Genomic DNA, 72,089 nt, shown 5'->3' on the forward strand with positions numbered 1-72,089 from the left:
AGTTGTGGACCGGAGCGTTTTCCTGCAGGAGGAGGGTACTTTTGCTGATCTTGCCCCGCCTCTTGATTTTGATAGCTTCTCTTAATTTCCTCAAAAGTGAAGCTTAATAGGCTCCTGCAATTGTGGTACCCTTTGTCAGGAAATCTGTCATCACTACTCCGTCCTGGTCCCAGAAGACTGTGAGCATGACCTTGCCAGCGGAGGGCTGCACCCTTACCTTCTTTGGAGGTGGTGAGTCCAAGTGATTCCGCTACATTGACAGGGCTTTGGTTTTTAGATCATAGTGATGGGTCCAGGTTTGATCCTGTGTAATCAGTCGTTTGAAAAACTTTGACTCATCTTCTTGGCACATCTCCAAATTCATTCCCGAGCATTCGACGTGTTCTCGTTTCTGCAATGGTATGAACAACCTGGGAATCCATCTGGCAGACACTTCTTCATATGCAAATGGTCGTGAATGATAGTTTCCACAGACCCTGTACTAATCTTGACATATTGGGATATTTGGCGAATAGTAATGCGCCGATCTTCAAAAATAGCAGCCTCAACTTGATGGACACATGGCTCATCAATGGCAGAAGGAGGGCGACCAGGTCTGGGAGCTGTTTCCACAGACTTCCGGGCATGTTTAAATTCACGATTCCAGCGTTTTCCAAGGTCATATGATGGGGCATTATCACTATAAGTTTCTTTCATTTCATCAAAAGTCTCCTGTGGTGTCCGCCCTTTCAAATACAAAAACAGGATCGATGCTCGACATTCAACAGGCTCCATTTCACGCCTGACTCAGTCCAAACACCTTTAAAACATAAATCAAAATTAGTTCAAAGCTGTAATTTGACACATAACTCGTAGAGATATAAATCATTACACATGCAAAATTTCAGCTAGATCATACAACTGGAAGTGTGTCAGGCGTATTACTTATTGCACGCCCCTCGTATACACATATAAATACATTCATGATGTATGTTTTAAAAGGTCCAGCAGTTGGACCTACCTACACACCACTGATATTTTCTTTTTTGTTTTTTATTCTTTTCTTTTTTTTAAACCAGTATGAAAAAATAAGAGTGGAGTAGAAATATTTCCAACTGCTTGAGCTTTTAAAATGGAAATTATGAATGTAATTATATGTATGTACTAGTGTATTTAGCCGTATGAACAGTAACTATTTTAAAATATAATAAATAAAAATTAAAATATAATTTGCAGCTAATTCTACCCTATGCGACTTTTCCTCCTATAATACAGAACAATCTAGGTAACATATAAATATCCGTGCATGAGGTCGCCAAGCTAATCAAGAACCTAGATTCCAGTAAAGCAACTGGCCCTGGTGGCATCCCAATTATAGTGTTAAAAAAGCTTCAACCAGAACTTGTTCCCATACTTACGAAACTATTTAAGCGCTGCCTTAAGGAGAAGTGGTTTCCGACTCCCTGGAAGATCTCATCAGTTTGCCCTGTATTTAAGAATTCAGGTGATAAGTAATCTCCCTCTCAGTACAGACCAATAAGTCTCCTGTGTAATATGAGTAAGTTGCTGGGATCCATATTAAATAGAGAAATAGTCAACCACCTCAGCAGGACTAACCTTCTTAGTGACAGACAATATGGTTTCCGCTCTGCAACGTCTACCGCAGATGTGCTGACGGTTATATTCCACCGGATTAGTGAATCTCTTGACAAAGGCTTCCTTTCTAGGGCAATTGCTCTTGACATATCAAAGGCCTTCGACAAGATATGACAGAAGGGTCTACTTCACAAGATTTCCAGCTACGGTATAACTGGAATTTTTTTCTCAATCATTAAATCATTTCTCTCCGATAGGCTCATAAGAGTAGTGGTAGATGGACAAAAATCTTAGGCCTGCAATATAAATGCTGAAGTCCTCCAGGGGTAAATCCTGGGCCCAACTCTCTTCCTGATCTACATCAATGACCTCCCTAAACACATACTTAAATCATTCGTTGACATCTATACTGATGACACGACCATCTACGGCAACACATCAAAGGCTATAAATGACAAAGTTCTCTCTGATTCTCTCTCCTCTGATCTCGAGCGCGTGGTTCAGTGGGGGTAGATGTGGCTGGTTACCTTTAATGCATCCAAAACCAAACTCCTATCCTTACATCATCAACGCTCTGATCCCCAGCTGGCATAAATTGAAATGGATGGCTCTCGTCTGAGTAGGACCCCTGTGTAGACAAGCTTCTGGGTTTGACCTTTACTCCTGATCTGAAATGGAACACGTACATCCAGTCTGTTGCCAAGGTCGCTGGTGGGATCCTTCTACCGCTCAAGAAGATATCTCACTACTGATGCAATTCTCTATCTATATAAAAGCCAAGTACGTCCAAGGATGGAATACTGTTGCCATATCTGGACAGAAGCTGCTAAAACAGCCTATCCTGCCTTGATAGAGTACAAAATAGACTTCGTGGCTTAGTGGGGGATGCCCTTTTCACTACCCTGCAACCTCTCTCCCACAGAAGAGACCTTGCGAGCCTATCCTTGTTTTATCGTTATTTCCATGGCAGGTGCTCGTCTGAACTCCAATCTCTGGTTCACCCCTCGCCAATCTTTCACGAAAAACACCCGTCTAGCTGAATCCACTGTGAAAAATTTCCCCCACTCTATATCTGTGCCTAAATCAAAACGCGGATTTTATGAACAAAGCTTCTTTCTTAGAACTGCACGCCTGTGGAACTCTGTTCCGTCTGCCTGCTTCCCACCGGACTACTTGGATGTCTTCAAGTCCAACGTTACCAATATTCCTAATGAACCGCCCCCTTAAGTAAACATTTCCTCAAATCTCCACACTAAGGCAATGTACTTGCAATAAACCTTATCCCTGAGTGGCTTCCGGGCCGTGATAAGTGGTGATCACTGTGTAAAAAAAAAAGTGATATAATATTAAACATTTTCCGTTTGTTGTGATGACATCCCTAGTGAGTATAAAACATTCCTATTATTGAGACTTTTGCTAGCGTTAAGGCTGATTTCGATGATCACCCCCCCCCACTTTGTTCGACACGAAAGTAGGTTTATTCCAATGTCGGATTTCGTTGCTGTTTGCTCGCTCTATGATAGTTAATAAGACTTTCTTGTGTGCAGCGTATTTGCTCAGTTGGTAGAATGCTTGCCTCGCATGCAAAAGGATCAGGTTTTGTATCCTGAATTCGGAGGTGTTCAACTGGTGAGCCCAAATGAATCGAGTCTCGGTCATACTGTTTTGGACTTCCGGTTTGTTGGCTTTTATGGCTCTTTTGAGCTGCGATGTTGTCACAAGAGCCATGAAAGCAAACAAACCGGAAGTCCAAAAGAGTACGACATATATTCAAATTTCGCCCTCATTTGGGCTCATCTGTTAGACAAACTGATTTCACACTGAGAAAGATCGGAAGATCGGTCGGGAATTATGTGCTTTTGAAGGAAACATTCTTGTTTTTTTCAAAATACTTTTTGTATTCCTACACGTTAACACACAGGAAATAAAATCAGAAAAAGATATAAACATTTATATATTTTTCGTATTGATTTTTATTCATACATAATTAAATATATTAAAAAGGAATACAGATGGATACAATATGCAATTCGAAATATCTATCTATCTATCTATCTATCTATCTATCCCTCTATCTATAAGCGTAAAGAATCCTAGAGTCGATGAAACGCGGAATATTCAGTGGAGCTTAATCGCCATATACATTTTATAACTCACTAACTAGCTCTCCATATGTATTGAGCACTTTTGAAATAAATACTTAAAGTTTACGCATACATCTATACTTTCGTGTATTAATTTTACGTGAGTAAATTAAGTAGTTATATATATATATATATATATATATATATATATATATATATATATATGCAACTTTGCCTGTGTATAAAAGTTCTATCTTCATAGACTCCGAAAGAACTGAACATATTTTCTCAAAATATCTACAAAATTTTAGTGTATAAGTCTGGGAGTTATCTTAGTGAAGTCTTGTCTCAGAATACCTCCGATAATCGAAACCTTTATTATAATTGATATATCATTACTAAAGCCAGTTTTTTTTATGTCGTCCCTTACCAACAATGATATAACAACAGGCAGTAAAAATTCTACTATGGGTAAGTTGATTAAGTTTTTTGTTTTGTTGATTTTTTGTTGTTATTTTTCTGCATGTCGTAGGTACGAACTCCGCACGTACATTTCTTAATTTTTACCATTAACTGCAAAGAATTTTATAAGTCTTGAAAATGTACATTGTCTGTAGGTTCAAACTCCGCACATAAATTACTTAATTGTTTTTTATCGCTCACTGAAAAGAAGCTTATATAAAATAATTTTATAAAAGAAACAGTAGGTTCTCTAGAATGCAATGTAGAATAACATATATTTTGGACTAAGTTACTGCATGAAAGCATGTGTAGTTTCCTCCGGGGCGATTTCACAGATTTCGATTACAATAACGTATAGGGGTGTGAAATGTTCGTTGACGTCATTCAATCCCGGGTAACGTTGGGTCACTCTGCTAATACTAATTACATCTGTCGACTATCTACTTTTATGTTCGGTCTATTGCTTGAAGGAATACTAATCTAACCGTACTGAAGTACCGTGATGCATCGAAACAGCCAATCTGTAGATGACGACCATTTATAAGTGAAAATATTTGCAGGCCTTTAATCCGTTTTATAGTTTTTAATTTTGTTTTTTGGGAAGAAGTTTAAACCAATTATTCTTATATGTTTGTTGGCCACACACGGTAACTGAATGCCTTGTAGGAGATCTCAGAGTAGTATGGGACCCCAGATGTAGTGTGTTATAGCCCACCGATGTTTGGATATGCTCTGGCACTCTACCAACCCTACCCCACTGTCTTGTGGGTGCGCTTGATTGGGCGAAAACTAGGGGAATTAAGCCAAAATCAAACACCACTGCCTTGTAGGCCTTATCACAGCAAAAGGTTAAGAGATGGGTACTCTGACTTCAAACCCTACTGCTGCCTTGCAGTCTTCCTTAAATTGCTATGGAACCTCATCCACAAAGAAAAGGCGTAGTAACGGACACGATAAGGCGACTGTTTCCTCACTTTCGGCCAGAACTTGCCGTCTTCTCTGTTGCAAATCGTCTCGGGTTCCCTCCACTGGACATGAGCAAGAGATACTACACCCAAACTGCGCAAGAGATACTAAACCCAAACTGCGCAAGCAAGTTTGGAGCCAAATCGGAAAGTCCTGTGGTGATGGAGTGAGACTACGCCAACACCGAGGGATAAAGTACTGATGCCCCAACTATTCATCGTCAAGACTGACGGACTGCATGATGATGATGATGATAATGATGATGATGATGATATGTTTGTGTTTTTGTGTATTTGTGTGTGTATGTGTTTATCTGTGTGTTTGTGTGCTTTTATATGTGTGCTTGTGTTTTTGCATGTATGTGTGTTTTGTGTTTGTTTGTAGGTTTTTGTGTGTGATTGTGTGTTTGTATTTTTGTGTTTGTAATTTCTGTTTCCATATAGTTATTTTTTTTTTATTGCTGCATTAATTTTTTAAGTTGAATGAAAGTTGATCCAATTGACTAAAAATAATTTTTCACTATCAGTTGGGCTTTTTTCCCAATTTGTAATGAGTTCGGCTTAATTACCATTGACAAAATGTTTACACAGATTTGTTTTCTTTTTAAAGAATTTCACAAGTAAGTTATTGTAAGCTTTTATATTTTTAAACACAGAAATATTTGCTTTGCTTCCTGTTCCATAGTTTGGCTTGTTCCCATTGGATAGGAACTACAAGGAGGAATTTTTTCTTATTAGGCGAATTGATTTAATACAGACATTGGACCTTTTAGAACAATTAACATCCGATAAGAAATACTGACACAAAGAGTCTCATTCTCTATCTGCACTATTAACTAAGACATTAAAGTACAAATAGAATAAGCGACCTAGAACCATGGAATATTGAATAGAAAACCTTGGGACGTTTGCCAGACAGTCCTCAATTGGGACTAACAACTTAATTTGTTTAAGCGTATAAATTCAGAGGTTTTAGCGTCGTTGTTAGCAAAGACGAACTTGCAGTTGCTCGAAGAAGTTCACCAGCGAATCCAGCCATGCCTAACTACACCCTCCATTACTTCAATGGCCGCGGCCGTGCCGAGTGCATGCGTATGATGTTCCATATGGCCGGTGTCAAATACATGGACAAGAGATACGAATTTTCCGACTGGGATCGTTGCAGGAATGGTAAGGAACATTTTTCTAGGAATTACTTTGCATTCTATTAAAAAAAACTCACTTAAAATCTAGGAGGTGACGGCATTTCACTAGTAAACGACACGGACTTACAATCTAGTTCTGTCAGGTTCGAATCCAGTTTGTTCCACAACAAATTTATTTCAGGTACCATGTTAACAACCTTCCGGTACCGCCCTCAGATGTTTTTACTAAAAGTAATTCTGATTAGAAAATATCGGGGAAACCAAAGCTAACGACACAGGACCCACACATAGTAGACACAGTCACAAAGAAGCCAAAAATAACGAATAAGAAAGAAATTCAACGTTTAAAAAATATTCCCATTATCTGCCACGCGTGACTTCTCTTTATAACTGTGATGCAACCCACGTTTTTTACGTGATCATCTTCTCTAACGTGCTCTTTATCATTTATAGAGTCATTTTGCTTTCCTTGTAATCAAGCCATTTCGCACACGGCTCAGTATTTGCGTGCATCCGCGCTCTGTTAAATAAATAAAATGTTCGGATTCATCTATATAATGATAGGATAGCGTATGTGTTATTTATTTTGTGTATCACGCTTAAACCCGAGTGACTGTCGTTTAATGGTTATGAACTTCCATTTCTTGTAATAAATAATGTTACCAAGTATTCTTCACAAGTTTTGGTGCAGGTTCCAATTATAGCTGAAAGAACTTAAGTTATATATATATATATATATATATATATATATATATATATATATATATATATTGTGTGTGTATGTATTATGCAAATATATGTGTGTGTGTGCATATGTATTATGTATATATATGCGTGTGTATATGTATTATGTATATATATACATGTGTGTGTATTATGTATATATATATATATACATAATACGCACACATGTATATATATATATATATATATATATACATAATACATATACACACACACATATATATATACATAAAACATATGAATTTGATACAGTCTCCGCTAATCGAGCCAGAGATGTCTCGTGTCGCGGGGTTCGAATCGTTCGGATGGTGTTAATCGTGACACCCTGCACTGAAGAATCCCGAAAGGATGAAACACTAGTATCTGTAGGTATTTAGTTATTATAGTAAAAAAATTATTATATATATATATATATATATATATATATATATATATATATATATATATTGGATCATGTTTACGATCCGACAGCTTCGTCAGGCCCCGCAGAAGTTGTTGTTAGTCATGGAAAAAAGGTGTTTTTAAGGAAAGAAAGAAAAGGGGAGGGAAGAGGCGGGTGTTGACAATATTTCAGTTTTGAAGGTTATCGTAAACACCCGCCTCTCCCCCTCTCCTTTTCTTTGTTTCCTTAAAAGCACTTTTTTTCCAATGAGTACCAACGACTTCTGCGAGGCCTGACGAAGCTATCGGATCGCAAACACGATCCAACATCGGAAACATATGTAGCCACACAGATAAAATAATAAAAAAAAATAAAACACATATTTGCTCTGCAATAGTATTGAGCACTCTCTTCAAGTTTTTACTAATTACCAGTTTTTCCACACACACACACACATATACACACACACATATATATATATATATATTCCGTTAGATTGCCGTTTTAATAAAAGAGCTACAAAATTATCAGAGCGTCTCCAGTTACGCTAAATATATACAAAATGCCAACATCAATATATTACATATGAATGAATCCCCTGTGGAATTTCCACAGGGTCAGCTAGTGCGATTGTTTAATCTCGACTTGCGTCTGAAGACAAAAAACGAAGCTGGCAGGTTTGCCTTTCGGTTGCTAAAACCTTCGTGTTTGTTGGACAGAATAGGGATTCGTGGTTGACAATTATTTGCTACAATATTAAACATTTTCTAGAGATCGCGAGTTCCTAATTTCTGCGACTCAATTGGTTTTCTGAGAATTTTAATATGCCTACATTTGGCTGCAACTATTTTACTCTTACAACTATTTCTATATCCTACACTTTGAAATGTTTTTATATTGGTATTCCAATAAGAGGAGGGTGGACCTGTAAATTCACCCTTGTCCGTTCGTCCGTTCGCCCGTTCGTCTGTCCGCACTTTTCTCTAACTACGGAATTTTTTTAAATTTTGCACAAACATTAAACATGATATGAGTAAAAATATAACAGAACGTATTTTTCGGAGAACCTCCGGTTAACCCCCTGGGGGGTACTTTCAAGTTTAAATAGCTAAAATGTACACTGTTGTGCTTATCAAAAAAAGAAAATGATGCCTGGGATTTTTATAAAACTTCCTGAAAAGTTGTAAACATTATTATTTAGGATATGCTATAGAATTAATATTAATACTTTATCGTATGCATATTTACAAGCCAACTCCGAAAATCAAATAGAAATTTTAATCTTAATATTGACCTAGATTAACTAAGACAAAATATTTGTTTAATATAAAATTATTGAAATAATTCTAGAAATATATGCACATATCTTTAGGTAAATGTTCTTTCAGTTTTGAAAGACTATGGATACTTAGCGTAAGAGTGCCTGCTATCTCTCTTTATATATCTCTGGCCTCTGGCTCTCTCTCTCTTTCTCTATTTATCTATACACACACACGCATATATATATATATATATATATATATATATATATATATGAAGGTAATAAATGACAAAACACTATATTCCAAAGTTAAAGATGTTGACATCTTTGATTTATTCCTCCCTCTCTCTATTAATCTATCTATCTATCTATCTATCTATCTCTTCATCTATCTATCTATCTATCCATCCATCTATCTATCTATCTCTCTCTCTATCTATCTATATATATATATATAATAAATGACAAAAACAATATTCCAAAATCCATGATATTGACCATCTTATAATCTATTCCTTTAATTCAGTTGACATTTACAATTCTTGACAGTATCTGTTTCGTAGCGCAAAATCAATAACTTAATTATTATATCAATCAGTGAATATACATTTACCCTTAATTCATCAGAAGAAATAGCAACAATCAATCCGTCAAAAGGAAACAAAGTGTGATTTGAAATGATTAAAATCCGAAAATTGGAAGAGAAGCTGCAAATACCTTTTAATATGTTTCCATTACGCCATTTTGAATTTTAACAATAAAGTCTGTAAACCCAACTAATCGTAGTAACATTCCCTATAAATTATAGAATATTCTGCCAAAATTTTCTATTTAAAAAGTAAATGCATTAATTCTAATTAATATGTGCATACTTATGAAAATGACATCAATAATTAAAAACTATTATAAATATTTGTAGATAGGAAACTAAACTAAAAAAAAAACGATTAACCTTTTACGGTTATATTAAATAATTTATTGATTTGAATTGAAACCATACATAATTCAATTCACTTGACTGGTATCATGAATCTTGTATATAACGTTTAGTCATTTATTCATTATTTTGCTCTGTAATTACATTGAGTTTCTTAAATAATGGTTGGTACATATTTTTAGAAAATATATTTCTACAGAAACATATATATATATATATATATATATATATATATATATATGCGTTTTATTTTTTATTACCGTATATTTCTCTTAAGTTACATTATTGTTTCAGCTATCCGGCCGTTTTTTTTTGCCGTCTGTAGCTTCCTCAGACTTTTACAGAAATGTTAGTTATGATGGGATGAAAGAGTGAATGATGTCAGGGGAGGGGTGCGAGAAGAGCGGAGAAAAAAAGAGGAAGGGAACAAGGGTTTTGGAGTTTAAGGAGCTTGTGGGGGAGGGTCTGGGAAGTTCATATCTGGTGTGGCTGAGGGCATCAGGATGCATGGAGGGGGAAGGGAGATATGTGGGGGTTGGAGGAGGGGTTACTTTAAAATTCGAGTCTTTATGTTAAGGTTTTTGGCGTCTCGTTGGGGAGATGATTTCTTTTTTTTTTCTCCGCTTATCTCGTGCCCCTCCCCTGACATCATTCACTCTTTCATCCCATCATAACGAACATAAAAAAGTAAAAGTCTGAGGAAGCTACAGCTGGACAAAAAAAACGGCCGGGTAGCTGAAACAATAACGTAACTTAACAGAAAGATACGGTAATAAAAAATAAAATGCATATTTGCTCTACAACAGTATTGAGTAATTTCTTCAGTTTTATTAATTACCATTTCTACTAAATATATATATATATATATATATATATATATGTGTGTGTGTGTGTGTGTGTGTGTATGTGTGTGCGTGTTCGTGCGTGTATATGTGTGTGTGTGGTCAGGACAACTGGAAACAATACCGAGATAAGCACCTCGAATTCACAGATGCTCACCCATCTCGTGCTAACCAGGCATAACTTGGGTGATCTGACGAGATCATGTTGACAGTAGTTCAACGCGATTATGACGCATCTCTTTAAAATGAAGTTTAATTGTTGATATCAAGTAATTGTTTCATATATATCAAGTAAAAATATTTATATAATTTTATTTCTTAATATAATATCTATTAATAGTACTACGTCATATAAACGAGAAGTATGTCTTTTAGTACATTAATAATTTTAATGCTATTCTGTTTCTATTTCAGATTTCCCCTGTAATTATCTCCCCTGTCTTGAGATGGACGGTGGCATGCGGATGCCCGAGACCATGGCTATTTGCAGGTACTTGGCCCGTGAATATAGTAAGTAATAAAATGAATTTAATTTGATTGTATACGTTTATTTCGATTATTTTAATCTACAGAGAAAGATGTAACAAATTTATGGAAATTAGAAAGCAGACATTTGATCTACTTTCGGTACCTTCGTAACTTCATAAATGCGTCATTAAATAAATAAATGCAGAAAACATTTTACTGATCAACATTCACCGGCACCTGTTAAACATTTACGGAGCCAACGTAGTTAATGCTAAAATAAACATTATAGATTTTTTTTAAATCTTTAATTCCCAGGACAATACTAATACTTAAGGTGTAACCCTTATGACACACGAATGATGTCCCGTGTAGTTTTGGATGACACATTAAATTGGATCGTTAACTGTTGGATAACAAATATAACAGCGTTTAGTCTCTTTTTTACAGAGGCACCACCACATTATCAAGGTCGCTCAAGGATAAGGGTTAACGAGTGTACAGTAGAAATTGAAAAAATATAGTAATCATTAGTAATGAAAATTCGGTAAATTTCTTAACTTATATGGAACGGCTCATCAAGAACTTATTTACGTTAGACTTGAAGACAACCATATTGTACTGAAAGCAGAAAAACAGAAGACAATTCCACAGGCGTGCAGTTCTAAGAAAGAAGCTTTGTTCTTGGAATCTACGTTTAGGTTTAGGCACAGATAAAGAGTAGGGGAATTATTGATAGTGTTTACAGCTAGACGAGTGTTTCTTGTGAAAGTTTGGCGAAGGGGGACCAAAGGCTGAAGCTCAGTCGAACACTTTCCATGAAAATAACGGTACATCAGAGACAAGCTCGCAGCATCTTTTCTGTGAGATAGGGGTTGCAGGGAAGAGAAAAGGACATCCCCTACGAGGCTACGAAGTCTATTTTGAAGTCTATCAAGGCAGGACAAGTTCTTTCTAGCTGCTACTGCCCAGATGTGGCAACAGTATTCCATCCTTGGACGTACCTGGCTCTTATATAGATGGAGAATTGCATCAGTAGTGAGATATCTACTGGATTGATAGAAAGATCCCACCACTGACCCTTTAAATGTATTCAGACATTCGGTAGACGTTGGAGGAGCCCGTAGATCGTAAAATTTAGCTCCCAGTGTTGTATTGCCAGGTTTATTTAACTGTGTCTTTGTATGTCTACTCTATATGAAGTATACTATTTTCTGTAATCGATGCTCGTATATCGTCCAGTTATTAGAATTATAAAGTTAGTTTTCTTTGTATATGGGGTGTCTGGAAGTGTCGATCTGTTACGTGTATATTGAATAGCCTGTCTATGTGTTAATGGGTGTTTTCACATCTTCACGACAATAACAAATGGTGAAATAAATGTACAGTCTTTAACAACACCTGTTTCATTGTCTCCCTCTCCGCTGGCATATTTTATCGAGATTCGCCAGTTTCTTTGGAAAACGTTATTCGATGTTCTTTACATTAAAAATAAACGCAACTTTATTTTCCATATAATAATTAATAAAGCCATCATATTTTATTATTACAGCAAAGTACATATTTTAGCAATAAATTATGTCTCAGAAAAAAAGAAGCAATAAACAAGAAAGTCCCGAAAAATGTTGCCATAGCTGAAAATAGAAATTATACCACCACCCCACTAAAATAAAATGATATCATGAGAGATAAACTTGTACAGCACTCCCCCATAACTAGGATCAGACGCTTTTAAGAATTGTCTTTCAACAAGGAAATACATACAAGGTATTTCCTTAAAGGATAAAACAATGCTAGAATAATAATGTCATGAAAAGGTACATATATTACACTAACCCCCACACAATGTGTAGGTGATGTGCAAAGTACCAAGCAAATACAACAGGAAAGAAATAAAAATCTGACTCCACATTTATTCATGGTTCTTTCAAAACAACACATTTAATATTTTTCCCTAGATCTTTTTCGCACTTTCTCTTTTTGCTTTTTAAAAGTCACTGTCTCCGCCCCCTCACGGTGGCGCAAGCCAGTCCTTTCTCGCTCTCGTGTTTACAGGTCTATATTCTCCGGAGCGCATATTACTTCTCTGTGGACCATGTGCTGTTTTTTTTTTGTTTTGTTTTCCTTTTTCTGTTTCTCGTAACGCAAACTCGCTCATACTTGCTAATTTGCATGCGTACTTTTAAAACTGCTGCGAATATTTTCGCTAGCAGCTAAACCTCGCTCTGGTAACATAACATCCCATGCAGATGTTATGCCACTTTCCAAAATCGGACATTGAGATATAGTAGTTTAAAACAGAGTAATAAGCAAGATTGAAAATTAAAAGTAAGTACACATAATAATCGTAATATAACGTGCGCGTGAGTAAGTATCAGCATCAGGAAACGACCAAGAGATTAGCAGCAGCGCCAGTAGCCGAAAAATGCACATATGCAAATTAGGAAGTGTGTGCTAAAAGAGAAAAGAATAAAAGGAGAGAAAAATGCACCACGTCCTCAGGGTAGAAACAATGTCGGCGCCAAAGAAAATATATGTGTAAAGAGAAGAACGAGAATTGTCCGGCTGTGGCAGGCATGCGGTCGGAAGAAAAGAGAAACGCTTGCCAATGAACATGTTGCAGCGAGAGACTTTTTTTTAAGTAGTGCCGAAACTAACGATAATATAAAAACTTTAAAAGAAAAAATACCGACCCGGATTGTTTAATTATTTCTTTCATTACGTTTGTCTGTGACGGCAGCAGTACATCGATATTATAGTTTCCATTTCAAGCAAACATATACGAAATACCTATTATTAAGAAATGAATGTATTATTTATTTGAATTAGCATTACGAGGCTCTTTAATAAAAAAAACTCTATTTTATTAAATTCATAAACTTTAAGAACTACGAAGACAGAAGTGGTACCATTAAAACGAGTGACCATTTATGCTTGGTTATTTTTTTCTACATAGTCACAACTATTTTCAAGACAGTTTTTCCTGGAATCTCATAACGCATTTCTGCTTCTGACATACGTATATCACAAATGCAGCTTTTTCAGAGTTTCTCACCATAAATATCTACAAAAAATACACGCACTTCCGGCCATAAATGCATAATTTCAATCATTATACCAATGCAATTTGAAAGCCTCTCAAACTACTATTGGTGGAATATAAAAGAGAGTTTATATAAATATATAAATCATGTGAAGGACTTGTATTATATGTTATTTAATATGTTTCTGATTAAAAAAAACAAAACAAATACCTTTCGTTTTTAAATATATAAATAAACTAATACCTAATCTTTTTGCAGACTTCTATCCCAGAAGTTCTATGGACATGATGAGGTGTGACTACATCGCTGATTGCTTCTATGAAATCATGCACGATTACATGAGGTACTACCACTGGAAGAACGGACGCTTCAGGGTGAGGCACATATTTCCAATGTTGTTAATGATCTATCTATCCCTCTTCTCACTTACTCTCTCTCTCTCTCTTTCTCTCTCTCTCTCTCTCTCTCTCTCTATATATATATATATATATATATGTATATATATGTATATATATGTGTGTATATATATATATATATATATATATATATATATATATATATATATATATATATATATATATACATACAAAGTGTTTCCCAAAACCAGGCGACAAAAAATTAGAGCATCACGTTGTGCATTTTCATGAACGTTTCAATTGTTTCGACATTATTCGGACAATTTCAAACTCTATGTTATTTAAAATATTCCAGAATGGAATCTATTCAGACGGTTAAAAAACACGTATTTATACATGTCTGAACAGATTCCGATCTTGTTATTTACGATACCAAGCGGTTGGACCTATCTCCCCTACCCCTCAAGGTTTTTTTTTGTTTAATCATTTTTTGATTGCCATGGAATTTATGAATCGCCCTATTTTCGTATTCCTATTTTTTAGATTTATATTTCATCTAATTATTTATATTTATATTACCTTAGTCCTCAATGTGTTTCTAACCTAATTCATTTTTTTTCACAAAAGTGTGTATTTAATTTATTTATTTTTCAAGTACTGGAGAGAAACTTCAAATCCTCGATTAAATTTATATGTCTCGACTATATTCTACCCAAACTCATAATAACGTATGCTCGATTATAGAAATTGATAGGAATAAAGTTTAATATTTGAGTCAATTCACTTTGACTTAAATTTGTATTTGTATATATTCAGTGCCGATTGTTCATATATTTTAATAATATTAAATTTTCGTTTAAAAATACTTTATAATAATAATAATAATAATAATAATAATAATAATAATAATAATAATAATAATAATAATAATAATAATAGTATATATATATATATATATATATATATATATATATATATCCGTCATAATCAAGTTGAACCACTGCTTCTCGCCAGATAACTGAAGTTAAGCAAATATAAGGTTGGTCAGTACCAGGCGTGTGAACATTGGAGAATGCTAGGCACCAAGTCGCAGACATTTTCAGTTTGTTATCTACAGACACGTGTAATTCACAGGGAATGAATGCACTCCGCACTCTCAGTTAAAACAAGCATATAAGAGAAGGAAAACCTCTTATGTAAAAGTATGTTTTGTCTTGTGGCAGCCATTCATCGACAAAAATTAGCAGGTGTACCAAAAACTGTGGTTTGTTCTCTACAACAACTATACACGAATCAGACGTATAGATTTCCGAGCAACTTAGTTAGTGTGATTGAGTTCATACGTCAAAATCTCCGGAAGGGGCCCCTCATATATTTTAGGTATTCGTTTCGTCTAAGGTGAATATAATGTTATTATACACCGTTGCTTGAACACCGTTCCTGGTACTCCGAGGCTGGCACACTGGTGTTGAATGACCGTTGAGGAAGTATTATGTTGAGCACAAATTAAAAATACGGTTACAGAAATCAGAAAGTATACATTAGAAATCTTGTCACTCTATAAGATAAAAAGAAAAAGACGATCTAAACAATCATTCAGGGAGTTTATCCATCTGGCTTCTATTTGTGTTTTTGGACTTGAAACGTTTTCCTCCTGAACACTGACTAGATTGCTTAACAGAACATAGGCAGAAATTTTTTTTTTCAGAAATAACGCAAACCCTTTATTTCCGTTTACTCACTGAGGCTATATATTAACCCCTAATCTATCATTCATTCTCTCTACTCAAACAAGGATCTTCATTATTTTACATATGTATCCACTTACTCAGGGTTAACTTCTAATTTTTAAAAGTAGAGGGAATTTCTTTTCTGAAATTAAACTCTGGTTGTAAACGTACAGACATCTATTGTCGCCACAACAAAATTTACATATAAAATACACTCGCGACTATGCCTCTTAATTAAAATAAGGATGTATAATAACGTATATTATAAATCCTTATTTTAATTAAGAGGCATAGTCGCGAGTGTATTTTATATGTAAATTTTGCTGTGACGAAAATAGATGTCTGTACGTTTACAACTAGAGTTCGGATGAATTTTATTCTCAGTTTTGTTATAGTATTACGGTCGTGTTTATTTATAAACCTCAGGCATTCCTCAAGTTTATCTTGGCAAACTTAAGAATCTTTCCCTCAAACACGGTGACTTACACGGAGTTTCGAACGTAACTCTTTATGTAATATCTGTTAAAATCGTAATCTCGTCCCGTCACAAATGAGCGAATGGAAGTTTCAAGTATTTCGCACTAAAATTGAATTTCATCTAGTACTTTATTCGTTCCGCAATTAGTCTTGTAGACAATACTAGTTTGACTTTTAAAAGCCTTAAGCTTATTCCTTTTTATAGATTTGCAATATTACAAATGATTTTCAATTACTACTTATCTTTACATATTACAATACACAAGCATATGTATATATATATACAGTTGTGCCCGATATTATTCATACCCCCCTTGAAAATTGAGTTTATTAGGTGTAACTTTTGTAAGAATTTATTGTTTACGTCCATATTGATACATATTCTTAATAAACCTCTTCTGATCATTTTCGTCATTTTAAAATCTCGGGATACTTGTAATAAAAGAAATATACAGCTATTTATAAAATCTGCAATGTTCAAAAATAATCATACCCCCTTATTTTTTCAGTATTAATCGAGTTTCTGACTGTTTGTTTTCTGTTTGATTCTTATTTTGAATGCTTTTATACAACCTTTGATTAATTTCATTTCGTTTTTTGCATTTTTCAGAAATTAAAATGATATCAACTGAAAACCAATAAAAGAATAAAAATTATTAGAATGGGGAAGAAAAAAGAGCTTAGTAATGATCTTAGGACTAAAATTGTGAATTCACATAAGGATGGTTTAGGTTACAAGTCAATTTTCAAGAAATTTGAGGTCCCTACAGCAACAGTACAGAGCATCATCAAAAAATTCCAGAGCCACCACACAACAAACAACTTGATTGGTAGAGGAAGAAATAGGAAACTGTCTGCTAGAGCCACCAGGAATATTGTAAGAAGTGTTAATGCAAATCCAACCACCACTAATAAGGACATTTTAGAAAATCTGGAGTCTTCTGGCATAAAAATATCAAGGCAAACATTGCAAAGGACTCTGCATGAAAATGGTCTGAAAGGAAGAAGACCAAGAAGGACTCCATTGCACACCGGAAAACACCTTGCAGTACGTCTAAAGTTTGCTAGGACCCATGTGAATTCTCCAGAGTCCGTTTTCTCAAGTATTTTGTGGACTGACGAAACAAAAATTGAATTGTTTGGCCATATGGATGCTTCTTACGTTTGAAGGAAGAAAGGAGAAGCTTACAACCCAAAGAACACCATACCCACGGTGAAACATGGTGGTGGTAGCTTAATGTTTTGGGGCTCCTTTTCGGCTAGTGGTCCAGGTAGTTTGGTCAAGATAGATGGAACCATGAAGAAGGAGCAATATTTGGAGATACTCAAGAAAAACATTAGACAGGATGCGGAGAAGCTCCATTTAGGACCAAACTGGGTCCTTCAACAGGATAATGATCCAAAACATACTGCCAAAATAGTCAAGAAATGGTTTGAGGATAATCAAATTAATGTTTTGAAATGGCCTAGCCAGAGTCCAGACCTGAACCCTATCGAAAACCTCTGGCACATATTGAAAACTGAGGTTAAAAAGCGGAAACCTAGAAATTTGAGGGATTTGGAGAACTACTGCATTGAAGAATGGTCAAAAATCAGTGTTGATGCTTGTAAAAACCTTGTTGATAAATATCCCAAACGGTTACAGGCAGTTATTAAGAATAAAGGGCATGCTATTGACTATTAGTAAGAGAGGTATGAATAATTTTGAACTAGTGCCATTATTGTTTTTCTTTGTATAATGTTTAAAACTTGCATAATTTATTTATTTGTTGAGTTTAAATTAAATGCTTATGCTTGATTTATTGTTTGAAATCCCTTTAATATTGTCTACCTTCTGGTTTGAGCAATATTCTTATAGAAATCTCAAAGATCCGAGGGGTATGAATAATATCGGGCACAAGTGTATATATATATATGACTACTTCATTTAATAACATAAACTATTATATGAAAGTATAATTTTATGCGTAAACTTTAAGTATTTACTTCAAGAAGGCTCAATGAATAGGTAGAGCTAGGTAGTAAGTTATAAAAATATATATGGCAATTAAGCTACACAGAATATTCCGCGTTTCATCCAATCTAAGATTCGTCAGGCTTATGCATAAGCCTGACAAATCCTAGCGCTGATGAAACGCAGTATATTCTGTGTAGCTTAATTTCCATATATATATATATATATATATATATATATGTGTATATATATATATATATGTATATATATATATATGTTTTACGGTACAAAACTTATAGATTACTTTGAAGAAAATAGCCGACAAAACTGGACAAAGCCTCTTTCATAAACAGACTCATCAGGAGTTAATCGTTGATCTAGAGAAAAAAATTAATAAATAGAAAACAAAAAAAATAATATATAATAAATAATAAAACAAGATAAATTGCGAGATATTTTATTTATTTATTTTCTATACTCTGGCCAAAAGAAATAATAACATCCTTATGGTGGCATTCTTTTTGGTTGCATGCATCAACTGCTGAGATAAATTACACATAAATATTAACATTAATTTTTTAAGTATCACATCATTCACTTTATATGCGTTCATGTGTGAGTTATTATGAATAACTTATAAAAACATTACTTTAATCTAAATGATTCACTAACACTCGTAATTATTTAATAATTAGATTTACCACTTTATGAAAATTGCTGATATTTACGCCAATGAATGACGCCATTTTTTTTTTAAATATTTTAGTACAACATGAACGACTACGGATTCGGTGGAGAAGGCAACTGCAGCAACTACGATGTGAGTTCAAATATTTCTTGCTTTTTTTTCTTCTGTGTAGGGCTGTGACAACTGCATACTCTTTTCATTGTTTTGACTCTTGAGTATATATCCGTTTATATGTTATGTATCCGTTAATATCTTACGTTTTTATATATACTGATATGGTTCTCGGTTGATTGACTGTGCCTTACTGTGTCAGATATATACTTGAGAGTCAAAAGAATGAAAAGAATGTTCTGTTTTCACAGCCCTACTCATGTGCCTTTTTAAACGTCGTCATAATTTTATTTTGCATTCGAATATTCTTCATCTACTTCGGAGCCAAAAATGTTTCCTGAATTTAGAAACGCATAATTCTGTCTATTGACAGCCATTTTCTCAATTAGTATTGAGCGCCGATGACTTGAGAACTTCGAGAGAAATTAAATCTAAGCTTTTAACCACATCCAGAACGCTACTAGTTTTTTTTTTATTAATTTCTTTTTGCATTATATTGCAAGGTGTATTTTCCTATTACAACAACGGCGTTGTGCTGTTTTCAAATTGTGCAACCGACGCTACGATTACTCAAATACATATTGACACGTGTAGGTTAGTCGGTTGTTTTTGTTTTACGGCATATCAACCCTTTTAAGATTATTTATTGTCGAATCCAGTAATTTTAAAGAACATTTTTTTTAATAGAATGTATTTGTTTTTTCAAGTCGATTTCTATTTAACCCATAGTTGGGACCCTAATAGTTACTGCCACTCCGAGCCAGAGTGGGCCTGGGAGCACTGGCAATTAAAGGGTGGCTCCACACTGCCCAAAGCGTGCAAGCTGGGGCCTCACCATCGGACATAGTTTAAGGTCATATCCAGAACCGACATGTGTAGGAATCCGATACAAATATGTCTATGGATATACATAATATTTGTTTATTCAATAAAATCTTATACAATGTGGCCTACTTAGAAAGAGCCCAGAAAATGCAGTAGAGAGGAGGAACATTGTGTTATAAAAGCGCTGGAAGTGCTCCTCGTTTACATCTATGCATTTCTGGGCATGTTTAACAACGTTTGCAAATACTTCCTGTAGATCTTCGCTGCTGATTCCACTGATAGTGTTGGTAATGGTCTCTTTTTTTGTTGTCTAGATTTTAAGGATTTTTTGTATATACTTTTTGTTTTAAAGTCCCCCAGAAGAAAAAAATCCCATAATAACAAGTATGGGGTACGTGGTGGCCATAAGCCTTTGCTTATCGTTCTCCATTTCATAAACATTCCGTGTCAGTGATCTTTGAGACGTGGGGAATATAGCGGATAGCGGCCATTAGGCCAGCTTTGGTGTAGTGTGAGATCATGTTGGTGGTGTTCTCAACGTATGACCAAACGAAGTAGTTCAGCGAGTTCAAGTCGGGGGTGGAGGATGGCTAGTGAGATGAAGGATACAAAGTTGTAGCTCCTTATGGAGCGAATCTTGGGTCTCTTTGGATTTGTGGGCGTGAATCGAGCCTTGGTGTCACTACTAGGGCCAGCCAGCGGCCACGTAAGTGCACCTGGGAATCACCATACTTTTCAGCATATGCCGGTAAACTTTGGTGTTGACTTTCAATCGGAATTCGAAGATATGAAGTGGAATAATGCGGCTCTGAAACAACAGCAAAGAGCATAACTGTGAGCACGAACTTTGATTTTATCTCTTTTTCTTATTCCGTATGATATGATGAATATTATTTAACCTGTAATTTTCATTTATTCATTCATATGTATATATATATATATATATATATATATATAGGACTGTACCAATATATATATATATATATATATATATATATATATATATATATATATATACACACACATACATATATATGTTTGTGTGTGTGTGCGTGTGTTTATAAAGATGCGGTTGGTTTTAACACTGGTGGACGGATTTTTGTTTAAATAGACATTTGGCGAGATAATTTATGGGCGTCGCTCCCGTGGATCGATCGATAGAACTGCTGACTGTCAACGCGATGGTTCTAGGTTCAATCCACGGCTTGGGAGAGGTACTAGTCTAGCGACACTGATGGGTTGTGATACAACGAAACAGGACTGTATAACGATTGCAATGACTACACACACACACACATATATATATATATATATATATATATATATATATATATATATATATATATATATATAAGTTCTGACGAGGACGCTTCACAGAAGTTTGAAACGCGCGTAAAAACGATTTCAATGACTTAAAAACATTATTATAATGATCCAAACATAATTCTCAATGAAAAACCAAGACACGGAATAATAAAATAATGTTAAAAAATACAAATTGTTCGTGACTACTCCTTAATTTAAATATATATATATATATATATATATATATATATATATATATATTATGTATATATAGGAGGTGTACCAATCTTGTTACAATACTGGGCATGGAACGTTTGGGCTGCTGGGGAATGGAGGCAAAAACAAATGATCACAGTGCAAGTCAAAATGATAAAATAATTGTCGTTTATAAAATTCAATACTTAAATATATTTGCTATTTTTACTAAATTGTCTATTTATATTTTTGCGATAAAAATGTTCAAGAGAAAAGGTATTTCGTAAATATATGCGTGAGTATCATTATTTCTGTTTACAAAGTGAATATCAGGAATATTAATTAAATTATTTATATTTTCCTTGTTTTTCAGAACTATATGTATTGGAGATACATGAACACTTTCAATCGTGTTATGCCTTTTATGGAGAGGACTCTGTGCATGCGCAATGGCGGAAGTCAGTGGTTCATGGGTGATCAGGTAAAATTTTACGTATTACAGCATAGATGATTGGTTTAAACTATTAATATACATAATGATCTAAAATAAAACCTCATATTCACAAAACTTGAGTACACAAACTAAATTATCAAATATTTATTCAGCACTTGGAGTAAATATTTATATAACTAGAAAACAATTTATATTAACAACACGGACTCTGTTAGCAAATTCAACTGATGAAAACAGCTTTACATTTACTTTTATTTTGTTTTAATAAATACAAGCGGGTCCTGGGGAAATTCCACAGGGCACTCATTCCCATGTAATATTTTGATGTTGACATTCTGTAGATGTTCAGTGGAAATAGAGAAACGCTGTTAATATTGTAGATATTTTTTTTTTAAACTGCAAAAGTATTTATCTAATCTAGAAAGTACTCTTAAATGTGATATTTTAATTTTAACAGATTTCGTATATATTATTAGAGTGTTAATGTTCTGTTGATTTTTATATACTATAAAGTTGCACCCCCCCAATTATATCTCTATGGCTTGGGTGCATCAGCTTGAATCGAAACCGAAGCGAAAAATTATGATATATATATATATATATATATATGTATGTATGTATGTATGTATGTATATATGTATATATGTATATATATATTTGTCTTTACATAAGCAGCAGTTTGTTGCTACACAGTTATGAGCATGTTTCGGTCGACCAGTATTTACCAACTAGAGGTCTCGTCAGGCAACAACCCTTATTTCCGAAAATGGAATTAAAAAATGTAACTTGTTCTACTTCTGTATTGAGCACTCTCGTATGAACCTCGTTATATTTCACTGGTTAACCTACCTTTGGGAAATAGCAACTTCAAATTATATATATATATATATACAGATATATATATATATATATATATATATATATATATATATATAACTTGAGTTCCTTCAGCTATAATCAAAACCAAAACCAAAATTTATGAAGAATTTTTCGTAAAATTATTTAATACAAGAAATGGACGTCCCTAACACTTAAACGACAGTCACTCGGATGTTTCTAATTTTCGGCTTATATGAAAGTATTCATCAGCAAAGTTTAGACGATATGGTTTTAATTAAACAAAGGAAATAATGCACGTATTTGAACTTTTAACCACTACGTTTTGCATTTCATTTTCATCTAAACAGTGGACTTGTATTAATTTTAACACATGTGCGCATGATCGATCGCTAGAGCACTGAACTTGACGATAAACCTCTATCTTTGGCAATTAGAGACTGCACAAACACCATCTAGACAAATAAAGCTATCATTTGCACATATACAAGACTTTTGTATAAGCCGATAATTAGAAATTTTAAATAAATAATTCTTTATTTAAAAAAAATAAAACAATGCACGTGTCCGCCATGTTTATAATCTATTATTTATTAATTTCAATGTAAACACCCAAAATATGTTTTTGTCCTCATTAGTCAGGTCTTGTTTCTGATTTTACTATGAATGCATTGATGCATTTATCTAAAACATACATATAAATTCAATACACAAATAATATCTACTAAAGGAAAAACATTTAATATGATTTCGACGTACGAACTTTTACAGAATAAATTATGAGTGAATTAATTTATAATTTAATACTTATCCTTAAGCATCCAATGTTTAATTATCTTACATAGCATATGTGCGTTGTTTATAAAGAAAGTGATACATTGAATGTAAAGTCTTTTATAGTGAAATCGAGTTTCTCTCTTTTTGTTTGTTTCTTTATAATTTAATTAACATATACAAAATGATAGATTGATTCACAAATCAAGTTTCATACTGAAATCGGGCTTATATAAACTTTTAAGTTAGCATGGTTTCTATATATACTATTTATTGAATGAAAATCTTCATTCAGTGGGTAATCCCATTTACACATCACATTAAAGAAAATCAAATTTAATAATAAGCCCAATGTTAAAAAAAACTTCTTTGACAAACCCGTCTGAGTGTTGATTACAGAACAACAATAAAAGAATTACGAGGTATATATATATATATATATATATATATATATATATATATATATATATATATATATATGGTTATTCATTTAAAGGTCTAATTTTCGGCTTATATGAAAGTATTCATCAGCAAAGTTTAGACGATACTGTTCTTATTTAAAGAAGGAAATAATGCACGTGTTTGAACTTTCAACCACTACGTTTTGCATTACATTTTTATCTAAACAGTGGATTTGTATTAATTTTAACACATGTGCGCATGATCGATCGCTAGAACCCTGAACTTTACGATACACCTCTATCTTTGGCAACTAGAGACTGCGCCAAGACCATCTAAACAAATAAGCGTATCATTTGCACATACACAAGACTTTTGTATAAGCCGATAATTAGAAATTTTAAATAAATAATTCTTTATTTAAAAAATAAAAACAAAAAACGTGTCCGATATGTTTTGAATCTATTATTTATTAATTTCAATGTAAACACCCAAAATATGTTTTGTCTATATTAATCAACTCTTGTTTCTGATTTTACTATTAATGGATTGATGCATCTGTCTAAAACATACATATAAATTCAATACACAAATAATATCTACTAAAGGAACATGCAATATGATTTAGATGTACGAATTTTTACAGAATAAATTGTGAGTAAATTAATTTATTATTTAATACTTATCCTTAAGCATCCAATATTTAAACCTCTTACACAAAATATGTAAACTGTTTATAAAGAAAGCGATACAGTGAATGTAAAATTCTGTAGACACTGTTAGTCTATTATAGTGAAGGCGAGTTCCTCTCTGTTTGTGAACAATTTGATTCATCATCATTATGCAATTCGCAAGTTAGGGCCTCAGTTCTTTATCTCTCAGTGTTGGGGTATCTCACTCCATTACCACAGGACTTTCACCTTGGCTCAAAACTTGCTTGCGCAGTTTAGGTGCAGTATATGTTGCGCATCAGATAAACACCGTCTGAACCTCCAACAGAACGAACCTGCGACGACTGTCTGCAGAGGAGGTCGCAGCTTCTGGCTGAAAGTAATCTCAGTGAGGTAAACAGTCGCCTTATCGTGTACGCTACTACGCATTTTCTTTCTGGATGAGGTTCCATAGCCTTTTAAGGGAAACTGCAAGGCAGTAGGATTTGAAGTCAGAATTCCCATCTCTTAGCCTTTTGCTGTGATAAGGCCTACACGGCAGTGATGTTTGATCTTAGGAATTGTTCCCCTATTTTGCGCCACACCAAGGGCATCCACAGGACAATAGGGTAGAGGATGGTAGTGTGCCAGGGCATATCCACACATCGGTGAGCCATAACGCACTACCTCCGGGGTCCCCTACTACTCCGAGATCTCCCACAAGTTTAGCCTGGGGTGGCAAGGCACACAGTTACCGTGTGTGGTCACACAATTTTATTAACATATACAAAATGATAGATTGATTCACAAATCGATTTTCATGCTGAAATCGGGCCTATATAAACTTTTAATTTAGCACGATTTCTATATATACTATTTATTCAATTAAAATCTACATTCAGTGGGTAACCCCATTTACACTTCACGTTAAAGAAAATCTATTTTAATAATTACCTCAATGTTGATAAACTTCTTTGACAAACTCGTCTAAGTGTTGATAACGTAACAACAATAAAAGCATTATCAGATGTATATATAATTTAGCCAGTATTTAAAAAGTGCATGCTAGAAAATTATATATACACTTAATAATGCAACATACGGATAACTAAGGAATGAACGCGCAGAATAAAAAAATATAAATAAACAGAGTGAAAAATTTAAGGTTGTATATTAAAATAAAAATTCATACAATGAAAAGCAAACAAATGCGTAATCAAATCCTACTGAATTCACATTTCAAATAAGCATTTATCATAAAATATAAGCATCTAATCAGTTGTTGGTTGCCATTCACGAAAATTCATTTACAATTGTCTTTATTTTACTTTTTTAATTCCAGATAATGTGATGTTCTATTGCTGCGTTATAACTTAGGGAGTATTTATTTCCTGATTAGAGTGGTACAGCAACTAAGCTGTATGACAGCAAAGGTGAATACGAGCAAAGTTGAATACTAGCAAATTTGAATACTAGCAAAGTTGAATACTAGCAAATTTAAATACGAGCAAAGTTGAATACTAGCAAATTTAAATACTAGCAAAGTTGAATACTAGCAAAGTTTAATACAAGCAATGTTGAATACTAGCAATGTTGAATACAAGCAGAGTTGTATACTAACACAGTTGCATACCAGTAATGTTGAATACTAGCAAAGTTGCATACTAGCACAGTTGAATACTAGCAAATTTGCATACTAGCACAGTTAAACACTAGCAAAGTTGCATACTAACAATGCTGAATACTAGCAAATTTGCATACTAGAAAAGTTGAATAATAGACAAATTTGCATACTAGCAATGTTGAAATCTAGCAAGGTTGCATACTAGCAAAACTGAATACTAGCAAATTTGCATACTAGCAATGTCGAATACTAGCAAGGTTGTATACTAGCAAAGAGGCATAGTAACGGGGTTACATACTAACAAGTTTGTCTGGTAATACAGATCGCATAGTAACGCGGTTACAAGGTAACAATGTTGCACATAACAAAGTTGCACATAACAAAGTTGCACACTAACAAGGTTGCATCGTAAAAAAATTTGCACAAATACGAGATTGTTAACTAAAAAAGTTGTGCAATAACGAGATTGTGTAGTAACTAGGTTGAACAATAACCAGATTGCATAGCTACGACTTTGCATAGTAACAATATTGCATAACAGAATGTGGAATAGAAGCGAAATTGTATAGTAACGAAATTGCATAGTAACGAAACTGCAAATTACCGAGTTTTGATTGTAATCTCTCTCTCTCTCTCTCTCTCTATATATATATATATATATATATATATATATATATATATATATATATATATATATATATATATACATATATAAAAGTGAAAATGAAAAATTTCCGGGTACTTGTGCTGGGCTTGGCCTTTTGTCTTTTCCTGCACTCGTGGCAGGGACGTCCAGAAAAGCAATAAAGTTTGATCAATCAGACAATTGCTATTAATTGGGATACTCCTCTTTTTATAGAGAGCTGGCTTCTCCCTCCCCAAAATCTTTGGGAAAACAAACAGCCAAAATTGGGGAAAGAACACAACAACAAAAAAACCAGCCTCGCAGCGAAAGCTGACTGCGATACATGTTTGACCTCATTATCATTAAAATCGCACATTTAAGTTTTAATTTTTAAATTAAATCACTTTTCTGTTACTCTGCCCTGGTGGGTGGGTGAGTTACATGTCAGGGGTTTTCTACCTTGCCTCAAGTTTCCATGTTCAATACTACCAAACTAATTTTTACCACACGGTCGACCCGGGGCAGTTTTATATTTGTTGTTTTCCCGATTTTTTCAAGGAGTTTAACATCGTTTTTCTGTCGTTGATGTGACCATCCACCGCAAATACACACACCTCCAAACACCCGAGCAACGCCGGGTACCCCGCTAGTTAATTTTTAAAAGCGGAACGTACGGACTTACTTAGAACGAAACAAGCAGTATATAATATAAGTAGATATAAGAATACTTAAAAGTATTTTTATATAATTAAACTATATACAATTAAGAGAACGGATGTGTAATTAAATAATACTAACTTTACATTAAAAAGAAGAATTTATTTTAAAAAATGCAAACCTGCAGTTGCTGTTTTAGATTCAGTAGAATTAATTCTCTTATATTTTTTTCTATTTTCATTCATTGTTGTATATGTAATGGTCCCGGGCAATGCCGGGTAGCCTTGTAAGTTTATTACAAAATTAATTCAACATGATTCGTTTATATTTGCTATTCATCAGAATCTATTCTTAGAATCCGTATATTTTTCTGCTTTCATTCCAGATGATGTGGTGTGACATGATGTTCTATTGTTGCATGGAAAACATGTACAGAGACTTCCCCAACATGTTCAGCAGCTACCCCAAGATGATGGGTTTGTACAACCGATTCGCCAGCCACCCCAAGATGTGCAGCTACCTTAAGAGCCGTTGCAACACCTGCTGGTAAACATCGTCTAAGATAAAGAAACTGGATTATGCCTTTTGTAAAAAGAAATGTGTTTAAAAAATAACTAAAAGTAATCCTCGATATCCATGTCTGATCATTTTATGTTGCAGATATATATATAAATGTGTTTCTTATAAATAAAATCCTTTGAATTATATATTATTGTTGTTTCTGTTTTATATTTATTGTTGCTCGTGTTAAGTAACTGTTCTTAATTCATTTGCCAATATTGTAATAAAATGTATTTATAATAAATAAAATATATAAACGGCTATATGTCTCTCATTCTGTTTTCAAACTCTATCGCTCCCCAAACTAAAATTCGTTTTCAGGGGGCGAGAAATTGGTCACAATCGAAATAAATCGTTAAACATTTTTGTACATATATCTAAGTTAATTTTTAATTTTTATCGTTTTATATGCGTATTACGTTGGTATTAAGTATATCAGTTTAAATAGGTTAACAATTTCCTAGCATATATAATTGAAATTATCCAACCAAATAGTCCCAATAATATCATTTAAAGTACACACTTTCAAAGATATATAAAATACTAAAAACAAATGACGTTTTTATATGAATAAATTAAGTTCCTAAAAATACAGTATATAAATTTGAAAAGACTATAAAATTATGAAAATTAAAGATGATTGTAGTTGACATTTAAAATTCTTTGGAAAATCCTTCAAACGTTATTTAAATTAAAATACACCATTTATATACAAACACCTTAATAACAAATTAAGTTTGGATAAAAGAAAATAAAAGAAATAAAATAAGTACATAATAATACTTATGAATCACAATAAAAAAATAATATATTTAACAAAATAAATTAATAAATAAATCATAAATGTATTAATGCTTATATGAATTAATAAAAATGTAAAACGCGATCTATATATGCACATATGCTTATATGCGTGTATCTGGGCGGGTATAACTGTATATATGTGTATTCGTGTACGTGTCTATATGTGTGTCTATGTATGTATGCATGTATGTATGTATATGTATGTATATATATATATATATAGAAACAAAATATAAAAGCTAAAATATTTGATAATATTCGTACTTATTAAGATATACATATCTAATCTAACATATCTGGAAAAAGTCAATGTTAATTTCAAAACAAAATATATAATTAAAAACAAATTCAACGAAAAACGTCGTGTTTTATTGATAACAAATTTGACCCCATTTAGTTAAACTTTTTTGATATAGTTGAAGCACTTTTAAATGTCTTCAATTATAATATTGTTAATATCGTCGTCTGATACCTTCGTTAGGAAAAGGAAAGGGAGGGGTATGACAACTGCACCCTTCCCTTTCCTGTTCTTCCTCTTTGTGTGTTCAGACGTATATCTTTATATTACCCTACACCTCTTATACCTCTCTCCTACTTTTCCCTAAAACTATCTTTTTAAACCCTCCTTCTTTAACGAAACTTCGATTTTCGTAATTAGTTTAAATCCATAAGAACTTTAACCTTACTTCACGCCAGTCATGGCATATTTTCTCTTCTCCAAATTTAAAAATGATCTTGAACTTTTTATTTTTTTGTATTTCAATTCTTCTTGCCTGATTAGATAACATATGATCGAAACGGTCTTCACATATTAGCAATAAATGACGGTGTGTATATACATAAATAATAATAGCATATATATATATATATATATATATATATATATATATATATATATATATATATATGCAAAAGTACCCGTCGTTGACTGGGTTACAAAACAGCCTACACAAAATGGACTCTGATTTATGAAAGTATGATAGGTGATGAAAAGGAAGCGTTGTAAAGAGATAGCTTCGAATTTGGGGGTATCAAAACCAAAGCAAAATATGATGAAAGTAAAAATAGATACCCCCATAATTTATTATACCATACCTGTTCAAACTGAAACACTTATCACAATATTCTATGGATCTGTATTAAAAAAAACTTGGTAAACTTTGTGACATATTTCCATTCTATGAAGATCAGGCGCGAACGAACACCCCATAATTTTATTATACCATATTTCTTCAAACTGAAACATAATTATGAAAGTATACTTACGCAGATTGATATGAAAAGTCTTTATTAAAGTATATGCCTGTTTTCATTCTATGGAGGCCAGGCACGAACGCAAATCCCACAATTTTATTATACCATCCCTATTTAAGTTAAAACATACTTATCAAAGTATTATTATGTACATCTATATCAAAAACACTTGTAAACGTTATTTTTTTAATTTTTAAATTCTTTATTTCCATAGTTTGTAGACCAGGCGCGTACGCAGACCCCACACTTTTAATAAGTCATCATTATGCCAGATCAAACATACCCATTACTGTGTCTCGATACATCTTCAATCATTATATGTGATCAGTTTTCTATAATAGTCAACCATATAGGAGCCTATTCGTGACCAGACACTCACACAGAGTTCATATATATATATATATATATATATATATATATATATATATATATATATATATATATATATAGTGTTATAATGGAATAATTCCAGAGAAAATCCGGGTATGAGAGCTCAATGTGGTAAACAGAGCAATAAGATAAAAAATATAACACGGAAATTACATAATTGTGTAATTTCCGTGTTATATTTTTTTATTTTTTATTTATATATATATATATATATATATATATATCCGTCTGCTAGAACGTTTTCATCTTACATTCTACGCAATTATACATAATGTGGAAAATATGCATGAATCGAATTGTAGTAATAGTTGAATCAAACCAGTTATCTAATAAGAAACTATAGCATGAGAAAGTAATTAATTAATGCTTGTTTTTCAAAGGAATATTAGTTTACGTTTTCGTTGGCATATCTATGACTGAGTATACAAGAATATTCGTTTTAACATTTTTTAAATAGATAAATGAGGTGTAAATTTCAATGGTAGAATTGGAGAAAACGTCAACTTTAACGGTATATAAATATATATACGAGGTATATTCAATAAATAATGACAACATGTAAGGGGGGGATATTATTTATTTTCATAAGCTTACAAAACTTTGCCCCCTTCAAAATAATGGCCTCTCGCATCTACACACTTCTTAGTCTGTGTTTTCTAATCCTTGAAGACGTAAAAGTCCCTCTTCGGTAGTCCATTAAGGTAATTTTCCGATGCCTTTTTCAGCTCCTCTGTTGACTGAAATCTGATTTCTCCGAGGCTGCGTGGGGACAGGAAGAAGTAACATGGGCTGTAGAGTGGTTGTTGTACCACTTTGATTCCCCTATCAGCTATCCTGGTAGTCACCAGAATTGGCTTCTTTTTTACAAGGTATTAACTACTTATCAAGGCCTGGAAACCACTCGGGGATAAGCGTTATTGCGTGTACAGTAATCAATGGGATAGTATCGTAGTAATCGTTAGTATTGGAGATTTGATAAAGTGTCTTACTTTAAGGGGGAGGTTCATCAGGAATTTGTTTATGTTGGACTTGAAGACATCCAAGTTGTATCAGGTGGAAAACATGCAAACGGAAGAGAGTTCCGAAGCGTGCACTTCTAAGAAAGAAGCTTTGTTCATTGAATCTACGTTCTGATTTTGACACAGGTAAAGAGTGGGGACATTTTTTGACAGTGGTTTCAGCTAGCCGGGTGTATATCGTGAAAGATTGGCGACGGGGAGCAGACATTGGAGCTCAGAGGAGCACTTTCCATGGAAGTAACGATAAACAAAGACAGGCTCGCAACATCTCTTCTGTGGGAGAAAAAAGGGCATCCCTCATTAAACCACGAAGCCTTTTTTGTACTCTGTCAAGACAAGATAGGCTGTTTTTTTGCAGCTCCTGCTTGTGGCATAGAGTATTGCCATCATAAATCACCACTAACCGCTTCTCCACTGCTGTTTCCTCTTTTTCCTCATTTTATCCCTGAACCTTTTCAGAACAGTAAGGTAATATAATTTATTGACAGTTTGATCCTGCAGAACCCATTCCACATGAATGAGACCTTAGGAGTCAAAGTAAGGAACGCCCGTTTCTTTCTCTTGTAACCTGCTGATCTTCGGTTTCTTCGACATTGGGAGAATAAGTGCTTCCATTGGGTACTCTGACGTTTGCTCCCAAGGTCGTAAGTGAAGACCCAACTCTCGTCGCTAGTCACCACCTTATTCAGGACACCTGAATCAGCCTCTATCATTTCAAGAATGGCAGTGCAACATTCCACACGAAACTGCTTCTTATCGTCGGACAGGATTTCTGGCACGAACTTGGCACAGACTCTGTGGAGATCCAGATCTTCGGTCAGAACTGTATGCACTGTGCCAATACAAATACCAACAGTTTCAGATCTAATTCTTACAGTTATCAGACGGTCTTGAACCATTAATCTTCCCATTTTCTAAATATGTTCCTCCTTACGTGTACTGTCCGGTGCTACAGATCTAGGTTCATCCTCAACCTGTTTATTTCTTTCAGAAAACTTGTTAAAATACCGACAGAAAATTGCTTGACACATCTGTTCATCGCCATAGGCGTTTTTTAACATGCCATAAGCTTCTTGTTTGGTTTTCTTAAGTTTAACACAAAGTTTGAGGACATGAAATTGTTCCTTGTCTCCCTACATTTTATCAGGGGTTCACAGATCGGCAAACCTGATCAGACTGATCCCAAAACGAACACCGATGCGCTCAAACTTACAATTAGATGAAGTTGTCATTTTGTATAATATATTTGTATCTTTTTGTTTTATTTTACTTTAGTCGAAGTTCTCAGACATCAAGGGGCACACAACCAGGGGCTAACACTTGAACTCTATATGAGATACATAGATATTCGAATGTTCCATTTAAGTTCTTTATCTCTCAAGCACTGAGTTAGTAAAGAATTGAGAACATAATTTTCCTCTCTCCAATTAACCATTTTTATACATTGTAGTATATCTTTCATGTTGGTCTCTTGGTTTTACTGGATTCCAGGACAAGAATTTATCTAGTCTGGTGGAGTATCCAGCTTCGTGCTATTACTTGAGGTAATATCACTTGGAGAAGGTGCACCATTCCTCGGAAAAGCTGTGGAGTAGCCGTAGTGAGGAGATCTTATTTGGGCTGCGAATACTATGTGATTTTGAATATTTGGTCAGGGTTTACTTCTATGGAAAAAGTATCCTCATGCCAGATTGTTCTGACAAACCCCTGTACAGAGAGACCTTAGACACTCGAGGACAGTGTCTAGTAGGCATTCAAATGTATATGAACTTCACCATGAGGTAGCAGTTTAATCAAATCATATTAAATGACATTTTCTCATTACTTATTGAGTATATCTCGTATATAATAATCCAGTTTGACTAATGATGGAAACTAAAAGTAAACACTGTATCTTGCATCGAAGATCTTATTAATTTCTGACTATCTAAATATTATATTACTCGTCCGACATCTGGCGTCACAAAAGCATCATCATTGTAAACAGTATATAATTAATGAGAAAAAAATTACCCCCCTTGATAGTCGCTCTTAACAGTTACAAATCATTGAAACTATTTCTTCTCCAAAAATGTTTAAAACAAAAATCCTGGCTGCCTATTTATGGTTTCAAATTGGCTATTTTATTTTATAATTTAAACGGTTATATTGAGAGAAGACTGTAAGTGTTTTTGTTATTAGTTTCTTTTTTAATTAAGACAAATGTACAAGTGAATTGATTTTGATCTTTTATGAGTTATATAAAATATTATTCAGAAAAAAATTGTTGTGCTGAATTATCATCGGAAAAATCTATTTTAGATCAATTCGTTTTAGCTTTAAAAGGTTAAAAATAATTTGCTACGAAATTGTTTAAAATTCGCCGTTATTTATTATTTAATTGGAATTCATTATTGTGATTAGTATTATTTATTAATTTATTTATTGCGGACTATTATCCTCATCTCTCTTAGTTGTTGTTTAATGTCGTTTCGGCCAGCTCTTCCTCTGACCTTCGCCATGTGGTAACTGCGACGAGATAGGAACTTCGAATCTCCTAATTGAATTCCTAGTAATTACTGCCAAAATAACACGCTGTAAGTTGACAACAACTATGGATGACAGTATTTGCTGAGAATGCAGTTAGGAGATTCGAAGTTCCTTTCCCGTCACAGTTATCACCTGACAAAGGCCAGAGGAATTGTTGTCCGAAACGTCGTGAAACGTTAATTAAGAAAGATGAGGATAATAGTCCGCAACTAATAAATTAATCCTCGTTATTTGCTTTATTTTATTTTGTATTCATTTTATTATTACTGCGTTTTAAAAATGTTCAACTACCACGGGTTGTGCTAGTCTATCTTATTGCAGTAAAGTTTAAGTGAATTTGTTAAGATTAGTATTTTTTTGGATTAATGTTCTTATCGTGAGTGTTAATTGCACAACGCTTCCTTCATCGACTTATTTAAATGTATATGTCGTCATGTTTTTTTTACACGATGGTCACGACTTATCAAGGCCCGGAAGCCACTCAGAGATAAGGGTTAGTGTAAGTACAGCACGTTAGTTTGGAGATTTAATGAAGTGTTTACTTAAGAGGGCGGTTCATTAGGAATTTGTTAACGTTCGACTTAAAGATATCCAAGTTGTAGTCAGGTGGGAAGCAGGCGGACGGAACAAAGTTCCATAGGCTTGCAGTTCTAAGAAAGAAGCTTTGTTCATGGAATCCACGTTTTGATTTAGGCACAGATAAAGAGTAGGGGAAATTTTTCACAGTGGATTCAGCTAGACGGGTATTTTTCGTGAAAGATTGGCGAGGGGAGACCAGAGATTGAAGTTCAGACGAGCACCTGCCATGGAAATAACGATAAAACAAGGATAGGCTCGCATCGTCTCTTCTGTGGGAGAGAGGGTGCAGTGTAGAGAAAAGAGCATCCCCACTAAGCCACGAAGGATAGGCTGTTTTTGGCAGCTCCTGCCCAGATATGGCAGCAGTATTCCATCCTTGGACGTACTTGGATATAAGCTAACATTTGAACTCTTTAAGCTCAGCGGCTTTATTGCAAAATATATAATGGCTTGATTATTTTAACAGTAAACTGTGTACATACAAATATTTAAATATACTAGCTGGACGTTTGTTCGGTCATACAATCCGCTGAACCATGATGTTTTGATTTATGCAGATTGCATATGTATTATTATAGAATGCATTCTCTATTGAATATTATATATTATTAGGAATAATTTGCCAGTTGGACTAATTCGTAATTAAAAAATATATTATAATGACAATGTCGTTCATCAAATTCTCTCTGTGTTTATGTCAGTTGATATTTGGGCTTGACTACCTTAAAATAGTCTTTCTATTAATATAGATAAAATAGAACATTTTTTGCAGTAAACTATTCTACTTTACACCGACCAGTAATGTAAAATATTCTCTTGAAAAAGTATTTTATCTTTCAGAGAAGCAAGACTATATTTAAGATCGGATTTATTTTTTCTTTTCGATACTTATCGGAGGAATTTCTGAACGAAACTTATCTAAGGACACTGACAGAAATGAAAATGACTTTGTGTGAAACTTGCAAGAGATAGATTCATCCGTTTTGGAATTATGAGGAACTCCATCTCGCTTTCTCTCACACACAGTAACTTTATATACTAGTAGAGATAAACATATAACATTAATAAGATAAGAGACGTGGCAAACTTTTAAAATATTCCAATTAGAAATTGCCCTATTTTATAGGACTCACCGTTCACTTTGATTAGTTCTATGGTTACCATTTTCAGGTAAATATTATTGTCAGCCGCTCGTTAAGAGTATATTTACATGCGATTTATCGCATTTGTTTGCAAATAAAATCACGTGACACTTTTAGATTATCGAATCGTCAACGAATGTTCAATCTTTTGCCTTAAAAATTAGCAAACAAAAAGTAAATTTAAAAAGTAGACAAATAAAATAGTTTAGTGTTGATTATAAACAATATAAACGCATTATACGTTAGTACAGCGTGAGAGCTTTGCCAATAAATCAAAGATGGCGTAAATATCATAAAACACCATGCAAGTAAGCTTCGATTTTTTTCGAATTTACGTAAACATGCACAAAAGCTTTATCCTTTCTTTTAAAGGTTAATGGGTTCTCATTATTTTGATGAGTCAAGGCGGAACTTCTAAAAATTGAAATAATAATTATATAACTGTTTCTCCGCTACGGAAAAGGTACTGTCAATAATTGAACATTTTAACATGCTGAAAGAATAAACAATGAAATTAACACCATTTAGTGTTTGAGCTATAGATTTTTTGTCATTTATATACATAAAATCCGGAGCATAACCTTATATTGCCATCATCGGGAAATGTTGCGTTGCAGTTGGAGTCAAACTGTATCGCCTATATTTTTCCATTGAATTCCATGGCTTCACTGAGAGGATAGGCTGCTGAAGGGGCAACAGCTATCATCCTATATTACCCTGCTCAAGCTATGTAGCATCACTGCAGAATCGTCTTCCAAGATAAAAGGTTACAAACAACAATAAATAGTAACTTGGGATTGTAAGATATTATATTAAACATATGCTGAGGTAATATACTACATCTTAATACACCCTACGATTGGAAGGCAGTAGCAACAAAAAACTGAAAGTTTTACTGCAATAGAGATTAGAATAAACCAATAGTCCTTGTAGCTGCGAATAGGGGAGAGTGAAAGAAAAAGCTCCCTATCATAGCGTAAGGATGCGGATGGGGCCGCCTGTGGGGTTTGACTTTGAGTGATTACAAAATGCGTAATATTCGGGGAGGGGGAGGGGTAAAGACTACTCCTCTGGCAGTAGAGTGCAGACAGTTATGATTGCAAACGGAGCTGTTATGTTGATAATAACTCGGGAGAGAAGAGAAAAAGAAAAAGAATAAAATAAAAAGGCCCCCGAGACGTTACAAGTAATATGTGGAGTATCGTCCCAACCTTAAAAAATAACAGTATAACAAGGTATAGTAGAACCCCCGGGAAACGTGACTTGTGATGACTATTATGATGATACAAGCCAAAGAATTATGTTGGATAATTTTTAAAAATTAAATTTTAACCGCCAAACAAGGCACATTGCCACTTTTAAGTAGGGGGCTATCATCAGGGGCATAAGTTGCAGGGATATTATGAGAGGACATGAGCAGTAAGATGTCTGCTCACATTACACTTGAAGTTCTGCATGTACATACAGTTGGGAAAGCAGAATCCCGGAAAGGAGTTTCAAAGTCCAGCAGTTTCGGGGAAGAAACTATTGGAGTAGAAGATTTTCTTACACATAGGCATCTCTACTGTGTAGGGGTGGGATTTAGCTGCTTGTCGGGTTTGTCTGGGGTATATACGTCTAGAGGGTACAAGTGCTTGTAGTTCGTTAGCGCATTCACCATTAAAATACTTGTAGAACAGGCAGAGGGATGCAACATTTCGTCGATGGGACAGAGGCTGGAGTTTAGATGACAGTTCAGGAGCTTTTAGGTTAGCGACTCTTTTTTTTAACCCTGTCCAGGCGTGAGAGACTGGTAGCAGATGCTCCAGCCGAAAAGTTACAACAGTATTTCATACATGGGCGAATAGTGACCTTATAGAGGTACAGGATATTTTCGGGCCTAAATAGTTTCCTTGCACGATATATACTTTAGAATACTTAAAATATTTAGAATCACTAATATTTACATTAATTTAATGATTTAGTTTATCAGGTAACCATAATAATTCAGTTGACAACTTATATATGCTGACGTATGAAAAAAAGTCAGGTGATTATCTCAGTTACATATGATACAGTGTGGAACGGTAAAAGTGTCGCCCTAAAGAAAAAAAACAATAAAGCTTCATATAAAACTTTTATTGAGAAAATCAAACCAGGTGAATTGAACATGTAGTAGAGCTTACATCTATTAAATGTAGTCCTTTTCAGTGTAAATCACTTCCTCGATAGGGTTCGAACTGGAAACATGTCTTTCTCCCAAGCGCTGGCTGGAGGTCGGCGAATACTCAGCGAATGCTCGGCGAAGGCTCGACGAGTACTCGGCGAATACTCAGCGCGTGACGGAAATCACACATCCTGTAATAACTGTGACTATTCATTTTTGCCCCCATTTAACTACAGGTTGGAGGTCTTCTAGTTTTTTTCTGCAATTTCGTTAGGTGTTTTTATTTGTTTTCCCCTTATGTCTGTTATAGAGTGTGGTGTTATTAGCAAATATACCCATCTCCGACACAATTTTATCATGGAAGTAATTTATGAATATTAGTAATATTAAAGGTCCAAGGCTAGACCTCTTGAGGTACTGCCCTTCAAATAAAGATATCGATGAACGGGAAGTTTATGTATAGTCCTCTCTGCTTGAACAATCACAGAGGGAAAGCAAAATTGTGAGATATTCTATTCCAACATATAATAAGATAATTCATTAGGCAAAATGTTTTCTGTCAGTGTTAACTTCAACAGTGCTAAATGCATTAGTAGAGTTTCATAATGGGATATATTTAGATATGTTTATATGCTTAATATTCTGTATATACAGGGTTTAAGTCCGTAAATTATTAACCGTCTATTATGAATTTTTAAAGACACTTGATATGCATAAACATACATAATCTTTGCTGTATTTCGTTTTAGTATAATAAAAAGAGACTACAGTACCAGTAACATTAACCTTGTCTCACCAAACGATTGTGGTCTTTAATTATCATATACATTACACTGAGTGAGTAGGCATGTATTAGTAAATGTGATTAAACGCCTTAAAATAGTACAAACCTGTTTTTGTACAGCCTGTAGTGTCTGGTTCAGTAAAAAACTATGCAGAAAAGATAAAAATAACTGTCTCTTTATATGCTTGCGGTTTTGCCACCTTATAAAAATGAGATGCTTCCGAGTTTAATAATAAGGCCCAATTTTTCTAGAGACTTACCTGTATTTTGATTTAGACGTTAGAGAAACAAAATTTCCCAGTGTGTCGAGTTTTAGAGTTGCGGGTTTTGACAGTATGTCGAGTTTGGGAGTAGCGAGTTTTCACAGTAGTGTGTCAAAAATGTTAGTTGGGAGAACACCATAGTTAACCATCTATCGAAGCGAATGTAGAATAGTTAACACGTTATTATTTTTACACAATATTAGTAATCTTCGAAATACGATAGCAGTGAATACGGTGTTCACAGTATTTGTTTCTCTGAATTAGTAGATCTACATTAGAAATTCCATTACGGGAGTGTAAGGTAAATACAAGACAGTAATTAAACACGAGAAAAAAAAACAGAAACGACATTTTATTTAATGCAAATGCTAATTTTATTTATCACTAATGTTTAAATTTCTTTGCACACATAATTGTAACATAAAGTGAGTAGACGAGTTTTGAGGATTTGTTTTCTGTAGAAAACCCGTTATTACACCAGATTTCTTTTCTCTAAGGCACAAATCAAATTAATTTATGCAAGGCCATGTTTACCAGCAGGTGTTGCAACGGCTCTTCAGGTAACTGCAGATCTTCGGGTGGCTAGAGAAACGGTTGTAAAGACCCATCATCTTAGGATAGCTGCTGAACATGTTGGGGTAGTCCCTGTACATGTTCTCCATACAGCAATAGAACATCATATCACACCACATCATCTGAAACAAGAATAAAAAATAAGATGATTAAAGATGATTTCGCGATAATTCAAAACAGCAAATTTTGGTTTGCGATGTTCTTTTTTTATCTACTTATGTATAAAATGCACTTTGCCCGCGTATGTGTGTATGTTTTTATGTGTGGGTGTGAGTGAGACAGACTCCACGATTGACTGGGTTAATGTTATAAAATGTCACACAAATCTACTTTATGTGTCTGCGAGTGTGCTTATACAAGTTTTATATCAGATTACCTCCGATAATCTAAAAAATCTCATCAATGATGGAATAGTCCGACTTTAATCAAAGTTAACACCCTTATACACCCTAACATCCCAAGTGTATTTGGAAAGTATCATAATCCCATAAGCAACAGGACTCGGGGTAAAAAAATCAAAAATACTTGTCTTTTTAGCAAGACACGAGCCCCTTCGAAATTTAGAGCACAATCGAATCATAATACTTAACAATTATATTTAAAACTTTAATTCAAACCATTATATCATGAAAATAATTTATAAAATTAATAATAGGTTCTCTACAGTGAAATGTAAACTATAATGTGCTGTGGATTAAAGTCACCGCGGAGTCAAGTATTCATGATTAAATTGTGCTCTAAACAGAAACATTTATTTAGATTCAGCCCCTGTCATCTAAAAAACCCACTGTTGATTTTATATGTCTAACCTTAATGCCTGTGCGATAAAAATGTCTTGAATTTTAGTTGAAAACAAGAAAGTCAAATATCATGTTTTAATTGTACTTAAAACAAAAACATTCATTTCGAAAGCGTCCCTGTCATATCAAAGAGCTTATTGTATATTTTATTTATCAGGACTTTTTGTTTGTGTAGTAATAAAACTTCTCAAATGCACTTGTGCAAGGTATTCCGTTTGGTAAAAAATCCCTGTTCCTTTTTTCTTTGGATTAGTTCAATTATCGACAGTTTTCGAAGACATTACGATAGAAAACCTATCCTAGAACACTGCTAGGTACAGAAATTATCTCGCATATTTGTTTTTAATCGGCACAGCGGTTTTCGAGTACATAGAGGACAAACTCAGACACACTCATAGACGCACACATATAGCCAAAGTTGGTTATATATATATATATATATATATATATATATATATATATATATTTAACCCTTATCCTCGAGTGGCCTATTGGCCTTGATAAGAGGTGATTTCTATGTAAAAAAATTATATATATATATATATATAAATATATGCATATATATAAATATATATATATAGGAAATTTATTACTGTGAGTCCAGAATGAGTTTACATATTGTTTGAGCTAGGGGGAAATCCTCAAAAAGAAGAGGAAATATCCGACTAGCTTCGTCAGAATTCATAGATGGACTGAGTAATAATACCAAATAAGAATGGAAAAATCGTAGCAGATGAAAGGGAGTTAGATAAGAAAGGGGAGTGGAAGGGAGAGGGCGTTGCAATTTAAAGTAGTAGGAGTGTATATAATAAGGGGGGTTATTATTAAATATTAATTATGTGTTAATGCTTATATACGTTCTTCTTGTTTATAACGGTTTAAAATTAAAAGACGCTGTTCTTATTTATAACGGCATGAGTTTAAACAGCAGATAGCAGTTAATTTAATGGATCACCATGGCAATAAGTAGCAGAGTCAGTGTTAGTCGGCGTGGTGTGGTGGGAGGAGGAGAGAAAACAAGAAATTGAAGTGTAGGATCGGAAGAACAGATACTACACTTTGAGTTATACATTTTTAAACAGTAATAAACAAAATATAAGGCACAATGCCACTCAAAACTTGGAGAGGGGTGTCAGATACTACACTATGATCTTAGCCCGAAGGACAAGAAGTATAAATTTCCGTACGTCTAAAACATATTAAAATCATATCGTTCAGTAGTCATTATTGTTGTATTCATTTTATATTTGTGCAGTTTAATAAGCTTGATATCTTTTATAGAATTTTCAGGTTAAATTATATTATTACGGTATATATCGTTCATTAAATTGTTAGATTAAATAACATAGTAGTTTACAAGCCCTTCCCTATCTTAAGAATGGCTTTCAAAAGAATGTCATTATTTCAGAACTGTCCGCAAACTGCACAAATAATATTATTTAGAAATAAAATAAATGTATCGATACATATATAATTATATGATTTCAAAAACATAAATTAATGATTGTGTTTATTAGTATTTCAAGCGTTTATATTAACACACATAAAAAATAATAATTATGTATGAAATAAATTAAAACGAATTTAATACCTTTTCCATGAGTTTTACTTGGAACCTAACAATCCGTTATTGATATATATTGTAATTATTATTATATAAATTACTTATAGGACTCAATTTGGTATTTTTTGTACTTATTATATTAATGGGTTACAGTTCTCAAGTTGTGTGTACATTGACATTTTGTTACAGAAAAACAGGCGTCTTACAGGTACGCTTATTATTTATGAAATTGATTATAAATAAACACAGCACATTATTTGATTCTTCCTCACAAAGGATCCAATGTATCTAGGGTGTTCAAAGAAAAGAACATTATTATCTGAACTGTTTGGACTGAACACATCACTTTTTCCTAAAAGATGGAAATGGCTTAACTTATTTAAGGATGACTAGCGAGATTATTTGACATCTAGCGACAAGGAATGAATACTGTTACCATTTTAATATAGCAGATTTAACTACAGGCCACTTCAATTGCGCTAATGGTCTGGAATCCGATATATGAAAGCATTTTTAAACGAATCGTCTTCGTTGTGCAATAGGTTCAAACATACCTGATCACCCATGAACCACTGGCTTCCACCATTACGCATGCAAAGTGTCCTCTCCATGAAGGGCATAACGCGATTAAAGGTGTTCATGCATCTCCAGTGCATATAGTTCTGAAAATAAAACATAAAAAAGTAATATTTTGTTTGATATGTTCGACAAATTTACTTTTAAAAAATCAGAGAAAGATCAACGAAACGTGATTTGCATTTTGTTACAATTTAGTTATTTACTTCATAATGATAATTTACTTATTTCTAGATGTGTGATGCAGACGGACAGGCATCGAAGGAATATTCGCCTTAGATTAGCATGTTTCTACATAACCGCCAGTGTCTTGTTTGCATAGTTTCTACAGAGAGATTGATCTAAATTAAAAGTCTTTTTCTAAACTCGTAGATGTGACGTCACATCAGTTTTGTCTTCCGTATGACGTGGCAGCACAGACTTGTAACACATATTTCAGTCAATTTTGAGAATGATTCAGTTTTAAAGGTCTGGGTTATCCTAATGCACGGAATGTTGTCCTTGTCAAAATTCACATTAGGTAACCTAATCTGCCGCAGTATTTCTAATATGTAACAATCTGCAGACTCTCGATAGCGATTAACAGGTAGCAGAATAAATTTTTAAAAACACCTGAAGGCCTTATGATCATGTCCAACCAATCAAATTAAGAAAATAGAACATTTAGGAAAAAAAGCACTTTTGCCAACGTGCAAATGACAAAGGACATCAGCTATATTTAGTGCATAATAACAAACTCAGCTTACATTAGATACACACTGACTGAAGGAATTCGTATGTTGTTTTACGCATGCATGCATGGATGCATATATATATATATATATATATATATATATATATATATATATATATATAAAGGGTAATATTTGGTTTACCAATAGAAAAATGTAAACTAAAACTTAATATAAATATAATATAAATATGTATATAATAATCCAATCCAGGTGTAAAAGCTCAATAAATTTAGCAAGGAGAGAGAGCTTGAATATAATATTTAAGAAATCTTGATATTGAAATTTTATTCAAATAAAATAAAAATTTATAAACCTATAAGGAAGGTATACTAAATGTTAATTATTCGACAAGGACTAAAAATATTATAATATATATGTTATAATGTGAATATATATATATATATCTATATATATATATATATATATATTTATATTTATTTATTATTTTTAAAAACAGTAATCTACGTACACGCGTGTTTCAAGGTTGTTACCTCTCGTCAGCATAGTTCAACTGTTTCTAGGGATCGAACCTCAGACAATGTTTTTCCTCAGACCATGTTTTACCACATATATATATATAAAACATATATTTACATAAATATATTTTTCGAGGAGATAATGAAATAAAAATATACAAACATTACCTTAATCAGCGAAGTTAAAAAGAAATGCGTTCTTCCCATAAAAGAAAGATATTAATAAATGGATATTATAGTGAAGCTATACACACACACACACACACACACACACACACACACACACACACACACACACACACACACACATATATATATATGTATATGTATATATATATATATATATATATATATATATATATATATATAACGTATATGACTTTCAAACTTTTTCACATTTTCTGGCGTTGTTTACGAATGTTCCAATTCAAATACAAAATTAAAATACAAATATCTTCGAAAACAAAGCAAAGAAATTAAAAATAAAAATAAAAAATAAAGAATCAGGCTTACATCGTAGTTGCTGCAGTTGCCTTCTCCACCGAAACCGTAGTCGTTCATGTTGTACTAGAATGAAAAACAAAGATGGCGTCATTCGCTTACGCAAATATATTAGATTATAAAAAAATAAAATCCCACAAAAAATTAATAAACAAATGATAGTTAATACTTATTATTTACTCAATGCCTTGACTCTTAGTAAATAATTTAAATACGAAAATAAAATAAACTAATTAATACATAAACAGATGTATACATATGTGTAATCATGTGAAATCCATGTTGTAAATACACACATATATGATATAGATAAGTGCGTGTTAATGCATATATAGACAAATGCATAAAAAATAACTGTAATTTACATTCTTGTGTTATATATATATATATATATATATATATATATGTGTATATATATATATATATATAACCCAAGAATGTAAATTACAGTTATTTTTTATGCATATATATTTATGCATATATATTTATGCATATATATATATATATATATATATATATATATATATGTTATATATATATATATATACATACATACATACATACATACATATGTTAGGTTCGTGAGAAAGTTCTTGCAGAATTTTTAATTGTCATTTTAAGTGACGTATTTTCACATCAGTTTTCACATTTTATTAATAATTTTAAAAGGCATTCTTTGCGATATCTGATCGTTTAAATTACAATCGTTTTAAAACAGTTATGTCTTCTTTTCGAAAAGTTTACTACAATTATGAAAAAAAAAAGCAAATTTGCACGATTTTTATTTAAAGCTAGGCCGAAAAGCTGATGAAACTGCTCGGGATATAAATGCTACCTTTGACCCTGGAACCGCAACTAAACGCACAGCACAATGATGGTTTAAGAAATTTCGAAGTGGTGACGAGTCTTGCTGAACAGCTTAGTGATCGGATATCAAACGTTGACAACGATAAATCAAGAGCTTTAGTCGAAGCTAATCCACGCACAACTCTTCCAGAACTTGCTTCTGAATTCCCCGTAATGTATACGACGATTTCGAACCACTTGAAAAAGATTTTAACGACAAAAAATAACTTGATAACTTGACTCACGAATTGAAAGACAGCCAAAAGAAACACCGTTATAAAGTGTCATATTCCCTTCACTTACTCAAGAGAACAACCCGTTTCTCGATCGAGTTGTGACTTGCGAAAAAAGTGGTCATTTACGACAACCGGCCAAAGGTTAGACGACGAGGAAGCTCACTTCACGACACTCACCGAAGCCAGAGTTGCACCAAAAGAATCTAATGCTGACTTTTTAATGATCTGCGACTGGTCTCAATCGACAATACTTCTTCGCCGTAATAATTTCGTTTGAATACAAACGAAATTATCACGGTTTACTTAGTTATTTTATCTAATCACTGTCTATTTTAGACGCCATTTTATCACTTTCTATTCTTATTTTCAGACGCCATTTTATCGCTTTCTATTTTTATTTTTAGGCGCCATTTTATCACTTTCTATTCTTATTTTAAGACGCCATTTTATCACTTTCTATTCTTATTTTAAGATGCCATTTTATCAGTTTCTATTCTTATTTTAGGCGCCATTTTATCACTTTTTATTTTTTTTATAGACGCCATTTTATCACTTTCTATTCTTATTTTTAGGCGCCATTTTATCACTTTCTATTCTTATTTTTAGGCGCCATTTTATCACTTTTTATTCTTATTATAGACGCCATTTTATCACTTTTTATTCTTATTTTAAGACGCCATTTTATCACTTTTTATTCTTATTTTTAGGCGCCATTTTATCACTTTCTATTCTTATTTTTAGGCTCCATTTTATCACTTTCTCTTCTTATTATAGACGCCATTTTATCACCTTTTATTCTTATTTTTAGGCGTCATTTTATCACTTTCTATTCTTATTTTAGGCGCCATTTTATCATTTTTTATTCTTTTTATAGACGCCATTTTATCACTTTCTATTCTTATTTTTAGGCGCCATTTTATCCCTTTCTATTCTTATTTTTAGGCGCCATTTTATCACTTTCTATTCTTATTTTTAGGCGCCATCTTTCATGTTACTACGCTATTTTATCCCAATTCAATTGTCTCTAATTTTTTTAAATATATATATATATATATATATATATATATATATATATATATATAGGCAGATTTCTATAGCAATATGTACTGAAATTGTTCATCTAAAATTAAGAATAAGACTCCCAAAATTAATACTAAAATTGCCCACAAGGATTCGTGCATAACGAGAAAATTACTAATTAATATTTAAAATTCACTTGCGAATTACTTAACGAACTAACCCTTACAAGTATGAGCCGCGTGGATTAAATAAAGGGTCTTTTTCTAATTACGTTTAGATCTATAAGTTCAACGAAAAGACACCCAAATTTGACATAATATAGCTTCAAATTAGGCGGGATTACATCAACCAAAACGTTGTGAAAATAATACTAATGGTGAGAAAAGTAGCCTGCATACTACAGATTATAAATCTGTCTTTAAAAATCTGAGAAATATAGTCCTGATGTATGAGCAATGACTGTAACAAACTCCAAATATATAACCGTACGTTATTACTAGATGTTAATAACAAAAACAAAACGTCCTTTGCTGCGTCAGTGATGAAACACATTGCGCGCGTTGTGTGAAATAGTTAAGAGTGTGTTCTCTATAAGCGGTATTAAATTTTGTTGTGTGTTCTCTATAATATAAGCGGTATTAAATTTTGTTTTGTGTTCTCTATAATATAAGCGGTATTAAATTTTGTTGTGTGTTCTCTATAATATAAGCGGTGTTAAATTTTGTTGTTTGTTCTCTATAATATAAGCGGTATTAAATTTTGTTGTGTGTTCTCTATAATATAAGCGGTATTAAATTTTGTTGTGTGTTCTCTATAATATAAGCGGTATTAAATTTTGTTGTGTGTTCTCTATAATATAAGCGGTATTAAATTTTGTTGTGTGTTCTCTATAATATAAGCGGTATTAAATTTTGTTGTGTGTTCTCTATAATATAAGCGGTATTAAATTTTGTTGTGTGTTCTCTATAATATAAGCGGTATTAAATTTTGTGTGTTCTCTATAATATAAGCGGTATTAAATTTTGTGTGTTCTCTATAATATAAGCGGTATTAAAGTTCTTGTGTGTTCTCTATAATATAAGCGGTATTAAATTTTGTGTGTTCTCTATAATATAAGCGGTATTAAATTTTGTTGTGTGTTCTCTATAATATAAGCGGTATTAAATTTTGTTGTGTGTTCTCTATAATATAAGCGGTATTAAATTTTGTTGTGTGTTCTCTATAATATAAGCGGTATTAAATTTTGTTGTGTGTTCTCTATAATATAAGCGGTATTAAATTTTGTTGTGTGTTCTCTATAATATAAGCGGTATTAAATTTTGTTGTGTGTTCTCTATAATATAAGCGGTATTAAATTTTGTTGTGTGTTCTCTATAATATAAGCGGTATTAAATTTTGTTGTGTGTTCTCTATAATATAAGCGGTAGTAAATTTTGTTGTGTGTTCTCTATAATATAAGCGGTATTAAATTTTGTTGTGTGTTCTCTATATTATAAGCTGTGTAAAATTTTGTTGTGTGTTCTCTATAATATAAGCGGTATTAAAGTTTCTTGTGTGTTCTCTATAATATAAGCGGTGTTAAATTTTGTTGTGTGTTCTCTAAAATATAAGCTGTATTAAATTTTGTTGTGTGTTCTCTATAATATAAGCGGTATTAAAGTTCTTGTGTGTTCTCTATAATATAAGCGGTGTTAAATTTTGTTGTGTGTTCTCTATAATATAAGCGGTATTAAATTTTGTTGTGTGTTCTCTATAATATAAGCGGTATTAAATTTTGTTGTGTGTTCTCTATAATATAAGCGGTATTAAATTTTGTTGTGTGTTCTCTATAATATAAGCGGTGTTAAATTTTGTTGTGCGTTCTCTATAATATAAGCGGTATTAAATTTTGTTGTGTGTTCTCTATAATATAAGCGGTGTTAAATTTTGTTGTGTGTTCTCTACAATATAAGCGGTATTAAATTTTGTTGTGTGTTCTCTACAATATAAGCGGTATTAAATTTTGTTTTGTGTTCTCTATAATATAAGCGGTATTAAATTTTGTTGTGTGTTCTCTATAATATAAGCGGTATTAAATTTTGTTGTGTGTTCTCTATAATATAAGCGGTGTTAAATTTTGTTGTGTGTTCTCTACAATATAAGCGGTATTAAATTTTGTTGTGTGTTCTCTATAATATAAGCGGTATTAAATTTTGTTGTGTGTTCTCTATAATATAAGCGGTATTAAATTTTGTTGTGTTCTCTATAATATAAGCGGTATTAAATTTTGTTGTGTGTTCTCTATAATATAAGCGGTATTAAATTTTGTTGTGTGTTCTCTATAATATAAGCGGTATTAAATTTTGTTGTGTGTTCTCTATAATATAAGCGGTATTAAATTTTGTTGTGTTCTCTATAATATAAGCGGTGTTAAATTTTGTTGTGTGTTCTCTATAATATAAGCTGTATTAAATTTTGTTGTGTGTTCTCTATAATATAAGCGGTATTAAATTTTGTTGTGTGTTCTCTATAATATAAGCGGTATTAAATTTTGTTGTGTGTTCTCTATAATATAAGCGGTATTAAATTTTGTTGTGTGTTCTCTATAATATAAGGGGTATTAATTTTTTTTAAATATATATGCTATACGTGATACATCTTCCTCAAGGAATTTTTTTTTCATTTTACCGTGCCATGATTTTAAGACGCACCAAACATAGTAGTAAACATTCCTATGTTTTTCTTCAACGGTGATATTTTTTAATGTCGGGGAGAGAACGCGTGGCGCGCATACTCTGAATTAGTTAAAATTTTAAAAGCCAGGAGCAGCGCAAAACTTTTCTTAAATCTTTGCTTTATATTTGGCTTATAAAAATATAGCATAGGTAGTTCAGTTAAAAATTTGAATATCACGGAGAACAGAATATTAATGATGTAATGCTTAGCGTAATTGAGAGGTAATAATTCTTTTTTATAGAACGCCCTTAACGACCCCTCAACAACAGCTACTCTCAATTAAGCCAAACCCTATCCTACTCGTCGTGCTTAGATATCAGATCCTCGAAAATATTACCAAAGTAAAAAATGCGAGGATGAATGATTACACAATAGATTACACTATGTCTAACAACGAGTACATCAGCTTGTGATAATCTGGTCAAAGGTCGAACTAAGTGCAGTTACGATGAAATTTGAGAAATAAACGAGTTCGCAGGTAGAAATTTTTGTGAAGTTAAAAAAGTCATATCAAAGTTGATAATGAAACATAAAAGTCTGTGTACGGGATATACGCATACGGATTGCGAATAAATCTGTAATAACTTAACGCAAAACCTTGATAACCGCCAAGAGCGAAATATAATCCTAAGATATCTCTATTCGCTGTGTCCATCAATGTTTTTTTTTTTTTACACAGTGATCACCACTTATCAAGGCCCGGAATCCACTCAGGGAAAAGGCTTATTGCAAGTATATTACGTTAGTGCGGAGATTTGATGACGTGTTTACTTAAGGGGGCGGTTCATTAGGAATCTGTTAACGTTGGACTTGAACACATCCAAGTTGTAGTCAGGTGGGAAGCAGGAAGACGGAACAGAGTTCGACAGGCGTGCAGTTCTAAGAAAGAAGCTTTGTTCATGGAATCCACGTTTTGATTTAGGCACAGATAAAGAGTAGGGGAAATTTTTCACAGTGGATTCAGTTAGACGGGTGTTTTTCGTGAAAGATTGGCGAGGGGGACCCAGAGATTGGAGTTCAGACGAACACCTGCCATGGAAATAACGATAAAACAAGGATAGGCTCACAACGTCTCTTCTGTGGGAGAGAGGTTGCAGGGTAGAGAAAAAGGCATACCCCACTAAGCCATAAAGTATATTTTGTACTCTGTCAAGGCAGGATAGGCTGTTTTTAGCCGCTCCTGCCCAGATATGACAGTAGTATTCCATCCTTTGACGTACTTGGCTTGTATTTTTATAAAAATAGTTAATTAACTAGTTAAGAGAATACTAGTCTCTCTTTCTCATATGTTCATTTAAAAATGAATTTTAAGAACTTTCAAAGTCTTTACCCTCTATTTTCTGCCCACGTAAAACAAATTTCAGAAAAAATTACTGGATTAACGAGCGAGGAAAAGTATTGCTTTCATTAGAATCGCTCACGGTCTTATGATCAACACAATGTCTTCGGAACTCAACCGCGAAGAAAACTCTATATTAAGGGTCTATATCAAAGAATGCTATTGTAATTCAAGCGGAATCACTGTTGCTAACTTTTTTGGTGTTGGCAATATGATGAGTCAATCTAACGATGTTGACCGTTTTTTCTATGGATAACCTTTAACCTTTCATACCCATCTACTCAGACCTTTTTTATTTTTGGTATTATTTGAGATGTGGCTTCATAATTTTTGCATTCAATCATTTTGCAAACTGTTGTTGTTTGCTGTTGTTTCCTGAAGTGTCGGCTAACTCATCCTTCGGTAATCTGCAGGTGATTAACCGCGACAGGGTACGGAATGCAGAGCCTTGGAATTGTCCCCAGTAATAACTGCCGTTCATATTCGTTGTCTTACCACGTTTTGGCCAACCTATCCTCTAGTCTGCTTGGGTAGAATTAAAATCGCTATAATCAGATAATATTCACCTGAAACCGTAGAGGATAACGGTGCAGAGGATAGAGACGTCGTCTAAAGCTAGCTGGTGAAATCCTATCCAAGCAGGCCAGAGGATGAGTGAGACAAATCTTTGCGAGAGAACAACTATGGAAAGCAGTAATTCCTGGGTGAAATTTAAAAGAATATTTTATTTTATTTGATAAATAGAAAAACTACTATTTTTTCTACGAGGGCACGAAATAATTTTTCACTACTGATCTAACGAGGACTTTTCTTTAGCTCACCAGCTTTTAAAATATGATCGTTTTCTCTTGGACAAAACAGTGACTAGTCATTAATTAATGAACTTACACTTTAATAATCAACTCCATCTAGAGCATTGTTTCCCAACTTTTGACGGCTTTTAGCCCCATACTAAGTATCTCAACATTCCTGGCCCGCTGCACTTCAACAAGATTATACAAATATTGTTTAATGTTTTTTTTTTATTTAGTGTCTCTAAAACTATACATCCAAATGAAAATGTTGCTGTAAATGATACAACTGCTGTTGAGCTCGTGTGATGAGACTTCTTATGTTCAGCTTCGTTTTGGAACAATTTAGTCGATTTACGTGATTTCCGGATACGAAAATTTCAGTATACGAAAGGCAAGCTGAAACCAATTAATTTTCTATCTAGAGGTTACATTATATATAAAAATAAATAACTTATTTCATGGTTGGAGTCTTGTTACGTTAATCATGTATTGCGAGTTTCTGCATTTGGAATGGCATTTTTCCCTTGGTTGAGAAACGCTGGTCTAGAGACAGAGCTAGTATTATATATTTACTGAAGTTACTGTAATTACGAGTTTCACATGATTATATATTATATATGTTAATATATTATATATTCTAATATTTATTTTAATAATCGTTGAAATATCGATACCTTGATTGTCTGTTTCTTAAATATACTTCTTATTTTTCCGTGATTATAAACTTTATTTCTTGAACAATGGACCCAACGTTGGAGAGGTAGAGCCTAGTCATCAAAAGCGTTCGATCTCATCTAACTTCTAAAATGCATTGGAAGTTTGTCAGAGTTGTCATACCCTGACAATGGCCAATGCTTAGCAACGCCAAATTACCCAACAACTCATGTATTAGCGTGGTCTTCGTTATAAAGATGGCCGGCCAGCTGAAAAAATGACGTCATCTCCGAGGTCCCAACAAGCAAGATATGTGGAATTCTTAGACTGTCAATAATGAACAGTAATTTTTACAGACAGCGTTACAAAACTTCAAAATTGGATTAAAATAAATAAATAAAGAAAGAACACCATGATTTATACTGAAACTCATCTAATATTAATAATAAAAAAATAATAAAATAAAATAATAATAAAAAACACAAGTTGTTTGTTTAAGTATTATAAGCAATTGAATATTTCGTTGTATTATAGATTTCTCCTTGCGACAAAAATTATTTATGAGGGAATTCGAAGAACTCCATATGAGCATTTTTTCAATTTGTTGTATAGGGTGACCCTCATCACAAGAGTCAACATTAAATAAAAGATGTTGATCAGCCAAAATATTTAAGGTTATATATATGGTCCTTTACGATAATTTCCTCGGCAATTTGGAACGATGCACCGTGAAAGCATTTTAATAAAAAAAAAAGAAATATTACACTGACTTCAAGACGTTACGATATCCACGAGTGACTACCGGTGACTACTGGTGTCAAGCAACCAAATTTTAAGGGACTATCCGTGATGACGTCAGCAGATTAAATTATTTTTACCCACCGGCCATCTTGTCTTTTAAGACGGTCTTGGTATTAGCCTATCTCAGAAGTTGAACAAAAGGAGTGAGGGAGATTTAAATTATTTATTTTCTGCTCTGGAATGAAATTACTACAGTAACTTGTTTTACTCAACTATAACGGTCAAAAATCGCTGCCTCCGGGTTTTCCACGTTAAATCAAATGTCTTTTTCAGATTTTTCAATGTTGAAGTACTTCAATCACAGTTTAACTGGGTAATAAATATCAAAGTAGTGTACAATGCACAACTTCTTATTGTGTCTCGCCGTTCTCTCTCTCTAAACGGGACTGAAATTTGTGAAATCTATAGTTATGATTATTGTTTTGAGGAAATCACTCTAGACAAAGCATGAAGCAATTTGATGTTAGGAGCTGAAAATAAAAACTCCAATAAAAATATCGAGCCAAATATATATGTGATATTGATAGAGTCAAACCCTGGAAACAAAATTCTTCAGCTTTTGTTAGAAACATACTCATAGAATGTGGAGACTAAAAAAATACTCTAGAGTAACAAAGTTACCGAATATAAACGCAAGGTGTGATGTCTTTTCGCGATAGATTAAGATAATCGAAATTGATTTCGTAAATCCATTTAAATTTTATTTTCGTACTTACTGTATTCACGGGCCAAGTACCTGCAAATGGCCATGGTCTCAGGCATTCTCATGCCACCGTCCATCTCAAGACAAGGAAGGTAATTACATGGGAAATCTGTAAAAGAAAATAATATTCGAATGAATAATTTTATGAAAGATTTGTCATGTATGTGATAAGCGTGCAATTAAATACTATTAAAACAATCAAATAAACAAATGATCTATTAAATAAATGAGATATAAATACTGTACTTAATATTAACAAAGAAATAAACATTGTTTTTTAGGCGAAACAAATATTTTTCAAATGACGTCATTAACTTTAAACAAACAGTGTGCACAATTTATATCTATTCATATTAAAATATATATGTTCCCACTCCATATTGGTTTGTGCAGAAAATCACAATTTCGCTATATATATATATATATATATATATATATATATATATATATATATATATATATATATATATATATATATAGTGCAAACTTTTGTTGAAAATTCAAAGACTCACGTTTTCTTTTTATAACCTTCGTTTATTTCCTGGATTTTTCCATTAAATCTGTTTCATTAATGAGTTTGGCAATTTTACGATTTATGTTTTCGTAAAATATCCTGTCCCCACCAACTTCTTCAAGTTAAAAATATACCATTTGTTGTAAAAATCTAACGGATAAACATCTGAAGAAGTTGGTTGGGACAGGATATTTTTACGGAAACATAAATCGTAAAATTGCCAACTCATTAATGAAACAGCTGTAATAGAAAAATCCAGGAAATAAACGAAGGTTATAAAAAAGAAAAAGTAAGTCTTTGAATTTTCAACAAAATTTTGCACTATATATGTTCTGTCCTTATTAAATAGACACATTGAGCTTAACTGAAAATTAACGGTGAATGGTTTAAAAATAACAATCTGGACCCGTTAAACGAAAACGGTATACATTGAAAGTAACGACATTTCAAAAATAAACTTTAAAAAAGTATATATATATATATATATATATATATATATATATATATATATATATATATATATATATATATTAATGAAAACTAAGGGTTGTAGTGTTTACCTGATATATGCTATGGTAAACTTCAAACTACTATAAATAACAGTATTTATATATAAAAAAATTTATCCCACCCGAATTAAAAAAGTTCAATACGCAATAGAGAGTAGAGCTTATTATAAGAGAAAGAAAATTAAAACTGTATGTTGAACTTTACAATAAAAATTTATTTTTCGACTGAATTCTCCAAAGAACAATTTACAAAGTCCTTATTCCGCGGAGTGTCAAAGAATGCTAGTTTTATTATTCTTCTCATCAGATGACATAAAGAAATCAGCAAAGTATATGTGTAGCAATGCTAGAATTTGCTAGTTAAGTCATTAAGTCATTTAGTTGCTAGTTAAGTCATTAAGTCAATTTATTGTAGTTATAAATTGTCAAATAAAACATAAAAAATTCAAATATTCAAAATATTAAGTAAGCCGATGATGAAGGTTGTCATAGTGGATTTCTCTCTTTTTACCATTAGGTCCCATTTGATAAGGGACAGACTTCTCTTTGGACTACTACACTGTCCAGAAAGAACAATTTTCATTATTTCAGCTTTTTTGAAAACTTTAAAATCGGATTATATCCATTTTCACGCCGGACTTATTTTGGAATACATTCTATCTAAAGAACTGTTTTGCATTTTGAATCAACTTGAGAGGAATTTCATTCAAGCTGAAATATTATGCGCGGTTTGTTTTTATATCAGTTTTTTACATATCCAATATTTTTGATTTTTTTTTTTTTTTTTGCAATTTATAACTACAAAAAATTAGGGTTTCACTTAATGCCCTAACTAGAAAATTCTAGCATTGCTACAAATATAATTTGCTGATTTCTTTATTTCATCTGATGAGAATAAGAATAAGAATAACCTTCTTTGAAACTACGCGAAATAAGAATTTTGTAAATTGTTTTTTGGAGAATTCAGTCGAACAATCAATTTTGATTGTAAAGTTCAAGTTTCAGTTTTAATTTTCTTTCTCTTATGTATATGTATATATATATATATATATATAGAGAGAGAGAGAGAGAGAGAGAGATAGATAGATAGGCAGACAGACACTATTATAAACGTCCCTTTTTGTATGTATGTGAGTTCCCTTTTCATAGGCTATCTTTTTCAAATTTCAACAAATCTAATTTATATGCCTGGCTGAGTACTTTGATATATTTCTTTTTACAGAAAAGCATCAGATAAGTATTAAAAATTTCTCAATTGAAAAATTCTGACCCTAAAAATAGTATTTCTTTCTTAGTGTTAAAATATAAATAAAAAAGAAGAATTTTTACAGAGTAAATATTTTACGTTAGACCAGCCAAGGAAATAATACAATCTTAGCAAATCATTTTCTCGAAGAAAAAAACAGAATTATTGTAATCTGGAGATAGGTCAGTAGTAAAGCATTCGACTATGCCTTTTTTTTTATTACATTTTCACCCCAAACAAGGCACATTGCCACTTTAATGTAGGGGGCTACTATCAGGGGGAAACATCTACTGGGGTACTATGTAGGGATTAGGGCAGCGAGATGTTGGTTCACGTTGCACTTGAACTTATGCATGTCAGTACAGTTGGGGAAGCAGTGACCTGGAATGGAATTCCAAAGTCTAGCAGTTCTGGGGAAGAAACTACTGGAGTAGAAAGATCTTTTACATCTAGGGATCTCTACGGTGTGGGGGTGGGATTTTGCAGCTTGTCGAGTCTGTCGAGGGTGTTCACGTCGTGGGGCACAAGTGCTTGCAGTTCTTCAGAGCATTCACCATTAAAATACTTGTAGAAAAGGCAGAGGGATGCAACGTTTCGACGATGGGACAGAGGCTGAAGTTTTGATGCCAGTTTAGGGCCTATCAGATTTGCGACTCTCTTTTGAACCCTGTCAAGGAGCGAGAGACTAGTAGCCGATGAACCGGCCCAAATATGACAGCAATACTCCATACATGGGCGAATAGTGGCCTTATAGAGGTACAGGATACTTTCGGGTGTTAGAAGTTTTCTAGCACGGTAGAGAGAGCCCACCTTCCTCGCAGCGGCCCTGGCAATGCCCTCGATGTAATACCTCACTATTTTAATTAATTTTTTTTATATTCAATATGTGAAATAATTATTTTTAATCATCGTTCAGATTTATTTAGATATCTAGATATTTTCAGCTGAATCTGAACATTCTAACATTAAGAGAGTCTGGATTTAATACTCATGCAAATGAATTATTACAATTACAGTAGAACCCCGAGATACTTTTTTTTTATATGAGTTTAATTTCCGGTAAAAGAAAAGGTATCATTTAAAATCGCAGCAAATCATTTTTTATCATAAAAGCTTCACGGCAACCAAAAGGTCCATGAGGGATAATGAAGGGTATAGGAGGAGTCAGGAAGACAGAACACTAGAGTTGATTGGCAAACTAAAGAATTTCATGGACAAGAATCGTCGTGTGTCTATAGAAACAATAAGTACACAGTTTTATTTCAGTGTGGGAATTGTATTCCCAATTATTCGCGGGGAACTGATGATGCGGACGATTTGCGGGAATTTTGTCCTAAGGGTGCTCAGAGATTATCAAAAAGAAAGACATCCTTATGACCAAAATGGGTATCAAGACAGTTCCTCATCTTCCCTATATGCCAGATATTCCCTCTGTGACTTTAACTTATTTCTTAACCTCAAGAGAAAACCTTACAGGCTGCCATTATTAGACAATTGAGGAGATAAAAGGGACTGCTACGCGGATCATTGACACGCTCACAAAAGAAGACTTCTTAGTTTTTTTTTTTTTTAGAATTTGTTGGAAATGTACAAGTGCATTACAGCCGGATAAGTACTTGGAATACGACTAGAGTTTCATGTGTATACTATTAATAAAAATGCTCATATGAGTAAAGCCTGCGGCTTTGTTGAAGGTATGTCGTATTTCTGTTGCTAGAAATTAATTTCAACACAAATATTCAAGTAATTATTACTGTAGAACATACTTCTAAAACAAATTTCATAAATTTTATAAACTGAACATTAATCTCAGCAATTATATATGTATATATATATGATGATGATTGCAACGTCTTGTCAGACGAGTGCCACTCCCTCAGACATTTAAAATCCATGAGCCCAAATGCCTGAGGGAGTATCTATACAAATATGATGTTACAGAGTCTTAACTTTGTACGACAGCTAAGTCTCTCTCTCGGTTCAAAATGTTGAGATCCAGCAACAAGCAATAGCAAGATAGCCAGCAACAAATTAAACTGCAGACCAGCTTAATGCAGGTAAGCTCTTCCGCTTTATGGTTTTTTAAATCAGAGATTTGCTTCTCCTAGAAAGGTTGCCTTCACCACGGCTTACGGGGGCCCTCTCCACCCCAATACACATATACACATACACAAATATACACGGTGCTAGTTGGCCGTTGACCCAGAAAAAGAGTTCATTCGCCCTTTGGAAGGTCTTATTTTTAATCCTTCAGGGAGACTAGCCGCCCTCCTCACCAAACAAGTCTGGTGGGGGAACCAGTTTAGTCGCCGGTGACCCGACCATGAGGCAGGTAGTACTGGGTTATATGGTACCAGTAGCACATGACATGACCTGACATAAATATATATATATATATATATATATACATATGTACACACACACACATATACATATGTATATATATATATATATATATATATATATATATATATATATATATATATATATGCATATATCTAAACCAAAGTAAAATAAAATTACTCTGAGATGGTGTTCTTCTGTTATTCCCTAGTATAGTTGTCGTCGAAATAATTTTCTTCTTGGTCGAAATGTTAGTGATACAAAAGAACGGCATTATTAAGCGTTACTTTTACTATTGAAAACCATTACTAAAAAATAGGCTTAATTAATCATATTATTAGCAAAGTTATTAAATTTACTTGTGATTTTACTTCACAGTATTATAAGGACGTTGTATATTTATTTCTAACACCATAGTTAATCAAAAGAAAGTTAAAAAAAATAGTTATTTACCATTTCTGCAACGATCCCAGTCAGAGAATTCATATCTCTTGTCCATGTATTTGACGCCGGCCATATGGAACATCATACGCATGCACTCGGCACGGCCGCGGCCATTGAAGTAATGGAGGGTGTAGTTAGGCATGGCTGGAGTCGTTGTTGAACTTCTTCGAGCAACTGCAAGTTCGTCTTTACTGACAACGCCATAAAGATCTCTCTATTTATACTCCTTAGTTTTATTACGTTGTTAATGACAATAAAAGGTTTGTCTGGCAGATGTTCCAAGGTCGAATATACACATTTCCCCGGCCAAATGCTGATAATTTTTTATTGTACTTTAAAATTAAAGTACAAACAAAATTATCACCATCTAACCAGGGAAAATATATAGTCAAACTGGAAACGTTTTCCAGAGATTCTCTTATTGGAACTAAAAGGGTTATAACAAAGCACGGTCAAAAAACTAAAAAAATGTTGTTGTTTTTTTTTTAATGAATATAACTTCAAAAAATTAATTAGTCTTGAGCAATTTTTTTACCAGACAAAAATTCCTGAATTTTATCATATGAAAAACAGAATAATATAAACCGTTTTTTTTTTACTATATTATAGAATATTTTAACTTTAAATTAAAAAAAAACGGCATTCACAGTCAATTATATATCGATGGAGAAAAAATAAAATATTTTTAAAAAGCTTTTTGAATCAATTATTTTTTTGTTAAAATAAGATTTAGGATCATTTCATATAAAAATAACATGCAAAAATATTAAAACATAAGCAACTGAACTGAATTTGAAATAATTTTATTTTTTATCTCAATATGTAGATTTCACATGACGAAATTGCATAATACACAATTATACGTTACTTAAAAAAAAAACTACTGTATATATATATATATATATAAATATATATATATATATATATAAATATATATATATAAATATATATATATATATATAAAAACTACTGTATATATATATAAAAATATATATATATAAAAAAAACTACTTTATATATATATATATATATATATATAATATAATATAAATAAAAATTAAATAATAAACCTAATAGATAAACATTTTACCATAAATAATCCACTTAGGAAGATATTTAATAGAAAAACAATTAAAATAAGTTACTCGTGCACCAAAAACATGGACAGAATAATTAGCACTCATAATAATAAAATATTAAACAACTCTAATAGAAATAAGGCGACAGTAGACAAATGTAACTGCCAAGTGAAAAATAACTGCCCACTGGACGGTAATTGTAAAGTTGAGTGCGTGGTTTATAAGGCCACTATCCATCCAGAAGATAATAACAGGGACAAAAAAGTTTACTTCGGTATCTCCGCCGGAAGCTGGAAACAACGTTTTTATGACCACAAACATTCTTTCAATAACCCAGAACTTAAGAATAAAACCGAGTTAGCTAAACAATGGTGGTTATTAAAAAATGAGAATCGATCCCCAGTGATTTCATGGTAAATCCTATGTCATTCGGACGTTCCAAACGGCTTTAGGCAGAGATGCAGTTTATGCCTTGAGGAAAAAATAAGAATCCTGAAGTACCAACACAGTAATCTCCTAAACAAACGAGATGAACTGATGGCCAGATGTAGACATAAATGTAAATTTAAAATAACCAATAACTCTAGATCCGACGAACAGAGAATTCTATAATGGTAAAGGCACCGAATCTAACACCACTAGATTAATTACGATAAACAATCCTACCCCACCCCACCGGCAATTATAGTGTTGTCCGGTATATACTCGATAATAACTACTTTACGATTTGTTGTCCGAAATCTAAGCTAGGCATATATATATGTATATATGTATGTATATATGTATATATATATATATATATATATATATATATATATATATATTCCCCGAAGTACCTGGCTTGTCCAAATTACTTATAAATAAATGAGATAGCCTTAAGATAATAATTTTTCTCTGCAGATAATAAATTAGTTATTAAACTGAGTTAAGTCAAAAAGACCAAATACTAAAACTAGATATTATTAGATTTGATACAAATCAACACAAAAATTTAATTATTTTACTTATTTCTTTATGCGTGCATGAGAATAATTTTGTTGTACGGAGGGAATAAAAGTATATATTAACCGAAACTAGATACGTCCTATCGAATTGGGGGCGATCAATATTACATTTTCCCACTTCTTAATCAATTAAGAATTGAAATATTAATTACAACGACCGCTATAATCACCAATAAAATTATTTACATGAAAATATATAAAATATTAAATATATAGACTCAATTTTTAAATTCATAGTATTATATCACATATAAAATATTTAAATGAATTATAAGATAATATCAATTTTTACATAATAACATACAGATAGTTTTAAAACTTTATATATAATATTCTTTTTATTTTTATTTTCTTATTTTTATTTATTTATTTTTTAGTTATATTTTTTATTAATTTATTTATCTTTTAATAGACCTACTTTCCATGACTCAATCACTGTATCCTCTTCTTTTCTTCCTCTTTTTTTTCTTCTTTTTTCCATTACGCGCTGTTCTATTTCTTTCACTATATATCCGTATACTTTCGCCCCCCTTCCTAGGTTAGTAAACGCGTGTCAAGGCATTTACATGTCAGAACGTACATCTTAGAGGCGTATGTGTGTGTATGTGTATGTGTTGCGTGTGTGTGTGTGTGAGTGTGTGTGTGTGTGTGTGTGTGTATCTATGGTTACATCGAGCTGCCGCTTATAAGTGTCTAATCTAATTTTTTTATTTGTTATTTTTAATTTTTAATTTTTATTTTTTTAAATCCCTACCACCCTCTCTATAAATGTATTAAGTGGATTGCTACTACCACCACCTTTGGTTTTTTGAGGGTCGAAGCACGATTTTTCTTTTCTTTTTCAGTATCAAAAATGTAATTGTCTGATTTAGATGCTTGAAAATACCATAAGGTTGAAATAAATTATTGCATCGACAATTATGTAATTTTCGTGTTATAATTTTTATCTTATTGCTCTGTTTACCACATTGAGCTCTCATACCCGGATTTCCTCTGGATTTATTCCATTATAACACTATATATATATATATATATATATATATATATATATATATATATATATATATATATATATATATAGCTGAATGTCTCTGTGGGTGTCTGGTCAGGAATAGTCTCCTGTATCGTTGACTATTATGGAAGACTGATCACATATAATGAGAGAAGGTGTACTGATAAACAGGAATGGGTATGTTTGATCTGACATAATGATGATTCATTAAAATTGTTGGATCTGCGTTCGCGCCTGCTTCACAAAGTATGGAAATAAAAAATTAAAAAAAAAAAAAAAAAAAAACGTTTACAGATGTTTTTTATATAGATGTACATAATAATACTTTGATAAGTATGTTTTAACTTAAATAGAGATGGTATCATAAAATTGTGGAGTCTGCGTTCGTGCGTGGTCTCCATAGAATGGAAATAAGCACAAACTTTAATAAAGACTTTTCATATATATATGCGTAAGTATACATTGATAATTATGTTTCAGTTTGAAGAAATATGGTATAATAAAAGTATGGGGTGTTCGTTTCCGTCTGACCTCCATTGAATGGAAATATGTCTCAAAGTTTAACAATGTTTTTTTTTTTTTAATATAGATCCAGAGAATGTTGTGATAAGTGTTTCAGTGTGAACAGGTATGATATAATAAATTATGGAGTTTATCTATTTTATTTTTACTCTCATCATATTTTACTTTGGTTTTGATACCCCCAAATTCGAAGCTATCTCTTTACAACCCTTCCTTTTCTATGAGCTATCATATTTTCATAAATCAGAGTCCATTTTCTGTACGCTGTTTTTGAACCAAGTCAACAACAGGTACATTTGGTAGTGTATATATATATATATATATATATATATATATATATATATATATATATATACTAGCTGTACCCTGCCACGCATTGCAGTGGCTCAATTTGGTGTAATGGAAAAATTTAATAAAAGAGAAAATGCATGTTTCTTATATTAGTACAGCAATCCACTGCAAAAAGTGAAAAAGAAGGCGAAAATGAAAAAAAATGGTACTCTTGCAGAATTTGATCTGGATCCTCGGGAGTTTCTGTCAATCATTCATGGTTTGGACTTGACCAACAATCAGTGGATGAAGCCGAACGTAGCAAAAATATTGAAACGCTAAATGTTTTTTGTTGTTGTTTTAAAAAATGTGAGTTAGTAATTACTATTTGGTTGATGGTGGGGGAGGGGGGTTACTATACACAGATTCAAAAAAGTTGTCCAAAAACAAATAAATGAAAGCAAAGGTAAGGTAATTTACGTTTCTACCCAATTGGATAATTGTTTAGTGTTTTTATGTAATGTAAAATGTTTAATTGCTCAAAAAACAGAAATGGTCGCGGACTCTGTTGAATACGTTAAGTTTGGGAAAGTAAGTTGGAAACTAAAAACTATACAAAACAGTGTCTGAAACTCACCGAATATATGTTACCATGACATAGGCTGGCATAATCGGTAGGTTTCTGACAGTATTTTGTATAGTTTTTTTAGTTTTAACTCACTTTCTCTAACTTAAAGTGTCCACCACCATTTGTAGCTTTCAAATACGCCAATAAACACTGTTTTTCGAGCCGACTAAACGTTACATTAAATGAAAAGGTTTTGTATTACTAAACACAGATACAAAGAAGTTGTCAAAAAATAAATATATAACAAATAAATGTTATCAAAGGTAAGAAAAGTAAGTGTTCTACCTAACTGGATAAGATTTTAGTGTTTTTATGTAATGTATAATCGGTTCAAAAACATTCAATGTTTATCGGTATATCTGAAAAATACAAATGGCGGCAGACTGTATCGAACACGTTTAGTTTGGCGAAATTTTGGGAAAATGAGTTTAAACTAAAAAAACTATACAAAATACTGTTAGGAACTCACTCAATATATGTTACCATGACGTAGGCTGGCATATAATCGGTGGTTTTAAACTTTTGCTCGATACAGGTGACGAATTTTAAAAGTCCCTTTTAGTGATTATCTGGTTTAAGGATATTTGTACAACTAAACGGCAAATCTGCTCAAAAAAATCCAGTATTATTCTACTTTAAGGCCCGTTTCACGTTCATATATAACGAAATATTTTATTGTAGATTTCGGTGTGCTAAAAACGAATCTGCAAACCGTTTACGTAGCAAAAAAAAAAGTTTTCATGATATTCATGAAATTACTTTTTCGAAAAGTGGGTGATCACTTTTCAATGTAAATTTAACTTAGAATGAGCACCCACTTTCTGGCCACCTGAGAGAGGGGCATTTTTCTGTTTCTTGGCTAAAAAGTTTTTTGTTTGATTTCTTTTGCATGGTAATAACCCCTGAACTCTGGGACTATTTTCCATTTAACAGCCGTAGCCTTCGTTTACGCTATGCGTGAGCATAAACGAAAGCTGTTTAGCCAATAAACATGGAAAAAATTCCCCCTCTTTCAGGTGGCTAGAAAGTGGGTGCTCATTTTAAGTTAAATTTACATGGAAAAGTGATCGCCACTTTTTCGAAAAAGTAATTTCTTCATATCATAAAAACTATTTTTTTGCGACGGAAACGGTTTGCAGATTCGTTTTTAGCACACCAAAATCTACATTTTTTTTTTGTTATTTACGAACGTGAGACGCACGGCCCTTAATGGAAAATTGTATCAAAAATCCGAGGGAAAATAGTTTTCAATAAAAACAGCAAATGAATTCGATAGAAAAAAAATGGATGCTATTTTTTTTTCTTTCTGTGTGTTTCTTGGCTAAAAAGTATTTTTGTTTGATTCCTTTTGCATGGTATTAACCCCTGAACTCTGGGACTATTTTCAATTTCACAGACGTAGCCTTTGTTTATGCTATGCGTGAGCATAAACGAAAACTGTTAAATATGCATTCGCGTACCAAACTGCCTTGTCAAAAAACCTTTAAGCCAATAAACACGAAAATAAATGCCCCTTCCTCAGGTGGCCGGAAAAAAGGTGCTCATTTTAAGTTAAATTTACATGGAAAAGTGATCACCCACTTTTCGAAAAAAAAAATTCTTCAGATCATGAAAACTATTTTGGTACTCCTTGGGCGTTGAGTTCCATGGCGACCCGCAGAATTATTTAATGTTCGTTCCCTTAGTACCCCCCTAGTCAAGGCTAACGCATGCGCACGTAACATTATTTATTTATTTACTTACGTGGTGGAGTTTCTATACTGATAGGTTTTTTGAAATTTTTTTCAGTGGATTATTATTGATTGAACACTAACCAGATTATGAAAAAAAATTGAAAAAAAAAATCATTTCAACATTTGAAAGGGGTACTCACTTTTTAGTTACCACGTTCTGGTAAATCGGTCACTTTTTATTTATTTATTTATTTATTTATTTTTTTCTAAATACGGAAGTGTCTTCGGGAGATTTAAAATGGTCGCATGTTGACGAAGCAATGTATCGGGAGGCGTACGGGATTAAAAATTATTGGTAAATTTTTAGATTAGGTCCACCTCCTCAATTTTCTTTTAAATGACGACTTGAAATGGTTTTCGACTATGCTGAATACGAAAATCGCATCGAAATTTTGCAGAAATAAGTAGTTATCAAGATATAAAAAGTTGTATTATGCATTGTAATCTTTGGTGGCCATCTTTTTTACGTGTGTGTATTTGTTTATGGCGCGTGTGCACGTAAAAAGATGGCCGCCGAAGAATACAATGCATAATACAACTTTTTATTTCCGCAAAATTTCAATGCGATTTGCGTGTTCAGCATACTCAGAAACCTATAAATGTCGTCATTGAAAGGAAAATTGTGGAGGTGGACCTAATCTAAAAAAATACCAAATTATTAAACATTTCTCCAGCATGTTAGTGAAATTTATAATACTTTTAAAAAATTAAAAAAAAAAAAAGTTTTGAAAAAAAACCCTCACCTTTCACAAAAACAATTAAAAAAAAACACAAACTAACTAAATAAGTAAAAAAAAAAATAATTAAAAAACTCGAAACTTTATTTTCATAAAAACAATAAAAACAGTCCTGTTCAATCTATATTTTTTTTCTTTGAGAAACAAATATATTTCTGACTTACAAATGCGGTAGAGACTCATTATTTTTACTTTCTATGGTTTTGATATACCGCGTTTTTATTGCTTACAAAATGGGTGACTGATTTATCAGAACGTTGTAACTAAAAAGTGAGCACCACTTTCAAATGTCGAAATAATGATTTCTTTTTTACATTTTTTTTAAATAATCTGTTTAATTAGTGTCTAATCAATAATAATCCAGTGAAAAAAAATTCCAAATACTTATAAGTATAGAAATTAAGCATGGGAGTGATGGTTGTACAACGTCGCCTTACAAACATTGTTTACGTTAACTCTTTTCATAAATAATTTTTAAAAAAGTAACTAAACCATTTATTGATAATTTGTCACGTGTAGAAACATTTATTTATTTACGTAGGCTTAACTCCTTTCATGAATAAGAAATGTTTTACTCTTTAAGAATAATAAAAGGAAAAAGTTACTTAACATTTATAAAAGGACTTACTTCTTTTCATGAAGGCCAGAGGAATAGTTGGCCGAAAAGTCGTTAAACAGCAACTTATAAAGATGAGAATAATAGTCCGCAATAAATAAAAATGGTGCTAATGCAGAGAGCGATCTGCGCCATTTTTTAAATCATATTTCCACGTTTAAATAACGTTTTACGATATGTTTTTTTTATTTATTCAATTGTAATAGGTACAAAACATCCTTCCCTCCCCATGTTAAGAATGACTTTTTAAATAATAACATTATTTCAGCACGGATCACTCTCTGCATGAGTAATCTTATATCGAAAAACAAAAAAAACTCAAAAAGCAAGCGAAAAACTTTTTTTTGGCCTTATATAATAAAGAAAAGATGTGTAAATTAAAAAAATTGGAAGATAAACAAATGAAATATGTTCTTTTTGTTTTTTTTACTTATCGAGTTAACAGAAAATGAAATCTTTCGTCAATTCGTGGCTGTGAAATGAATCGAACCGGAAGTTCAGTTTTATCAACAGAACAGATTCGCAGTAACGGTTAAAAAATATATTTATTTATTTAATATTTTAATTTTAATAATTCGCGAGGTAAATTCATTTTAATAACATAAAAACATACCTCGACTCTAAAAATGGGTTGTCTGAAAATTTCAAATAAATTGGTAACGTAGAAATATGATTTTATTCGTTTAGAACGAACCAACTTTACATTTTTATATATATAGATATGTGTGTGTGTATGTGTGTGTGTTTGTGTGTGTGTTGCTTATATAACCCCAGAAGTTAAGCAAAGATGAGGCTGACCAGTACCTAATGAGTGGCCATTTGGGGATGCTAGACGCCGTATGCCTGGTAGACAACCCCTATAATTGAAAGTATCTCTGATAATTTTACCATATTCTGTCTACCCATCCATCGGCTAACATTCACGTCTGCTATGACTTCACTTTTCTCAACATTGAATGGCCAGTCCACTCAAACAAGCCGGATGCTAAGAGGAGGTACTTCTATGAGTTCTCGATTGCCTATGACTTTACGCAAATTGTTCACAAACCTTCCCGCATGCCCAATTCCGATAGACAATATGCAAGTCTCCTTGATCCTTTTCTTATAACTTGTCCTGAAATGTGCTCATCCCGCGTTCTGTCTTCATTGGAATCTTCCGATCACTCAGTTGTCTTGCTTAAGATAAGAACAACATGTTATAAGTCCTATGATTTACGCCTCCATCGTAATGTGTATAGATATTCTCTGGCTAACTGGGATTACTTCCATACTTTAATATCAGATATACATCTGCAATCCGTGTTGAAAAAGTATTTAGTATCAAACTTGACTGAATGGTAAACTGCTGGCATAGCCTATTTCATACCTCTCCAAAATAATCCAGGGAAAGCCCAACAGCCAGCCGTGGTTCACTCCAGAATGCGCCGCCACTATTGAACAGAGAAATCACTATCCTCATTGTTTCCAGCGTAATAGATGTCCTAAACTAACGCCAGCTTTAATACTACTAGGAGCCATTGTAAAAGAGTATAAAAAATTACAAGGGATTTATGCTCAATACGTCAAGATTAAAATAGTAGAGCAGTGGCTTGCCTCCCATCAGTTTTGACGAATAATAACCGGGGTCTTGAACAGAAGAGCGCCCTCTATCTCTACCCTCATCAATGGACCTGAAGTAATCTAGTCAGCATCTGACAAAGGTAAACTCTTTGCTAAGAACTCTGCATCAAATTCTACCCTTTGCGATCAGGGTCGACTACCTCCGTATCCCCTCCTGTGACTGAAAACACAGAAAGCGGCATACAGATTTTTTTTTTACATAGGCGTCTCGACTTATCAAGGCCGATAGGCCAATCAAGGATAAAGGTTAAAGAGTGTAGAGTAGTCAAAAGGACAATATAGTAATCGATAGTAATGGAAGTTCGGTAAATTTGTTAACTTAAGTGGAACGGCTCATTAGAAACTTGTTCACGTTGGACTTGAAGACAACCATATTATAGACAGCTGGAAAGCAGGAAAACGGAAGACAATTCCACAGGCGTGCAGTTCTAAGAAAGAAGCTTTTATCATGGAATCTATGTTTAGGTTTAGGCACAGATAAAGAGTGGGGAAAATTATTGATAATGTTTTCAGCTAGTCTAGTGTTTCTTGTGAAAGTTTGGCGAGGGGGGGGCATAGATCGAAGCTCAGTTGAACACTTTCCATGAAAATAACGATAAAGCAGAGACAAATTCGCAACATCTCTTCTGTGAGATAGAGGTTAAAGCGAAGAGAAAAGACATCTCCCACCAGGTCACAAAGTCTATTTTGAACTCAAGGCAGGGCAAGTCTTTTCTAGCAGATCCTGCCCATATGTGGCAACATTATTCCATCCTTGGACGTACCTGGCTCTTATATAGATAGAGAATTGCATCAGCAGTGAGATATATACTGGATCGATAGAAGGATCCGACCATTTTTCCAGCGGCCTTGGCCAGAGATTTGATGTACGTATTCCATTTAAGATCAGGAGTAAAGGTCAAGCCCAGAAGCCTGTCAAAACTTGAGGCCTCCCCAAGACGAGAGCCATTCATTTTAATTGATGCCAAATGGGGATCAGAACGTTGATGATGTAAAGATAGAAGCTTGGTTTTAGATGCATTAAAAGTAACCAACCACTCCTTTCCCCATTGTACAACGTGATCAAGATTAGATGAGAGAGAATCGGAGAGAACTTGGTCGTCTACTGTCTTAGATGTGCTACCATAGATGGTAGTCTCGTCAGCAAAAATGTCTACGAATGATGTAAGGATGTGATTTGGAAGATCATTAATGTAGATCAGGAAAAGAGTTGGGCCCAGAATGGACCCCTCAGGGACTCTAGCATTTATACTGTGAGCTTCTGATTTTTGCCCATCAACTACTACTCTTATGAACCTATCAGAGAGAAATGATTTAATAATTGAGAAGACATTTCCAACTATACCATAGCTGGAGATCTTGTGAAGTAAACCTTTATGCCATACCCTATCAAAGGCCTTTGATATGTCAAGAGCAATTGCCCTAGAAAGGTTGCCTCTGTCGAGAGATTCGCTAATCCTATGAGATATAACTGTAAGCACATCTGCTGTAGATCTAGCAGAACGGAAACCATATTGTGTGTCACTAAGAAGGTTATTTTTGCTGAGATGACTTTTGTACGTAAGGTTGCTTAGTTTATCAAAAACCATTGGTTCTAGTAAAGCAACTGGCCACGGCGGCATTCCAGTCATACAGCTCAAAAAGCTTCAACCGGAACTAGCTCCCATGCTTAAAAAGCTGTTTAAACACTGCCTTAATGAGAAATGCTTACTAACACCTTCGAAACTCCATCAGTTTTCCCCGTATTTAAACAGTCCCGTGATCGATCATATCTCTCTCAGTACAGACCAGTCTACTGTGCGTTATGCGTAAGTTTCTGGAATCTGTGATTAACAGAGAATTAGTCAAACACTTCGGCAAAAATGGCCTCCTCACTACATGCAGTATGGTTTCTCTTCTGGAGGATCTACGGCTGATGTGCTAACTGTTATATCACACAGGATTAGTGAATCAGTTGATGGAGGCTTTGTCTCTAGAGCAATAGCTCTTGACATATCAAACGCTTTTGATAGAGTATGTGTTGTGAAGGAACATAACTGGCTATACACCGGTTAAAAACTGTATATATATATTGGACTGTTTGGCAGACAGCGGCAGACAAGCAGTCGCAGTAAGACGGATAGTCTTACGTGTTGATTATCAGACTTTCTTCCCCATACTTGTTACTATGTACTTCTATTTACCTTAGGCGAGCAGCCTTACGTTTCTGTATTATAAATAAACCCCATTACACATACCACTCGGTGTAACTCACGTTTGTCTTTATTTCCTAAGTATTTAGGAATATAACAATGGCGACGAGGATGAGATTCGAACTCACGCGGGGAGACCCCAATGGATACATTGTGCGATATTTTTGATATACCAAAACCAGCGTGTGTACCGCAAACAATGAATATTTCGCCTGAACCGACCATACGGGCTGGACAGAAACCTTTACCCCGGGTAACGCTGACCAGAAGGAAAAGCGCAAGAAAGAGAAAAGTTACCAGGAGATTAAGCCCTGACCCTAAAAGGAAGAGGTATTTAAGCTAAAATCAGGAAGATTTCAGCTTCAGGGGGAGGTGTTGTGAAGGAACATAACTGGCTATACACCGGTTACAAACTGTATATATATATTGGACTGTTTGGCAGACAGCGGCAGACAAGCAGTCGCAGTAAGACGGATAGTCTTACGTGTTGATTATCAGACTTTCTTCTCCATACTTGTTACTATGTACTTCTATTTACCTTAGGCGAGCAGCCTTACGTTTCTGTATTATAAATAAACCCCATTACACATACCACTCGGTGTAACTCACGTTTGTCTTTATTTCCTAAGTATTTAGGAATATAACAGTATGGGATGAAGGCCTACTTAACAAAATCACCAACTAAGAAATAGCTGGCAATGTCCTATCAATTATAAAATCCTCTCTCTCTCTGATAGGTTTATAAGAGTAGTCGTTGGTGGGCACAAGTCAGAAACACACTGTATTAATGCTGGTGTCCCTCAGTGTTCCATCCTGGGTCCAACCCTGTAACTGATTTTCATAGATGATCTCGCAAATTACATTTTTAGGTTATTCGTAGATATTTATGCAGACAATAAGACAACCTATGGCGACATTTCAAAGGCCAGCAATGGCAAAGATATTTCTGATTCTCTCTGTTCTGATCGTTTTGCAATGGAGAAAAAGGTGGCTGGTTAATTTTAATGCATAAAAAGACAAGCGTCTTTTTTTATCATCATCGCCCTGATTCTCACCATGCCCCAATTGAAATGAATGGATCTAGTCTTGGGGAAGCTCCGTGTCTTGACAAGCTTCTGGGACTGATATTCCCTCCTGGTCTGAGATGGACCATCAAATCGGGTGGCAAGAACACTGGTAAGATAATCGGATCACTCTATCGCTCCAGATGCGATTCTCTATCTGTATAAGAACCAGCTGCGCTCTACAATGGAGTATGGTTGCCACATGTGAGCAGGGGCTGCTCAGCGCAACCTATCCAGCTTTTATAGAGTTCAAAACCGGCTTCGAAACCTAGTAGGTGATACCCTTTTCTCTTCCCCGCATCTTCTTCCCCACAGAAAAGATGTCGAAAGGCTGTCCCTCCTCTATCGCTATTTTCATGGTAAATGCTCGTCACAGCTCCAATCAATCGTCCCCGCTTGTCAAACCTTCTCCAAAAAAAAAAAGGAAAAAAAAAAAAAGGGTTAGATAAAACAACTATATAGGATTTTCGGCACTTTTTTCTGTGCCTAAATGTAGATGCGGATTCCATGAACAGAGCTGTTTTCACAGAACTGCCCGATTTGCAACAGTGTTCCGCTAGCATGCTTCCCGACTGAATACAACAGGGTAGCCTCCAAATCTAATATAAACAAGTTTATGTAAGGTCGTCCTCATCAATAAACATTTTCACCAAATTTACATCATTAAACATTACATTACTACCACCTTACAAATCAATTTCCCGATATTAATATTTTCTGACCTACATTTTTGTTGCGGTATTCAGATTAAATTATGTCGTTTACTTATGGCGAGATTAAAAAGCGGAAGTCGTTTATGCTGGTAAATACCTTTGATCGCCTGAACGGTTTTCAAAAATGTAATTCTTTTTAGTACACAAACGCTAAACGTCTTGAATCATCTGATTTGTTAACATGACATGAATATCTGGCTCACTTCTTGTTTGGCCGTTTTTGTATTGTTTTCTTATTCAGCAGTAATTACAAAAGACACGGTTTTTTAATTTAACGGGATAATTAAAAAAACAACAACAAAAAAGCGGAATCGGTACTTTTCGTATAAATTAACGTCTAATATAAAATGCTGAAACAACAACAAAAAAAAAACTCATTAAATATGTGCACTGTTAACTTAAGTAAAGTACAAATAAAATAAAAACAAAGTTTTTATCTGGAAAATGTGAATAGTCGGTCTGAGATCAACTTC

At 33.3% G+C, this 72,089-nt stretch overlaps 2 protein-coding genes across 2 annotated transcripts; one reads left to right on the forward strand and one right to left on the reverse strand.

Annotated features, from left to right (window-relative positions):
* The first annotated feature begins 6,123 nt into the window (after positions 1-6,123).
* LOC145265264 (S-crystallin SL20-1-like) lies at positions 6,124-28,117 on the forward strand. Its single transcript, XM_080121045.1, has 6 exons — positions 6,124-6,256; positions 10,812-10,907; positions 14,165-14,280; positions 19,190-19,243; positions 21,921-22,028; positions 27,953-28,117. The coding sequence occupies exons 1-6, from the start codon at positions 6,124-6,126 to the stop codon at positions 28,115-28,117; spliced, it is 672 nt and encodes a 223-aa protein (XP_079977171.1).
* Positions 28,118-39,568: 11,451 nt separating this feature from the next.
* On the reverse strand, positions 39,569-58,568 carry LOC145265265 (S-crystallin SL20-1-like). Its single transcript, XM_080121046.1, has 6 exons — positions 58,436-58,568; positions 53,384-53,479; positions 46,636-46,643; positions 44,275-44,328; positions 42,530-42,637; positions 39,569-39,733 (listed from the first exon to the last, which is right to left on the reverse strand). The coding sequence occupies exons 1-6, from the start codon at positions 58,566-58,568 to the stop codon at positions 39,569-39,571; spliced, it is 564 nt and encodes a 187-aa protein (XP_079977172.1).
* Positions 58,569-72,089: the final 13,521 nt, after the last annotated feature.

Source organism: Euprymna scolopes, chromosome 40 (assembly GCF_053919585.1).
Source record: "Euprymna scolopes isolate OS-2025 chromosome 40, ASM5391958v1, whole genome shotgun sequence".
Taxonomy (NCBI): Eukaryota; Metazoa; Mollusca; class Cephalopoda; order Sepiida; family Sepiolidae; genus Euprymna; species Euprymna scolopes.

Coding starts and splice junctions, on each gene's coding strand:
- LOC145265264 (XM_080121045.1), top strand. CDS start 6,124: ATGCCTAACTACACCCTCCATTACTTCAATGGCCGCGGCCGTGCCGAG. Junction 14,281..19,189: donor GGAAGAACGGACGCTTCAGG/GTGAGGCACATA, acceptor TAAATATTTTAG/TACAACATGAACGACTACGG. Junction 22,029..27,952: donor AGTGGTTCATGGGTGATCAG/GTAAAATTTTAC, acceptor CTTTCATTCCAG/ATGATGTGGTGTGACATGAT.
- LOC145265265 (XM_080121046.1), bottom strand. CDS start 58,568: ATGCCTAACTACACCCTCCATTACTTCAATGGCCGCGGCCGTGCCGAG. Junction 42,638..44,274: donor GCAACTGCAGCAACTACGAT/GTAAGCCTGATT, acceptor TTTTATTTTCAG/AACTATATGCACTGGAGATG. Junction 39,734..42,529: donor AGTGGTTCATGGGTGATCAG/GTATGTTTGAAC, acceptor TTCTTGTTTCAG/ATGATGTGGTGTGATATGAT.